This window comes from Ailuropoda melanoleuca, chromosome 1 (assembly GCF_002007445.2).
Source record: "Ailuropoda melanoleuca isolate Jingjing chromosome 1, ASM200744v2, whole genome shotgun sequence".
NCBI classification, from domain to species: Eukaryota; Metazoa; Chordata; class Mammalia; order Carnivora; family Ursidae; genus Ailuropoda; species Ailuropoda melanoleuca.
The window spans coordinates 162,254,611-162,326,699 of record NC_048218.1 but is presented as its reverse complement, the minus strand read 5'-3'; the positions used below and the strand labels follow the sequence as shown (position 1 = coordinate 162,326,699).

The 72,089-nt window shown below is 41.2% G+C and overlaps 2 long non-coding RNA genes across 2 annotated transcripts; one reads left to right on the top strand and one right to left on the bottom strand.

Moving 5' to 3' along the window:
* Positions 1–24,624: 24,624 nt before the first annotated feature.
* On the bottom strand, positions 24,625–70,771 carry LOC117804020. Its single transcript, XR_004628182.1, has 4 exons — positions 69,420–70,771; positions 51,722–51,882; positions 49,333–49,441; positions 24,625–24,848 (listed from the first exon to the last, which is right to left on the bottom strand). It is a non-coding gene; the product is annotated as an uncharacterized LOC117804020 (long non-coding RNA).
* On the top strand, positions 41,382–61,919 carry LOC117804019. Its single transcript, XR_004628181.1, has 3 exons — positions 41,382–41,845; positions 58,722–58,826; positions 60,146–61,919. It is a non-coding gene; the product is annotated as an uncharacterized LOC117804019 (long non-coding RNA).
* Positions 70,772–72,089: the final 1,318 nt, after the last annotated feature.

Below are 72,089 nucleotides of genomic sequence, written 5' to 3'. Positions count from 1 at the left end.
CAGGATCTATGGAAAGACACACTTAGTTTAGAACAGATCATTCTTAGTCATTTAAACTGCAAATATCTGTAGCTCCAACATTGTTCTGCAGAGTGCTGATCTCCACAGTGTTTTGGCCTATTCAGCATAAATATTCAGATATCAGATCAAATGAGCAATTTTTTAAATCCTTGTGAAAGTTAAAAGTTTTAAATAAACATTGCTTGTATTAAAAAGCAAAGAAAGATTATTTAATCTGTAGTGGTTGAACATGTTCTACTGCTGACAGATTCCAGGAATTTTTCTGTTAATGGGGAGTTGAAACAAAACCTGGAGAGTCACATTTTATCACCTAGAAACAATTAGGTAGGGGAATCAGGGCAGAGAGATTATAATCGGCCCAGCTATAGTTTGGGGGAACATCCACAGGTGCCTTAAAGCTCTTAATGGTTTGCAGCAATTTTGGTTTTTATAGTTCACCTGAAACAACACCTGGATCCTTTTATGCAAAATGCTGGATACTGAATTAGTGTCATTTGGGCAGACTTTGAATAATCTTCTACCAATACCCTGGAAGCTCTCCTCCTAATTCTATAAGTTTCCATGGCAAGGGATGGGGCTGGTGCCAGGAGGTAGCAAGGGCAAAAAAGGCACAAGGTTAGAAGCCTTGGGGTAATTTTTGACTCTTCTTTTTTCACAACCCACATTTAACCTATCAGGTTTACTGTTGGCTCTAACTTCCAAGTATATCCAGAACACTATATATCACTTCTTTCCTTTACCACAACCATCTGGGTCCAAGCCATCATAACCTCTCACTTGGATTGAGATTGCCTTCTAACTGTTCTCTCTACTTCCACCCTCCCTACTCATCCATTCATAATCTATTCCCAACAATCCTTTACAAATATAAGTCAGACGATATTACACTTCTCACCCAAACCTCAATTGTTCCATCTCACTCAAAGTAAAAGCTAGAGACCTTAAAATGGTGTGGTAGCCAGCCTCCCAGATGGCTGTCATTGATCTTCACATTCTGATTTTCATGCCTTTGTAATACCTTTGCATGCAGAATCAGCATGCGACTTGCAAATTTAGGGCTTAAGAGGCCTTGCAGTTTCTGCCTCAGTCTCTTGGAGTGCTTGCTCTGAGGGAAGCCAGTGAACACGCAGAACCCTGCAGCTGCTTCCTGGAGAGAGCACACATAGAGGAGCTGAGTATCCCAGGCAACAGCCAACACCAACTTGCTAGATGTGTGCTGAACTATCCTAAAGGGGGATCTTCCTGCCCCTATCAAGTCTTTGAATAACTGCAGTCTCAGCTGACATCTGACAGAACCTCACAAGGAACTCTAAGCCAGAAGGGCCCAGCTGAAACATTCCACATTCTTCATACATTAAAACTGTTAGAGGGAGATAAGTAGTTATTGTTGTTTTAAGCCAGCAAGTTTTGGGATGATTTGTTACGTAGCAAAGGATAGCTAATACAAATTTCTCCTGGTGTGGACTCGTGTACCATTCCCGCCTCCCCTGCAACTTCTTTTTCCCACATTCAGCTTTGCCACACAGGCATGCTCCACTCTAGGATGTTTCTTTGTACTTAACTTCCCTCTTCCTGGACCGTAGTATTCCCTTAGGTGTCCTCCAGGTCTCTGCTTCAGTGGCCACTGCCTTGCATAGTTTTTCTTCTCCCTTTTGCCCACTTCAATTTTTTCATTATGCTTACCACCATGTGACATACTACATGTATTTTCTATCTTCTAGAAGGTAAACTCTATGAGGACAGGAACTTTTTACATTTTATTCTATATTGAATCCCCAGTACCTATCTATTTCCTGTTACTTAGAGGCACTTAATGAATACTTGTTGGAAATACTGAATGCAGGCAAGAATAAAGGGATGAATGGGGGAAATATTATCAATTCAGAAGGGCTGTAGAAAACTCTTATGGGTAATAAGGAATTTTTTGTTCTATCCCAATCCTACCCCTATAGCTTAGGTGTACTGGGGCCACATGCCAATGTCTTTCAGTTGTATATTTAAGTCAATAACACTGATTTATTACCATAATTGTAACAGAATTATAAAAATTGTTATCCTCAAATGCTACTTGCAAGAAAAGTTCTGTGGCTAAATAACACTTGGAAACACTATGAATCATAACCTCTTCTAGCAGATTCACAGTGTGCACTGGCATATAAAAGTTACCTAGAAGTCTTGTACCAAAGAAATGTATTTACTTTGTTCCTCAGTATTTCCCAAATTTACTTGCCTAAAGACTACTTTCTTCTTTTTTTTTTTTAAAGATTTTATTTATTTATTTGACACAGAGAGAGAGACAGCCAGTGAGAGAGGGAACACAAGCAGGGAGTGGGAGAGGAAGAAGCAGGCTCCTAGTGGAGGAGCCTGATGTGGGGCTCGATCCCAGAACGCCGGGATCACACCCAGACACTTAATGACTGAGCCACCCAGGTGCCCCAAGACTACTTTCTTCTTAATATGGAATTGGAGATCTAATTTACAGCCAATGTTCATTGGATTCTTCCCACATGTCAGGTTCTATACCTTTCATATCCTTTCAATAACCCTATGAAGTAACTATGACTATGATCATCCCCATTTTACAGATGATAAACTGATGCACAGAGAGATTAAATACATTGCTCGAGGTTACACAGTTAAGGGGCAGGGACAGGATTCACAGCCAGATGTTGGTGTGACCACTACTGTGAATAAGTTTGAGCTCCTTAACCACTGACACTACTTTGAAGGTTGACCCTTTCTATTAACACTAATGGCAATCATTAACCTTGCCTTTCCTTTTCAGAAAATACATCTCAGTATGCTTTTCTCTACAATAAGGAATTTGTGCCATTCCCCTACTAAACCTATTCTCAAATACCTTGATTACTGATAAGAACTCACTATATTTCTACACTTATCTGTGGCTTAACAGGAGAATGTCTCTGGCTAAAGAGATCTCATCCAGTGGTAGAAATTCACAGGATACCAGAATATGGAAGATTATCTGGCCTTTGGGCCCAGAGTCCATGGAGATTGATAGTTCTCCGAGTGTGGTCTCCAGGGCAGCAATATTAGCGTCACTGGGGAACTCCAGAGACATGCACATCCTGAGCCCTCCCTGGGTTTATGGAATCAGGGACGGTGCGGCTGGGGCCTAGCAATAAGTGGTTTAATAAGCCTTCCAGGTGACTCTGACACACTGCCAAGTTTTAGGTGGTTCTTCTGTGCTCCTATGTGTAAGTCAGCCCTGTTAAAATGAGAGGAGGGGTCAGCATTCTCTTTTCCCATGTGTGTTTGTGCCTGAATATTTAATTGGTGAATTTAATGGGACTTTTATTGAATCTTTAAAATATATTTAGTCCTACCTCCAGTCTACTTTGCTTAAGTGATTTTCTCAGGTGACAAAATAAAAAGAAACACTTTGAAATTTCCTTGGCTTTGAAACAGAATCTATTTAAGGTAACAGATAAAGGGCCTTCTTTAGAATCCAAAAGAAATGCATTTAATTCATGGTTCAACTTTATTACAGCTAATAAGGTAGTTATGTTTCCTCTGTCTGGCAAAGTGATAATTGCCTTTTAATATCTTGTTTTCCTGTGTTGTAAAACACTCAAAAGAATATGCATCATAAAATATACAGTGGTATTCCAGAGCCGACTGGCCTGGCTAGCGGGAACTGCTTGCTTACATGTCATCCAATCTCCGCCCACAGCAGTATCACACTGGTAGCTTGAAATCACCAATAGTGGGAGTATTTACACCATGGAAACTGGCAAATATTACAAAGCAGGATTGCTTTTTTTTTTTTTTAATTCAGAGAGCCAACTGTTAAAAGATTTACCAGCATACTACTGAAAACGTGTAAAAGAATGCTCATTGAAGCCTTATTTGTGATAGAGAAAAATAGGAGGTGTAAGTGATAGAGGACTATTGAATTCAAAAGAATATGATGTAGTCATTAAAAAAATAATCAGGTATGTCATTGAAAGAGATTGTTGAGTGAGAAAAAAATTGCAGAATAATATGTATAGAATGATGCTATCTTTTGTAAAATGTAAACAAAAACACATGTGTGTGTATATATGCATATATTATATGTTACATGTGAACATGTTACTCTAAGTAAGAATTAGGGAGGCAAAACATCAGGGGTTTTTCACTATTTTATATACTTCTCTGATGTCTGGGTTTTTACAAAAAGTGTGCACTACATGTATATATGACCTTTGTGATGAATAATTTTTGTTTTGTATGACAAATTTTTAAAAACCACTATTTTTGATGTAGTGATTATTGTTTGTAAGTGCTTATCTTTGACTCTCCCACTAGATGGTGAATAGCTCAAGGACAGGACGCTGGTTTTTGCTTCTTTTTCTCTCCCACACTATCTGGGTATACAGAAAGAATCTAATAAGTTCAAGTTGCTAAATGGAAAAATAGATAAATCATTAATATTTGCAATAAATTTGTTCGGTTAGCTCTGCACAGCTCCTTTGCAGAATAAGTCATTTTTACATAGTGTGGTGCCAGCTGGGGATGTAAGACCCAGAAAGACAGATCTAACTGGAGAATGGAGGTTGATGGGACTTCATCAGAGGAGCCCCTGACAAGACCCACAAGACTTTGGCTTGCTTCAGTGGGCAAGGAGGAGCTCTGGTGTGTTCTTGAATTGGACCCAAAGCAGAAAGAGGTCATCATTAGGTAATGAAAGGGTGAGGAGTAGGGAGACCGGAGGCAGGACAATGGAAACACGGCGCTGGGAGTAGTAGAGACATGAGGTGGAGAGTACTTGGACTATGTGTGGCGTGAGATCCATCCCCTCCTTTTAAAATTATAGAGAAAAAGTGCAATTTTGAGAACTTTCGAAGGGAAGAAATAAGACCATGTGACTGAATAAATAGAGAAGAGAGAAAAAAAAATTAGAGATGATCCCAAGATTTTGACCTGAGCATCCATACGTGGTCAAGAAATGCAGCAATTGGAAGGAAAAGCAGTCCTGGAAGATGAAGCAATACATGTTGCTTAGATGCACTGAGTTGTGAGTTTGGGACATCTAGGTAGGTCTGATTAATTTAAGGCAATTGCGATACTCTCCCACTCTTTCCACTCCCTTGAAAATTACTAGTTCAGTGTTGGGCAAACCTATGCCAATTTGAACTAGTGTGAGTAAAAGAAGAACCCCCCTCACTTTTGACAGGCAGAACCATGGAAATCAAGCCTCTTCCACTGGATATAAAGAAGCAAGGGGGCATCCCTGGTTGTTAGCATTGTACTCCAATGAGTATGAGAGTGTCAGATTTGGGAACAGGCATTCTGGATAGTGGAGCAGAGAAAGAGAACCTGCTTCTTCAGTAACAACACTGACCTGCTGGATCAACTGACCCTGACGCCTCTTCTGCTGCTGGAATTTCTACTTTTAAGTCGTGCGTTTCCACACAGTTTAAGGCAGTTGGGCTTTCTGTTGCTTGCAGCTGAAGTCATCCTGATTGTTACATGCGGGCTTCAGACCAGGTTTGATCCAGGCTCTGGCCTTGTGTCCCCTATAACTGTCTTGGCCCTGCTCTCTCTGTGTGTTTGCTTTGTTCCTTGGTAATAGGTTTCCTAGTCAAGGTTCTCCACAGAAACGAAATCAATGGGAGATCTATCAACCTCTCCATCCTTATATCTACCTCTATCTTTCTGTATATAGATATCTTTATATCTAGCTATTATGTCTATCATCTATCAGAATAATTTATTTTAAGGATTTGTAGGGGTTGGCAAGTTCAAAGTTTGCAGGACAGGACAGCAAGCTGGAGCCCCAGGGAAGTGGTGATATTGCAGACTTGAATTCGAATACAGTCTGGAGACAAAATTCCTTCCTCTCTGGGATACCTCAGTCTTTTCTGTTAAGTCCTTTAGTTAACTGGGTGAGGTCCACCCACATTATGAAGGGTAATCCACTTCATTCAAAGTCTACTGATTTAAAGGTTTATTGCATCTGAAAAATACATTCACAGCAATATCCAGACAGATGTTTGACCAAGCAACTGGGCACTATAGTCTTGCCACATTGACACCTAAACTTAACCATCTAAGTAGTAATCTGGCTTGCAGCAGTGTCCAGGAACTACATACTTCCTTCATCATAAGGAATGAGACCATCTCTGTCCCAATTTTCTAAGAAAGCCTTTTGAATTTCCCTTAGATTACACTGGTGTAGGTCACATGTCAACATTTAGACCAATCACTGTGGCCCTGGTCAAATGTGATGATTGGCTTAAGACAGTCAGGGCCCACCTAGAGCTGGGCCAGAAGTACAAGGACTGCATGGTGGAATGCTAGGTAACTACATGGAAAATGAGCTTACTGATTGAAGGGGATTGGGATGTGGATGCTGGATAAACAAGCACAAACGTCCACTACGCTGATCAAACACGAAGAGGAAAGATCCATCAATCATAACGCCAGCTTAGTTGTTTACAGCAAAAATAGAAATGTAAACCAGACTAGAAAGCTTATGTCAGCTAATCAGTACATTTTATGCTCATAAGAAAGATTCACAGGAAGACAAGTTGTGATCAGAAAGTTGCTTGGTGAGCATGGAATCCAATTTAATCCAATTCATTGCAAACAAATATTTATTGAATGTCTACTAGGCAAGATGAAATCAACAGCTGATGTCATGAGTTATGATAGACTAATATCCTCATTTATACTGTTGGGCTGCACCTCCAAGTCTGGAAGCTGGTTCAAAAGACATACTGCTAAATGCTCACTTTCTGCTTCTACGGTTTTAGCCCCCAGGCTGACGTGCTCTGGTAGCAGTGCAGTCTTTCTTCAGACTGGGTGTAATCCATGTGCCAAGATTTCAACTTTTGTGTTTTGCAATCACCTTCATTGATTAGGATTTATAGGACTCCTCAGTCATCTCTCATACATTTCAAAACCTTGACATCAAGCTGTAGAGGCATTTTGTTGCCCCAAAGAAATCCTTCCCTGTGACTGTCATAGCAGTTAAACTCCCAGCCAATTCTAAGCACAGCATCCGGAGTGAATCTTTTTTTACTCCTAACAGATTATTTTAGAGCAGTTTTAGGTTTATAGCAAAACTGAGTGGAAGGTACAGAGATTTCCCACATACCCCCTGCCTCCACACATGCATGGCCTCCCCATTACCAACCTCCCTGCCCCCCAACAACCACCACCAGACTGGTACATTTGTTACAATTGATGAACCTGCAATGACACATTATTCTCATCTGAAGTCTGTTCAATTAGTGTTTACTCTTGGTGTCGTGTGTTCTGTGGATTTGGAAAGGCTTATAGTGGCATGTATCTAACATTACAGTATTGTACAGAGTAGTTTCACTCTCTTAGAAATCCACCATGCTCTGCCTATTTATCCTCTTCTTGGCCCCTAACCCCTGGCAACCACTGATCTTTCTATCGTCTCCATAGTTTTGCTTTCCCCTAGCATGTCATGCAGTTGTCATCATACAGAACGTAGCCTTTCACACTGGCTCCTGTCACTTACTCATATGCATTTAGGCTTCCTCCATGTGTTTTCATGGCTTGAGTGCTCGTGTCTTTCTTATGTAGGATAATTTTCCATGGTCTGGATGGGTGACAGTTTATTAATCCATTCACCTGCTGCGGGACAACTTCGTTGCTTTCAGGTTTTGAAAATTATGAATAAAGTGCTGTAAACATCCATGTGCAGGTTTTTGTGTGGACATAAATTTTCAGATCCTTTAGGTAAATACCAATGAGTGTGATCGCTGGATTCTATTGCAAGAGTTATGTAAGAAATTGCCAAACTGTCTTCCAGAGTGGCTGCACCATTTTGTATTCCCACCAGCAATGAATGAGAGTTCCTGTTGCTCCACATCTTTGCCAACATTTGGTGTTGTCAGTATTCCAGATATTGGCATTTTAATAGGTGTGTATGGTATCTCATTGTTGTTTTAATTTACGTTTCTCTGATGACAGATGATGTGGAGCTGGAGTAATTCTTGAAAAACAAAATCAGATCCAGTCACACTCTTGTGTAAAGGCATTCAATGGCTTCCTGTATCCCTCATATAAAATTCAACACATAGCTTCGAGGCCCTTGGTTTCCCTTTACTTGTCCCTTGCAGCGTGAGCAGCCATACTTGTGTAACTTTCTCATCTCTTGGCCTTTGTACATGCTATGGCCTCTGCCTAGAACACTTCCTCTTCATTTGTTTAACTCCTACTCATCCTTTAGGTGGTGAATTGTCACTTCCTCCGGGAAGCCTCTCTCACCACCTTGTCCCCTCTGGCTGTTCGTGCCTGCTATGCCTCCCTAACCCCTCATTCCCATCTCTCCCACTCCAGCACCAGCACTTCATCTGTGGTTCGAGTTCCCGCTAAACTATAAGCTTCTTGAAAGTAGGGGTATATTTGTGTTGCTTACATTTTACTCCCACTGTCCAGTTTGGTACCTACCATAAAACACAATATTCAATACTTATCTATGGAACAGGGAGGAAGTGAGTGAATGAAGAGATGAGTGACTCATCATTACTGAAATATTTGTTAAGTGCATATTTTGGGCAAGGCACGTGTCAGGCCACTGGAGGTATAGAAGTATTAGATTAGCTCCTCTGGATAACCTAATTAGTAAAATGGATGCCAAAACCATACAATTCACAGTAGAAGAGAGCCTATTTTAAACGTGGAGTGTATCATGTCAATCAATCACGTAGAAAAATCACATAGAGGATTTCTCAACCTCCTCATCACTACTGACATTTTAGTCTGGATAACTGTCTTCCTTTTTTTTTTTTAAGATTTTATTTACTTATTTGAGAGAGAAGCAGAGGGAGAGAGAGAAGCAGGCTCCTGGCTGAGCAGAGAGCCTGATGTGGGACTCGATCCCAGGACCCTGGGATCATGACCTGAGCTGAAGGCAGCCACTTAACCAGCTGAGCCACTCAGGTGTCCCTGGATAACTGTCTTGTTCACTGTTGGAATATTCAGCGGCATCCCTGCCTCTACCCACTAGATGCCAGTAGCAGCCCCCCACCCCCAGTTTTGACAACCAGAAATGTCTCCAGCCACTGCTAAATGTCCCCAGAGTAGCAACATCACCCCTGTTTGAGAACCACGAATGTAGACAAGGATGGATTATGGTATAGAGTAAGGATGGTGACTTCAGAGTTGGGGCAGGAGCTTGAGACCCACATAGTGCAGGGAATAGCTCTTCTGGTTGTTTCATGTGGAGCCAAGAGTGTAAAGGAAGCAAATAAATCTGAAGCCTGAAAGACGGGAGAAGGTACTAGATGGGTAATGAGGAAGGAGGAGCGCGTTGAGGACAAAGGAAATAAGCCAGCATTCAAATCCGCTCAGTGGCTGTATGACTTCAGGCAAGTTACTTAATTTCACTAAATCCCAATTTCATCATCTGTAAAAGTGGGACAGTAGTTATATCCACCTCATAGGGGTAGAATGAGGATTAGACGTGGTAATATATTAAAGTGCCTCATATGGTCCTGGGCTCAGAGCAAATGCAATGAATGCTAGCTACCACTATTAAGCTTTGAAAAAAGTGATAGGAGACATAGAGAACTAACCATGCAAACTTGAAAGATGTAATTAAAAATTGGAACTCTTTTTAAAAATTAAATTAATTCAGTCTAAATAAATCTAAATAAGTTTAGAAAAAGTAAATTATTATCACAGAGAAAACACACTGACATAAACATTATATAGCTATAAAAATCAATGTGTGAGAAGAGGGTTTCCAAAGTGAATCATGTGTTAAATGCTTGACTTTTCTAGTTTTTATCTAGAATATGGAGATTCCAGAAATTCCAGGAAATAGGCTGCTTACACTTGCTTTAGTTTTCAAGGTGGTTCAATGCCTACTACATTTCATAGGATCACTGAAATCAATTAGGAGGAAGGCTGTATAATGCTGCTGCTGGGGATGCCCGTCTTCTGAATTCTGAGGGGCTGTGCTGGTGTCTCAAGCCTCACTGTGGCTCCCATAGACCTCAGCACACATACGTCCTTGCATGAGGTAGCTCTATAAATGTTTGCGGAACTGAATTGGATTGCCCTAATGAACTTCAAACAAGACTTCAGGTGACTTTGAATTAAACCAAACTGGCTCCCCCAACCTCTTGTGGCTCATTGCCAAGGGGAGAGAACACATTTCACATCTGCTGTGAAAGGAAAAAGGCTGCTGGCTTAGACACAAGTCTTGTTTTGTGCTTCAGTAACAAGTTAAAAATCCATTTCCCAACGGTCCTGTGATTCATTTGCTTCCCGGTGTTTGTTAAATGAATTTTGTGGTTGTGATTTGCATTGTCTGTTCGTTATTTCAAGGTAGACCAAAGAAAGCTACTAAATGATTAATACAGGAGAAAACCCAGATACAGGATGGCTAAAAACAAAAAACAAACTCTCAAGTAATGGACTGTGTTTTCAGGATTTGTTTTAAAGAGCTGCTGAGATCCTCTCCTCTATGAGGAGGCCAAAAATACCAAGCTGAGATTTTTATCACAGTATTTTCTGAATCAATTCAAGCTCTGTCGATGAGTCAGTAAGTTTCTATTATGGGCTTCATAAAAATTCAATGCAGTCATGTAAACAATGAAGTTTTTTTTTTATGAAAAGCAAATAAATATACTTTGATTGACTGCTAATTACTTTGTAGAGATTGGATAATTTCCTGTTCTAGGATTTCCCAAGTGTCTTTCATCCCTAAGAATGTTATTTTCAAGCAGCATAAATCCATCATATTTTTGAAATTCAGAGCTATAGCGAGAGAGAGAGGGAGTGAGGTTTTCAGAGGTTTCTAATTATGGCACTTGGAATATAGTCATGAAAGAACGACAGTATAATTTTTTTACTCAGGGTTCACCACCTTAACTTCCCCTCCGAGGGCTGACTTTGACTTCCCTGTGGCCAAAACCAGCTTTCAAGTCAGAAGTCCAGAGCCATTTACTAATCATCTTTTTTTTTTTTTTTGTAAGCGAAAAGCCTTTGAATCATTTCTGAAGTAGTCTGCCTCTCACTAGGAACGTTGATTCCTTCCACTAACGGCAGCCATCCCTGCACATTTCTGCTCCATCTGCTTCCAAACAATGACAGACAAGACAGTGTGGCTTTCAGGCACGCTGATGACAAACCGCCAGAGACAGGTGACAATGAGCACCAGCTCAGGGTGCTTTATCACTGAGATTCTGAAATGATTCAGCTTCTGATTTACTCAGAAGGGGAATGAAATCCGTAGAGGGTGTTTTGGACCAAGAAGAAAGGTCTTTGCCTTCCCCTGCACTGTCCTGGAGAAAGTCGCTCATGTGGGAAGGAGGCTGCCAGGAAAGGGAGTTGAAAGCTAGAAGGCAAAAAAGTCCGAAGCATTTAATGAAAATGATATCAAAATAATATCATTCATTTTTATTGGGCACAAGGTATAGGGAACTCAATTTCTGATGAGAGGCCTCTAAGGGACAAACATTTTGGGACACATAGGAGGCACTCAGTAAGTATCTGTTGAATGGATGAATAGCTGAATTGAACTGTGGCAAAATTCATCCAGCTTGGCTGTTCTATAAAGTCAGGACACACGATGTGTTGTGACAAGTTATGAAACACATACCAACTAATTGGTTAACAATTATAAAATATCGGGGTTCTGGAATGATTTTTCTTTCCTTTTTTTAAAAAGATACTGGAGCTGCTTCAAGGTTATGTTTGTAATGATATGGCTCCACTCTTCCGTTGTCATATGATTTCTTTTTTTTTTTTTAATATTTGTTTTGTTTAAGATTTTATTTTATTTATTTATGTGACAGAGAGACAGTCAGTAAGAGAGGGAACACAAGCAGGGGGAGTGGGAGAGGAAGAAGCAGGCTCGCAGCAGAGGAGCCTGATGTGGGACTCGATCCCGAAACGCTGGGATCACGCCCTGAGCGGAAGGCAGACGCTTAACGACTGCGCTACCCAGGCGCCCCTGTCATATGATTTCTTTTGATAGTTACTGATGTGCTTCCAATTGTGTTCTAATTGTGCTTACAAATGACTGTGTAATGTGTGATCCGGCTACTTCCATTTATTTTTTAATTTTACTCATGAATACATTTTTAACAAGCAAGAAGTCAAGGGCAGTTGAAGGGCGTATGTAAAGCACAGCTATATCTGCATTTCATGAGAGCAAGAAGGAGGCTATGAACATATCTTTTACTAATGATGCAAGAGTTACAATCACTGAATCGATAGGAAACAAAACAGTATGGTACTGCCACAAAAATGAACACATGGATCAATGGAACACAATCAAAGGCAGAGCAATGATGCAAGTAAAATTTGCAATAACATTCTTCATATTAATAACATTAAAACTGTATGTGTTGTGTTTTATTTTTAACAATAGAAACGCAGCATCTTTCTCTTTGTTCTCTAGTGGTATTCACTGACCTTATTACTTTTAACTTGGGAGTGAAGGTCTGGAGAAAAACCGAGACTTGGAAAATATTCAATTAAATAGTTTGCTTAGGCGTATTTACTATTGGAAGACTTTAGATGACTGATTTCATTACTCATATGTAGGCACCTTAAGAGGTTTTGTTAACAATACAAGTGGGTGGCACTATTTACTTTATTTCACTGTAGAATCAGATTGGGGGGCATCAAAAAGCGGGGATACCACAAAATGCTGGTTTTTATGCTTATCTCTTATTACATCCGCCAGGGTGGGAAAAATAAGGTTAAAGCCTCCTAAGAGGCAGTCCAAGCTAGTAGTTAAGAGCACAGGCTTTGGTGCCAGACTGCATGGGCTTAAATTCTGCCACTTGCCAGCTGTGGGGCCTTGGATAAGTCACACACCTCTCTCTTCCTCAATTTCTGTATCTGTAAAGTAGGATCAAGAATATACTAATACAAGAAGAGCAAAGCTAGAGGTATCAAATTTCAAAATGTACTACAAAATATTTCAAAATATACTACGAATTTCAAAATACACTACAAAACTTTAGTAATCAAAATAGCATGGTACTGGCACAAAAATAGACACATAGATGAATAGAACAAGATAGAGAGACCAGAAATAAACCCACATTTATGTGGTCATTTCATTTATGACAAATGAGGCAACAATATACAATGGGGAAAAGACAGTCTTTTCAATAAATGGTGCTGAGAAAACTGGATAGCTACATGCAAAAGAGTAAAACCAGACCGCTTTCTTACACCATACACAACAATAAACTCAAAATGGATTAAAAACCTAAATGTAAGACCTGAAAACACAAAACTCCTAAAAGAAAGCATAGGCAGGAAATTCTGAGACATTGGCCTGAGCAATACAGTTGACCCTTAAACAACATGGGTTTGAACATGCACAGATCCCTTTTTTTAATAATAATTTTTTATTATGTTATGTTAGTCACCATACAGTATATCCTTAGTTTTTGATGTAGTGTTCCATGATTCATTGCTTGCATATAACACCCAGTGCTCCATGCAATATGTGCCCTCCTTAATACCCATCACTGGCCTATCCCAATCCCACAGCCCCCTCCCCTCTGAAGCCCTCAGTTTGTTTCCCAGAGTCCACAGTCTCTCGTGGTTCATTCCCCCTTCTTGCACAGATCCCCTTCTATGTGGAGTTTCTACAGGACAGCACTGTATATGTATTTTATTTTCCTTCCAATTTTCTTAATATTTTCTTTTTCTTAGCTTGTTTTATTGTAATAATACAGTATATAGGACATTTACAAAATATATTTTGATTGACTATGTTGTCAGTAAGGCTTTCGGTCAATAGGTTATTAGTTAAATTTTTGAGGAGTCAAAGGTTATACATGGATTTTTTTATTGTCCAAGGGGTGGGTGCCCCTAACCCCCATGTTGTCCAAAGGTCAGCTGTATTTTTCTACATGTGTCTCCCCAGGCAAAGGAAACAAAAGCAAAAACAAACAATTGGGACTACATCAACTAAAAAGCTTCTGCACAGTGAAGGAAACCAACAAAACTAAAAGGCAACCGAATGAATGGAAGAAAATATTTACCAATGATATATCCAATAAGGAGTGAATATCCAAAATAGTAAAGGACTCAGACAACTCAACACCAAAAAAAACCCAATCCATTTAACATGGCTAGGGAACCTGAACAGATGATTTTCCAAAGAAGACATCCAGATGGTCAACAAACACATGAAAGGACGCTCAACATTACTTATCGTTGGGGAAATGCAAATCAAAACCATAATGAGATAGTGCCTCGTGCCTGTCAGAATGACTGGTATCAAAAGGACAAGAAATAACACGAGTTGGCAAGGGTGTGAAGAAGGAACTCCTGTGCTCCGCTCGTGGGATTGTGACTTCATGCAGCCACCGTGTGTGCAGGAAAACAGTATGGAGATGGAGTTTCCTCAACAAATTAAAAATAGAAATACCACATGATCTAGTAATTCCACTACTGGATATTTACCCAAAGGAAACAGAAACACTAATTAGAAAAGATATATGCACCCTTATGTTTATTGCAACATTATTTACAATAGGTAAGATAAGGAAACAACCCAGTTGTCCACTGATAGATGAATGGATAAAGATGTGGTGTGTGTGTGTGTGTGTGTGTGTACGCACACACGTGGGTATAATGGAATATTACTCAGCCATAAAAGAGAATGAGATCTCATAGCATGGATAGACCTAAAGGGTATTACACTATGCGAAATAAGACAGAGAAAGACAAATACCATATGATTTTATTACATGGGGAATCTAAAAAACACAAGTGAGCAAACAAAGAGAAGCAGATTCATAAATACAGAGAACAAACTGGTGGCTGCCGGGGGAGGGAAGGGAGGGAGCATAAGTGAAACAGGTGAAGGGGATTAAGAGGCACAAACTTCCAGGTATAAAATAAATAAGTTGTGGGGGTGAAAAGTACCACGTAAGGAATTTAGTCAATAATATCATAATAACTTTGTATGGTGACAGACGGTGACTACATTTATTGTGGTGGGCATTTTGTAATGTATGTAATTGTCTAAACACCATGGTGTACACCTGAAAGTAATATAACATCGTATGTCAACTTTATTTCAATTAAAAATAAAAAAATGGATCAATTTAAAAAAGAATATACCAGTACACGCAAAGAACTTAGAACACACACACGGCACATGGCAGGTGTTCAGTAAACAGAAACAATAATTACCTAACTCAAATCTCTATCATTTGTTATTCATTCAGTCATCTGTATTACAGGCATAAAAAAATTCTGAGGTCTTTATTAATGCGTGTAGCAAGAAAGATCATTTCACAACTCAAGATAGTTCTGCGTTAGACTCTACACGCAGGACCTCCACCTACTCAGCTCCACGGAAGTATCCTCTCTTGCTAAGTCAGCACTGCAGGAATACGTTTTTGGTAACAAGCGCAACTCCTATGCCCTCTCAACCTCATGAATCTTTTTCGCTGTAGGTCTGGATTAAGTATTACAGTCCTCCAGCGAAAAGAAAATGGAACCATGTGCTTTCCCTTTCAACTTCTTTTCCCTTAAAACCTCTCTGAATGCCTCCCTGTCATCCCTGTGGGAACATCAAATTCCTGGCAAATTAAGAAAAAAGAGTTATGTTCGTGGCTCCTTATTATCTGGCCGAATTGGTTTTAATTTTCTGTTGGCAAGCGTCGCGGTCCCAAGAGATTGCACAACTTGCCGTGTGTGAGCAGAATCCAGAATTAGGGGGCACTGGTGTTCATCTTGGGGGTTTTGGCACTCGGGCTATCATTCGGAGAGAACAAACAACTCAGCATTTGTCTTGGCGAAGGCAGCCCCGCAATGTGAGGGAGATCTTCCGCTTCAGACAGACCCCAAGCCGAACGCAAGATGAGCCCGGCTCACAAACACACACGCCGAGCGCTGTCCGCAGATGTTGACCCTGTGGACGACTGCGTCCTGCTGGGCTGCGCTGCTCAGCGGGCGGACATTCCTCCAGCTTTCCTGGGGGCCAGCATTTGCAAGGAGGGGGACGCAGAACAGGGTGGAAACCCTTGCAACATCCTAAGATTCAGTTCTGCTCGAGCCTGTCTCACAGCAATTTGCAAACTAAAACATCTCACCCAGAAGGGGACTCTTGTACTGCCTGGATTTCAAGTTCCCTGAATGGCTTGGTATAACTACTGAGCAGTCAATATGCCCTGAGCTGAGATGTGGAAACATAAAGCCGTGAAGAATGCTGCCCGCACATTTCATTCTGGAGGTGATGTCGGAGTCCGGCTCTACCCAGCCACTCCTCTGCCTCCCATCTGTATTCTGTGTCCATCGTGCACAATGCCAGTTGCATCGTGCTCTGCAAACCGGTCACCCTCCCAGGCGCCTACAGACCCGCCTTCGGCGAGGTGGTGCTCTTCAAAACCAAAACTGCTTCTCATCTGGACTGCCTTGACTCAAGTTTGCTGATCTTTAGGCAGAAAGTGGACAGGTTTGGCCATAGCCAAAAAATGTGAACAGAGATGTTCATTTTTAAGTGTATCTGATCATTCTCTGATGAAGCTGTCACCAGTGGGTCCATTTTGAGCTCGTTCTTTGAAAGCCATGGCAGCCTTAGCAGCCCCTCTTTGCTCTGTTCTGCCTCCCAAGACAGCAGAAAAGCGATGCGGAGCTTATCACGCAGTTTCCCCTGGACCAAGCCTCGGCAGGCTACTGAACAGAAATTCTTCATCTAGCCAGGCTAATTTAAAACATTGTGTTATTCTCTGCCTGAGGTCTTGTTTTCATCAGAACTTCTAGAAACCTACATTGTTTGCATCCAAGGTATCATGTCCCTCTGTATTAAGAATGTCTTAATTTTCCCCTCATTAATATTAAACATTGTTCATCTATTTCCAAAGTAGGCTAAGATCTGAGACTATCCGGGTGTGGCTATTTAGTTCTTGAGCTCTGAGGCCCAAACACTTGCAGGACCTTGACCCCAGTGGTTCCTGTTCAGAGAGGGGCTCTTAGCTGGGAAATCAGGCTTCTCTGACCTAGGATGCTGTCCTGACAGAGGTGCGAAGATGCCAGCCTGGGCTTCAAAATACTGCTCTCATCAGTACACCCCAATATCTAGTTTATCAGTCACTTTGTTAACTGTCAGTTAAAGGAATAAGGTTTTTCAGACCATTCCAGTTCAAAGGCATCAAGATATTTTTACCCTAAAATTATATGCACTTTGGGGGTTCGGCATCATGGTTGATATCTGTGCTTAAAGACTTAACAACACAAAAGACGAGCACTTACAGTTTGATCTTCTGGTAAAATTCCTTGACATTTTCTAAGTCCTAGGTCTCCAGTAGGTTTCATAAAGGATTGTCGTTCAGACAATTGCAGCGCGATTTCCAACAAAGAAAAACTGGTTCAATTCTATAGGCACACTTCTATTACTTTCATATGGAGGTTATGTCTCTTTTGCCTTGCTATGAAATGAAATGACTTCTGCACAATCTTGCACCTGGAAGCTTAAGAAGCTAATAACCTGTTTCCATACTGGTGTGTTTTAGAGTAATGAGCCGGGCAAAGGATAAAATTGGACCAACTGCAGACCCGTTTCCAAATAATAAGCAATGTTTTACGAATTGTCCTCTAGAAGGAACCGAGCCCAAGGAGGATGCATTCAGAGCCTCGAAGAGAAGGTAGATCTTGAGTTTGGTGTATTTTAAGATGTGTGAATGTTTTAAAGAGCAGATGGTTTTACTGAAAGATGATGTGAATCCTGGCTGGGCTGGAGAGAGAGCTGCAGGGTTGAAGCATTTAACATCCAATCTTTTCACATAAAAACAACTTCCAAAAATTAAGCCATTTGCGAGTTTCACTCAGTGTTTGAGCCACTGAGGGAAAAAAAAATCAACCAAGGGGCTTGTTTCTTCTTTCATTTTTTTTTTTCTCTCCCTTTGTAATCTAAGGACAAGCACAAGATAGAGACACACACAAGCAGTGAGGAAGTCACGTGTGGTTTTTTTCTTGCTTCAGGTGCTTCCAAAGGGACGTTTGGGAGTTAGCCTACTGATGCCAACGTGGGCTCCAGCCAGACTTGGACGTCTTGGTCATATAAGCTGTCTGAGGGGAAGGTGGCTCGCTCGCTCCTAATAGGGGCTTTTTTTTTTTTTTTTTTATAACAACGCCATTGCTCCTCCCTTCCCCCAACCCCTTGGCTGTATCCCTTCAGGGGATTTCCAAGCAATTTGAAGACTCCTAAGAGTTGAAGGACTGCATAAAAGAATAAAGTTCTCAACAGAGGGAGAGAGGAAACGCCATCCCGTGCTCCTCCACATTCAGACTCTTAGACCCCAATTCTGGTTCTGACAATGACTTGCTGTGGAAACCAAAGAAAAGAACTCAATTTCTTTCTGTTCCCTTTCTAATCTGAGAGCAAGGGCTAAACTGGCTCAGAAGTTCCATCAAACATTGTGTGACTAATGAATGGTGCTTTGACATTTGATGTTACTTCCACAATGTTAATCATGAGCCTGGGTTTAATGGTATGCAAAGGGATGAGACTGAGGACTTGTACCCAGGGACAGTTTAGGAAAAGGCAATTTGTATGGAAAGCAAATCCCGAGTGTGCCTCCAGATAAGATAGCCATGTGTAATATAGGATACCTGGTTAAATTAGAATTTCATGTAATGACAAATATTTTCTTAGTATCAGTATGTCCCAAATATTGCATGGAACATACTTATCCTACGAATTACTAATTCTAGAAATTATTTGGTGTTCATCTGGAATTCAAATTTAACTGGGTTTTTAATCTGCTAAATCTGGCAGGCATAATCTACAACAGGAGTTGGGCCCAAAGTATAGGAGGAGGAAGATGACAGAGACCAGGGGCTCAACAATCAGAGGATTATTCTAAATTGAGAAGCCTGAAGTCAGGGTTGGAGATGAGTTTCTAGAACAATTAGGACAATTCAGGCCTTCGTGTATGTGTTGTGCTTCAAAATGTCAGATTCTGCCATTCAGTCTTCCTCCCACCTCTACCCTGCCCTTTCTTTTTTTACCCAGGGAACAGATTAAAGTGAATTTCTTCTTGGAGGAATTATCAAGTCATTCATCATTCCTCAAATATTCACTGAGTACCTATCATGTGTTAAATACCATGTTGGTTTCTCAGGAGTAGGAACAGATGAGCATGGCCTCTGCCTTCATAGAGCACCCGGTCAGGGGGGGACCGAGGTAACTTTTCCCTTGCTACTGGACTCTAAATCTGTCTCCTTGATACAAAACCCCAACCCACCCAGTCTTTTTCAATTAGATACCTGCTGGATACAAATTAGATTCCAGAGGTAGAAGAGAAATAAACAAAACCTTCTTAAGTACAAGAATCTAATGGCAAAATGGAAACCCCAGCCAACAATTATTTTAAAAGGTGGACTATGATAAGAACAGTATAAAGGTTGGAGTGGGGGAGGGGTTAGAGAAGACCTCACATCCGTTTGGGGGCATAGGAAGGTTTCTTAGAAGAATCTGAGATGGGCTTAAGGAATGCTGAGATATTCCCCCATCACTCCAAATTTAGAATCATATAACCATGGCATCTTAGAAGTATCCTCAGAAGTCTACATATCCAAAAATTTTTTCTATAGCCTCCTTCCTGGAGGGTCATTTGCCTTTTGTTTGAATTCTCATATCTTCCTAAGAAGTCCATTCCATTGCTGGAAAATTGTTAGAAATAATGATGCAAAAAAGCTGGGTTGAAATCTGCTGTCTCTAAGCTTCCTTCATTGATTCTGCCTCTGCTGTCTGCCCTACTTAACGACTTTCATCAAATACCTGGATGAAGGTGTAGAACTCCAGCTTATCAGTTTTTCCTGTGATAGAAGCACAGGAGTGGTAGCGAACGCTACAAATGACACGGAGAAAATTCTCGGCTAGTAAGGTGAGATGTAATATGAATACATGCAAAATCCTGCATTTAGATTCAAGAACATCAATTAGAGAATAGATGAAAACTGGCTTGGTAGGAACTCCTATGAAAAAGACCTAAGGGTTTAAATTAATTCTTAATATGAGCCAACAATGTGATGTGACTGCTAAAAAGCTAATCACCTTGAGCTGCACAGCTAGAACAGTGTCAAGATCACGGAAGCTAATAGCCCCAATATAATCTGCCTTGATCAGATTATATGTATGTGGTGTGTCCAATTTTGCATGCTTCATTTGAAGAGGTTAATGGACACAAACACCATTCCCATCGTGCCTGGCAAGGAGGACCACATGTCACAAACATCAGTACAGAAATACTTTTCACCCCTCTTTGGGTCCCCTAAAATTTTTTGAATGTTTAGAAGTGATTGATCAAGTTGGAATGCGGGGAAAGGGACACACATACGAAAACAGGACGCTACCCCCTGAAGATGGAGGATGCTGGACCAAGGACATGTTGGGATAGTGGGTAGGGGAGTGGGTATTGGTTAGAAGAAAATGATAGCCTCTGTCTGGAAACTGGAGAAAGAGCCAGGCTGCTCTGTTTAATGTTGGCCACTCCAAATCGCCCATGGCAGGTGTCCAGGTGACTGGGTCTCCCAGCTGACTACACTCCTGTGAAGAGGAATTTTGGGAAGAAGCCCTTAGAACTGCCTCAGATGGAAAAACGAGGCTGTGGTGTTAGTGAATTAACCTGCTGGGCCCCCTGTGGTGCAGGGGACTGGGGTGACCAGGACCCACTTCCACCTTGCCCCTGTCCCAGCAGATCTGTGCCACCATTTGGGAGAGAGCACGACTTTTTCAGCCTTTGGATTTCAAGGATGATTCCCCACCTGGCTGTGGAGCACTGGATGGGAACACGAGCTGGGCATGAGTAAAGCGTGACTTAGGACTTATAAATACATAGACAAATGGTAAGTGGTCTCCATTCATATTTGTTTACTCAGCCTATAAATGTCAGGATACAGGTGAGACATTACAAGCCTGTAGTTTAGAGGAAGAACATTCTTCCTATTATGGTTACAGTAATTTCCTCAAACAGCGGACCTACCATTTACATCTCTCACCACTGCCAACCTTCTTCTGTTTTAACAATCTATGTAAAAGAAATTCTGTGTCTATGTAAAATACCTGTTACTGAGAATGACACACAGTAAGCGCTCAATAAGTGTTCGTTTTTTTCCCCTTTGCTTTCTTTTTCCCACCTTCCAAGCACAACTGGAGACAGCATATTTTCACAAGCTTCACCTTAATCTGAGCTTTGAGATCCTATTCATGCGGGATCCTTCTACATTTGAGCTGAGTTCTGAGCTCTTTTTCCATTTCTGCATGTGTCTTTTAAAAATAAGGACTCCCCCCAAAGCTCTCTGATATTCACAATGTTTTCTACAGATGTTTTTTTCCTTTCTTTCTCTTCTAAAATGTGTGTGTGTGTGTGTGTGTGAGAGAGAGAGAGAGAGAGAGAGAGAGAAAATGAGAAAGCTCGAGCATGCGCAAATTCAGGCAGGATTTTCTTCCTTGAATCCTCCACTCTTTATGAGACCTATTATTCCCTTTTAGGGTATCTAGTCCTGAGTTTCATTATAAAACTTTCATACCCACCTTTTCTTTAGCCATTTGAAAACAAAAGATCAGTGCACATATCTGAGAATGTTTCCATTTTCCTTTGTATCTGTGTGCTTTGATTTTAGGTTGCAGAAATCGAGTCTGAAGCACGAGAAAAGGGTTTATTGAAAGGATGCTGGGGGTCCTCACAGACTTAAAGGAGAAAGGACACCTGAGATGTCGGGAAGAGCAGTAGACAGGCCAGCTCTAGGAATTTGGGAAAGGCTCGCGCAGTGAATGACTCAGCTTCAAAGGCCTGCTTGTGTGGCTTTGCTCCACATTCGTGTCCTGGCAGTGAGACTGGCCAGTGTGATCAGGGGGTGTGGAGACCTGTGATTAGCCGCCCCAATAGAACTTCATGGGCTTGGATAGTGCAGGTCCCAAAGGAAGGAAAGCCAGTGAGAAAAATCTACACATATCCACCCCATTTTCTTGGCAACGTTTGAAATTACTGTAGAGGCATCCTTCATTTCCATATTGTTGATTTGTTCATATCGAAGGCTAGAAAAATAATCTCTTTCATGACTGCCTGTTAATCTGCTCTAAACTCTGACTGTTCGAATCTTCAAGACTTACGGTGAGGAATAGGGAGTATGGGGAAGAACAGGTTTATGTGGGGTGGGAAAGATGGTGAGTTTGATTTCGGATTTGTTGTTTGAAGTGTTACTGGCGCAGACAGGTAATGCTGTCTAACGCCCCATTAGAAATATGGGTCTTGAGCTTACAATAAAAATCAGGACAAAGAATGTAGATTTGGAAATTACTACTCATTTGATATTTTAATTAGATATTCAAGGAGCAATTATTAACCCCCTACTACATACCCAATGGTTTTGAGGGCTAGAATCACAAAATTGAATAATTTAAGAGGGTGATTCTTAAGAAGAAGATTCTTATAGTTTTTAGGAGACAATGGACAAGTATGTCAATAATTGTGATATAATGTCCATTAGGGCAATGTTTGAGGTTTACCCAGGGTGCCAGGGAAATACAAAGAAAGGGCACTGTAAGTGGTTCCAGATCCTTTGCCTGGCTGTCATGTGCATTAATAGGATATCTTCCTATTCCTGACTCTGCTTTGGTCATTAGAATTTCTTCCTGCCCTAGACCAGTTCTCTGCCCCTGCTTGGTTAGACCTACCCCAGTGCAGCCCCGGGACTGGTCTGCACCGTCTGCAACCTCCTGTAGTCCTAGCACTGATGACAGAATACCATGAGGGTAGAGATTTTGATGAAACATAAACAACTGGTAATCATAAAGATACTCGATTAAAAATATATTAAAGATATGCTGATATAACCCCAAAAGACTTTTTAGTCGGTATCTGTTATTTTTTGATACTTCTGTTCATTTCTTAATATCCCCTAGTCAACCCCTTCTTTTTCAGCCCAATTAACTACTACATAGCAAAGGTATACTTTAAAAAAAGAAACCCTCTAGTCATGCAACCAAAATTACTATTTTAGTTGCACTATTTAACTTCATTAGGGCCCTGGAAGAGATGACCTAGAATAGAAATAATTCAGAATTCATTTTCAATGTTCTCAGCTACCAAATCTCTTTGAATGCATATTTGTTCATTAGTTTTAAACACTTGTTCCGAACACAGAGTACACCATGATGTTTTTGCAAGGAGTGCTGACACCCTTTTTAGTGCTAATGCTTAATCTGCATTATTTTTCCCTTTTAATTACATTGTATAAAAATTTGCTACACATCAGTCTTAAAAGATGTTAATGGGCATTGTATAATAGTCAGCTTTTTCCAATTATATAAACTACTCTTTTTTTTGGCCTCAATACTTTATTATCTTTTAAGTAGAATGTTTGAGGTTTTAAAAAAAAGGTATTTAAATATTTATGTGTAAAAACTTATTTATCAAGTTTTGGGAGAAATTTCAGCCATGAAACTCATGTGCCGTCTTCACCAAGTTAAGATGTTAAAATAAAATTAAGCCAGGAACTTGAAAGGTAATTCTTAACTCCCTATCTTTCCTAGTCTACCACTTCCAGAGAGTCTTGACACTTACAGGTAACAAGAGGGTAGGAGAAGAATCAAGGTATTTTGATGGCTCGGTAGCCACCAGTCCCTATCAACCTACAGAGGTTCCCAGGAGAGTGAGCTATGCTGACCTGCCCTCCAGGCATTGCAATGTCATGAGGGGGTGGGGCAATACGGTTCTTGGAACACATGGCTTATTTCTTCTGGTCTCCATACACCAGTACACGTGTCTATAGAATCGAGGGTGTTCTATGGCCCACAGGTTCCTTGTGCCTCCTTCTCACCCATAACTCAGCTGCTTTTCCATGGGCTTGCAATGCTTGTCCTTTTCTTAAACACCCAAACTCCATCTAAGTTTCTTTCTCTATTTTATAACCTAAAACTGTCTTACTTACATAATTTCTTCCTTTTTATCATCCCTGCTCTCCCAGAACCTTTCTGATCCAGACTCACTCTTTTTCAAAAAAAATTTTAATTTATACTTGTGGAAAAATACAAATGACATAAAATTTACCAACCTAACCATTTTTAAGTGTACAGCTCAGTAGTGTTAAGTACATTTCACACCGTTCTGCAACCCATCTCCAGAACTTTCTTATCTTAAAAAACTAAAACTCTGTACCCATTAAACAATAATTCCCCCCACCTCCTCCCCAACCCCCATTCAACTTTCTGTCTCTGTAAGTTTGACCACTTGAGGTACTTCATACACATGAAATCATACAGTAGATGTTTTCTTGTGACTGGCTTATTTCATTCAGTATAATGTCCTTGAGTTTCACCCATGTTGTCCCATGTGTCAGAGTTTCCTTCCTTTCTAAGGCTGAGTGATATTCCATGGCATGGCCATTCCCCCACATTTTGTTTATCCATTCATGCACAGGGGAACATTTGGGTTGCCTCTTACCCTTTGGCTCTTGTGAACATGAATGTACAAATATCTCTGTAAGAACAGACCATTTTTTTTGATAACATATACTTACNGGAACATTTGGGTTGCCTCTTACCCTTTGGCTCTTGTGAACATGAATGTACAAATATCTCTGTAAGAACAGATCATTTTTTTTATAACATATACTTATCTATTTCAAAGATGATTTTTTAAATTATGGAACATTACAAAGACGTGAAAAAGCAGAGAGAAGAGTATCATGACGTCCGGAATATCTGTCGATCAGCTTCTACAGTTACCGACTCGCAACTTGCCATCGTATTTCACCGCCGGCTCTACCCCCAGTACCTCCTCTGGATTATTCTCAGGCAAATCCTACACAGCGTACAGTTTCATCTGTGACTATTTTGGAATATGTCTCTAAAAAGAATAAGAACTGTTTTTAAGGGTAAAGACACGATACTGCTTTCACACCAAAAAAAACCAAACAAACAATAATTCCTCATTATCATCAATAAACCAGTCACTGTTCACCTTTTCCCAACCAATTATTTTTTGAAAATTTTAAACAATTGACTGTTTGAATTGGAATCCAGATTAAGTCCATACATTACGATTGGTGCATGCTACCTGTTGCCCCTCTCTTTCCCTTGAAATTTCTTCTAAGAAGCTGCTTTTAAATTATTATTAGTATTCTGAGGAGTTTTGTGAACTTTAGATTTATTAATTGCATCCTGTGGTTCATTGAACATTGTCTTTAGTCTCCTGAATTTCTTATAAGTTAGTAGCTGGATTTAGATGCTTGATCGGATTTAGAACCAATTTTTTTTGTTGTTGTTGTTAAAACATTTGTAGATGGTGGGTTTTTCCATTTGGCGGTACTTGATTTCTGATCGTCTATTCTCATTATTGGGCAGGCTCATCAATTCATTCACAGTTGCAAAATGGAGATATTCTAATTCTGTTTTTCTTTCTTCGCTATTAACTAATATAGTTCTATCCAAAGTAATGTCCTTTCAACCATTATTTAGTTTTCCTGAGATACAATTCTCACAGAAAAGGAAGGATAAATGCTCAATTACTTTCCTCTGCTTACAGTTTTCTAAGCAATGAGTTGGCTCCCTAGGATCTTCCAACGGTGGCCAAGAAGATTTTTCTTCTTTTGATATAATTTTGAACTCACTGATTTAAAGCATACTTGATGTGTTTGAATTCATTGCACTTATTTTTATTATTGAGGTTGGTCCCTGATACCTTTTACTATGACCCTGAAAGTCATTGATAGATTCTGAATTGTGTGTTATGACAAGATATTCCTGACTCATTTTGTACTTTTCAATTCCAGGCTTGCAGTCAACACTCCTACAAAGAACTTAGGTTCCTTTATTAGGAAATGGTATTTAGAGACCACAATCTGGTTACTGCCACTGGATTGGTTTTCAGTGGAAAGAGCTGGCAAATAGGCTTTCCATTTAAAGATAAAATATATTTTAGGTTCATATTGATACTTGCAATTCAATTTCAGATCTAGAGTGTTTTTACTTAATTTCATGAATCTTAAATCTGTATGTCCTTTTCCTTTTTTTTTTTTTTTTTGGTTAAGATATTTATTTATTTGTCAGAGAGAAAGAGAGAGCACAAGCTGGGGGAGTGGCAGGTAGAGGGAGAAGTAGGCTCCTTGCTAAGCAAGGAGCCCGATGCGGGACTTGATCCCAGGACCCCAGGATCATGACCTGAGCTGAAGGCAGATGCTTAACTGACTGAGCCACACAAGCATCCCTGTATGTCCTTTTACTTAATGCCAAAAATAATTGGTTTTCAATGATATCAGTATAATTTTCCTACCTTTTCTTTTCCTCCATAATACATATACAATAGTCTTAGAATAGAAACACCAACACTATCACCAATAATAAAAATACTAAGAACAATTTAAGACTTTTTTTTCTGCAGTTATTTTTGTCATTAAGGTATATTCCACTAGAGATGTGTACAATAGAGTTACCAGGTTTAGAACTGGTTGGAAAATTTCTTCTTCGTGTGGTTATGCCACCAATTAGATACACAGTTAAATTCTATTGTTGTATTTTACTTTTATTTTTGGATATTCTAAAAAACTTGTTTCATAATCATGTAAAATACTTATGTGGTCCAAAAATCAAGTTAAAGCAGATATATTTTTAAAAGTTTAGCTTCTATTCCCATTTGTTCCATCGGAGTGCCTTATAGGTATTTATTTTAATCCATTCTTTATTTTAAATCTAGTACTTATTTTACTGATTGAATATATTCCGTTTTTACCAAGAAGATATACTATAAAAAATCCCCAGATACAAAATATTTGCTATTTATATCTTTAGTAATCTGATTACCAAATTTTAGGAGATGATTCTGATGGTAGATGTGTAACAAAGGAGACACACTCAATAAGGTTATGAACAGATGAGAGAGTGAGAGAACAGTATGAGGTGAGGTTGGTGGAATAAAATGAGAGGAAGTTGGCTTAGATCTCACTTAGATTTTGCAGGAACACTGGGCTGGCGTGTTGAGAAAAGGCTGGAGGGGAACGGGTATGTGTAAGGAGACCAGTTATGATGTCAGTGAGCTAGTGAGAGAAGATGGTGGTTTGTACTAGGGTGGTAGTAAGGGACGGGAGGAGAAGTGGTGGGATTCTGGACATATTTTGAATATGGATCCTTTGGGGAGTGAATTCAACTCACGGTAAGAAGGATCCAGGGCCATTTGTATGTGGGAAGGAGGAAGAACAGGGAAAACAAAAGGCGATTTCATGAAAACCTCTTTAAGACACTGTAACCCAAGCAGCCCTGATTTGTGAGCCCTCCAAACATGTGACACTGAAAGGGGTCTATGGGACGCAGTCTCTGGTGCGCCTATCTGGAGATGGCAGAGCCTGGTGGGAGATGTGGTGTTAGAGAGGCAGGCCAGAACAGAGTGAGAGGAAAAACATGTGTGAGTGCTTTAGACCACACCAGAGACTCCAAAGAGTAGCTGGGATGGGGGGACATACTATGTAGTCTTTCAAGGTAGGCATGAGAGTCAGTGAAATTTGGATCATTACCATTGACGGGACCCCACTTGAGTCTACAGACTGGTGATGGTGAAAGAATGATGGGTACAGATCGAGTCTACCTGGACAGAAGGAAGGACATTGGTTCTGCTCCCACAACCATCATAAGAAACGAGGCCTATCAGTACTGAATCAGATTGCCATAGGGTGGATTCATAACTGGTTAAAAGATTGGCTCAATGGGTGGATCGGGTCAGTCTTCTGGAGCATGTCACGTCTGCATGGCAGAGGTGCCATGATGAGAGACCCAGGAAAGTGACAAGCAATGAACAGCGAGCATTGCCACTTGCAACCACGGGTGGTCTGCCAAGCCCTTCTCCACTAGTTGGCACATGGTTGCTGCTGTGTTCATATGAAGGTTGGTGTGAGGACAGTGGTACCTACTCCCTTTCCATTCTCCCACATCCTAGAATGCCAGTGCACAGAGGTTTTTCAAAGTGTTCTGACCCTTAAAGTAGAGATTAAGAGTAATGCTTAACCCAAGTGGACATCTCACAAATTCTCACCTGTGCTTGAATTATTCAATTAATTCCATGTTTTGTATTGAATGTTTACTAGATGCCAGACACTAGGCTAGGCTCTGAGAACATAGAAATAAATAAAACATGCCTCTGTCCTCTTGGAGTTAATAGTTCAGCAACGGGAGGCTGGCATAGAACATATTTGTTTCTGTACAATGTGGTACATCTATGGAAAGTCACGTATAAGCTGCTTTAGGGGGTATGGGAGGTGGGACCTCAACCCAGCACAGGGTTAAGGAAAAGCTCCTTAAAGTAGGTGATGCCCAGACTGTGCTGGAGGCTGACGAGGTTGCGAGTGGGTCAGTGGAGGGATAGTGATACAGAAACAGGTCTCCCAGGGAAGAGCAGGACAAGCACAAGAATGATGTGTGAGCTGTCCTCAGACTGCAAGACGGGAAGTGGCCGAGGCCGAGGCTGGATACATCAGCACAGGCCCTGCCTAGAAAGCCTTAAATGCCATCTTAATGAACTTGGACTTATTCTGGGGCTGCTAATAAGCCACTTAAAGGCTTTCAGGGCAGGGATACTCGTAATGAAGAGCACATAGTAGATATGAGAAATATCTATTTGGCATCATTTTGTGACCAGAAACAAAACAAAACATTTTCCTTATGTAAAATTCAAGCATTACTATAATACATAATGTGGAAAAGTGAAAGTTCACCTCCCAAATCATTGATGATTTGGCCATAACTCCTTCAATTTGTTTAATTCTAAAAATGACTGTGGTTAATGTCAGGGGGAGGTGAAAATCAGATACCACCGTGATATCTTTTTGCAACTAGCTTTTTTCATTTTCAATATATTTTGGATATGTTCACATTTTCCCATAGATCTACCGTATTATTACTATTTTTTAGATCTACCTTAAAGAAGCGGTATATAATCTACTGCATGAATGAAACATTTTTAAAGCTATTTATTGATGAATACTCGGTTCTTCCCAACTTTTCTTCCTTCTTAAAATTTTTTCCTTAAATCAAAGTATTCCATATACCTAATTTAAGAAGGGAAGTAATATTATGGGGTTCTGATGAAAAACAAGAATTTCCTGTCCCACCCATCCTCAGTCCGCTCTCCTCTCAGGCAATTCCTACCAACTCTTCTGGTTGTTTGCTTTAAGTGCTGCTTCTTGATTTTTCAATTTTAGATGCTATTTATTCATATTCTAATACGGAAGATAAGAAATAAGCTCTCTTAGACTCCCCCCACTGACACATACACAAAACACTTTCCTTTATGTCTTCTTTCCAGTGTAGTTATATTCATATTTTCAATTAAATCAATATTCAGTGTTGACAATATTATGATTATGAAATTATTTTTCAGAGTTCCTTTTATACACACACACACACACACACACACACACTCTTATTTCTGTGAAGCAGCTGATAATTCTACCCAAAACCTTTGCCAAACTGCTGTAATATCTCCCAGTGTGTTCCAACACATCCCATGTTCTAGCAGTTTCACTTCCTTCTTGGAGGCATTCTTCCAGGGGTCCTCCAGCTATTCCTGCTTCCCCTTGGATGGGTTCTTCCCTGGGCTGCTGAGCAGCCATTGTCTAGAACTTCTCATCTCCATCACCCTGGGAATTCCCTTTGCTCCCTCCTGCCTTGGGGCCACTATGTCCTAATCATCGCATCTTCCTTTATTTGATTTACTCTCTAGTTTTGGTGCAGTGGATCCTCCAGTAGATTCCTGAGAAATATTTTAAGGCATTTCATGAAATACTTAGGAGGCAGAATTCACAAACTTGTTGGTTGGCTGGCTGTAGAGCGATAAGAGAGAGGAAGGAATAAGAAATGATCCCCAAGCTCTTGTATGAAATGCTTGTATAAATGGCTGAGTGAAGAAGAAGCGAGCTGGGTTTGAGGGTGGGGTGAAGACCCTGAATGTGCTGAGTTACCTGATATGTCCGACTCCGCAGCTAGCAAATATCTATGTGAATTTCACGAAAGAGGTCAGAGATAGAGATCCTGAATTTGTACTTGTCCATCTGGTTGTGGTTGTTAAACAATAAGAATGAATGAGATTGGTTGGGGAAAGGATGGAGAGCAAGGGTAAGATTGAGAAAAGTGTAAAGGCCAGTTGCGCATGAACGTTTAAAGGGTAAGCCAGGCAAAGAGCCCGTGATGAAGGCTGAGGAGAAACCATTCGAGCAGGAGGAAGACCAGGGGGAGCTAGAGCCAATGGGCAGTAGAGACAGATTATAGGAACGTACAATGTATGACAGAGAACTTGAAGGAGGAGGGGGTCTGTTAAGACAAAAAAATGTGTACTGCAACATTATTTATAACAGCCACAACCGGAAACAAGCTGTATCATTCATCCTCTACAGAACACGTTATATAAATAATATATAAATAAATAAAACATAGTCACTGGAAGATTATGCCCCTATCAAAAATTACACAGATTTATGCTTACTGACATTTATACTTATTGTTCAGGAAAAGCAATGCAAGTCACTGAAAAACGAGTATTATATGTTCCAATTTATGTAAATCTCTATACACATAGCCATCTGCTTGCACATGTAGGCATAGACTAGAGAGATGTTTGGGAGAATGTTCACCAAAATGTTAATGGTGATTATCTCTGGAAGAGGAGAATGGGGTAGGTTTTATTTTCTTCTTTGCATTTAAAGTATTGCTTAAATTTGTTACAATAATTATGTAATAAAAAAAATAAAACTGTATGTAGGAACAGAGAGAATATAGGGAATCTTTGTACTTTCTGCTCAATTTTGCTGGTAACCTAAAACTGCTTTAAAAAATAAAGTCTAATGAAAATTTTTAAGCAGTAAAACTGTTATCAGAAGATAAAACGCTAATGATGTTAAATACTGCAGAGAGACTGAGTAGTTCGATACTGTGAAGCAGGAACAGAAAGTGCGTTAGAACGAGCTGAGGAGTGAATGGGGCTTGAAGATAATGAGATGCCGAAGATCTTTCTAGAAGCTTGAATGAGATGCGAGGGTGAGAGATAGCGTGATAGGTAGACTTAGACAATAACTCCTTTCTTCCTCCAACTTCCCCGCACTCCTCCTTTAATTCATTCTGAACACTGTTGCCAGGTAAATTCCCCAGAAATCACATTATCTTGTCACTCTTATCCCAGACTTCAGAGGCTCCCACCCAGTGCAGCTGAAATGGCCTGGTTGCCTTTCAGAGGCATCCATAACCTGAATTCAATCACCATCCCCATATTAACCAGCTTTTTCACTCAAACCAACAACAACAAAAAAAACTTAAATGTATACTTATTGAACATGTATCATAGGCCAGACACTCTAAAAATCACTCTTTAAAACTGTGTATCATTTACCAGGACAAAGTCATTATGGTCCCTGCCATCATTGTAGTTATAAACCAATGAGGATGTCAGACTTCTATAAGGCCAATGGTAGCCCAGAATAATATGGCTGTAACTGATTCGTGTGCAGCTGTGTAGCCCACATAGCTAGGGGCCACTGATGCCCGTAGTGGCATCTGCTGTTGCTTCTGTGGTCCACCTCATCCCTTCTTAATCCTTTTTAAATGCCTAGATCCTCCTAACCTTTTATAGATCAGGTCTAATTGTGACATCTTCCTTCCTGTGATGTGCATGACACTTTAGTATGATTCCTTTATCTTTTTGATCAAACACTATCTCCTATTCTTAGTTAACTGTGTGTGTGGATGAACAACTTCTTGACAATGACTGTGAGCTTTGAAAGCTGTCACAGTATCCAGCACAGGGTTACACATGGAGCAAATGTGCAGTATGAAAATTATCAGGAAGCTTCTCACCCAAGATACTTAATATTTAGAAACAAAATAAAATTAACTTTGAAGGTGGTTTATCTGAAAGCATCCTAATGTAATCTATAGCTAACAACAGTTCCGAGCGGTACAAGGGGAGGGGGTAAGAGGATGGGGGGGGATTGCTAGGGCTTCAGAAGGACAGACTTTAAAGTAATGAAAAGAAATAGAGAAAAAAAATTGGCTGTAGTCAGAACCCAATCAAGATGGCATACACAATAAATAAACCCAAACTCAATCATTATGCATGACAGAGAATAAAAGCTCAATTATTATTCAAGACTATAAAAGCACAAGTATGGTCTAAGTACGAGGTGGCATTATGAATCTGTGGTTAAAGAGACAATTGCAATAATGAATATGTAAACAGCAATATGACCTTGCCAAGGCTAGGAAGCATCTTTATACTGCCCTTACAAGGATATCACATCTAAATTTTATCTTAATAGTTAAAAAGGAATGTGTAAGCTTCATGGAGCCCTGTTTCCCAAATTTTATTCCACTGCGCATTAGGTCAGCAGGACGTTAATGATGGGTGTTCCATTTTTAACATGGTCTAATGAAACTGGAAATTGATGTTATAGAAGACCCTGAAATCTTTTGATTAAAATGATGTGAAGGACCTATGAATAAAGTTTAAAAGAGAAGAGAGTTGTTGTTGTTTTTCCAGGAGTAAAATAAAACTGAGGAGAAAACAAGTGGCTCTAAGTAGAAGGAGGGTTATTAAAAGCTGGGTACGTCACAGCTGCCTCATCTCCATAAAGTCAGAAATTGACATGGTGCAGCTAGAGAGCATTGGGCCAGCGATGGACTGCCTAGTGAGGGTGTAAGAGGAAAATATTACATTATTATTGCGAGAGAGCCTATCATCTTCAACTTTGGACACATGATAGGAAAGGCCAAAAACCATGTAAGGATGATTTATATATCTTGCTGTCTGAAGTTGCCAGGGAGGTGACCCTCTGAATTTCTTCCTCACTCTAGAATTCCATGAATCGAGCACTGTGAACCCTAGAATGAGGGGTATTACTGTAAGATCTGGTTTTAGCTCCTCTCCTGCCACCAACCTTCTGAGCCATCTATAAGATGATGATTATAATTTCTCATACTATCCTACAGGAATTTCCTGAAGATAATTACACAGTGCTTGTAAGGAGCTTTCAGCTCCAGGGAGAAACACAATGAAAATATTTACGGTAATAAGTTGTACCATAAGAAATTGCTGGTATTTGACCATTGATGGTCTATAAAAATGGCAATTTCATGTGGTTTAACTCAATAAAATTTATCATTCATCAAGCCTCCTATGTGGCAGGCATGGGCTGGTTCTGGGGATATAAAGATGTTGAGACATTGTCCCTGCCCTGAGGGAACTCTCAGACCAGTGAGGGAAATGGACACTTGAATAAAGCATTGCAATGCAGGGGGACAAGTGCTACAGTGGAGATATTACGAGATGCTGGGGACAAAAGAGAGAGAGCCAGTGATTCTCCTGGGCCAGGAGGGGAAGCCCAGAAAGAGGCAAGGAAAAGGTGTCTTTGTTGAGGACGTGACATTAATTTAGACTGCATCTTGAAGGCTGAGGAATTCACCAAGTGGGAAGGGCAATTCTAGGCCGAGGAAACTGCTGTCTAAAAGCAAAGAAGTAATAGTTGGGGAACTGTGGAGAGGCGAGGATCCTAGCAAGCTGCAACTTTTAAGGGACAAGAGCAGTTTGGGAGGCAGAAGGACTGATAAGGTGAGTTACCAAAGTCCAGGGAGAAAAAGGCTTCAAAAAAGTGAAATAATTTCAATGAGATAAAAACCGAACACTATCCCTCAGATCTAGAAAGTGGTCATTGGTTATCTTAGCAAAAGCAGTGCCAATGGAGTGGACAGAAGTCACATGTCTGTGGATCAAACCTCAAATTGGAGGTAAGGATTCTTTGGAAGCAAATCTACATTTAAAGAAGATTCAGTGGAAAGGAAAGAAAAGCATTATGGTAACTAGAAGGGGCTGCAGAATTGCTTTTGTTGTTTTGGAAAGAGCAGAGAGTCCTGAGCAGGTGTGAAGTTTAGGACAAGAAACCAGGGGGAAAGAAGGGACAAGCTTGAGATCACAGAGAGGGAAGGAGGCAATGGTTTCAAACATCCAGGTAGGTTCCTTTCCTCAGTCTAGAGGGGAGTTGGCGAGCATGGATGCAGGAATGGCTAAATGGGATGGTGAGACGGGGCTGGGGGGGCAGGAAGGAACATCTCTGACTTCTTGTTCTCTTTCCAGTGGAAGAAAAGTTATCAGTGGAGAATAGATGGGTTGGATTGAACTGGAATAGGGGAGCTTGATTGCAGCACTGGGGATGTGAGGTGGCTGTGGAGAAGTGAAAGGGCAAGACAAACTTGCCCAGACCACTGAGTGCCCAGCAGAGATCGAAAACCATAAACTGTGGTGATTGTGATTCACATTTGTGTTATTTTTTTCCAAGTAGGGTTTGGCAGCACAGATGCAGGAGATTAGGAGAAGCAGGGCTCCTGAGAGGGGGTGGAAGGGTGGGGAGGAGGGAAGGTCACTGAGAAGGAGTGGTTGACTAGATGAACCATCATGATGACTCAGGGTACACAGGACAGGAAGGAGAACTTGTGGATAACTGCTGGGCTTGGGACAATGGATTCAGGAGACCCACTGGAAGTCTTAGGAGGTCTCAGCAGGCAGGAACAGTGAGAACAANACAGGAAGGAGAACTTGTGGATAACTGCTGGGCTTGGGACAATGGATTCAGGAGACCCACTGGAAGTCTTAGAAGGTCTCAGCAGGCAGGGACAGTGAGAACAAAAAGAGAGAGAGAGGGAGTTAACTGCATAAAGGGATTTGGCTGAGGTGTGGCTGGTCAGAGTTCAAGGTGTCCGTGGTGGAATACTACAGAGTCATAACAAGAACCCCAGATGGCTACAAGAGTGGGGTGTTCAAATAGGGCACAGATGAAGTGATAGAGCTGAGTAGATTAAGAGACGTTCAGGCAAGAGTGGAGATGAGTTTCCCCAAGACATTTCCTTGCTCAGGATAGTGGGAGAGAGAATAGAGAGTATAGATCAGGTTCCAAACTGATATTTAGGAAAACACACTCATTAAAGTTTAGTCCCTCTTTGAGAATACTCTGTAGCCAGTTGGTTTTGTGTGCCACCACCTCCTCCTGTAATATTTACTTCCTTTTCTTTTCTCGTAACAGGATTAGAAATGATGTCTCTTCAGTGGTAAGTGGGGCTGTGGCTTGCTTGCTTCTCTTTCCCAGCCTCCCCATCGCATGCTGCCCTCTGAGGCGGGTGGGTGGTCATCAACGATTACCTCTGCTCTTGCCAATCACCATTCACCTGTCTGAGGAGACGACGTCAACATTTTTAGGGGCCATAGAAGTGTACTTCTATATAGGAGTGGCCATTTCAGAGCCCAGGTCTGGTTTCTCCTTTCCCAGCATCCTTCTCCTTCCTGGGGCTCAGAGGTTTCTAAATGGTTCTACCCACACACGAAGGAGTTGTCTGTCTGCCAACCCATCCCGTTCCTGCCAAAGCTGCTTGACAGTTCACTGTGCACAGTTTGAAATAGATTTTTCATCAATAAAACATATTAAACTTTTAACCCACAAAGGAACAGTGCAGTTTAACATACTTTTTTTGTTTTTTCCCTTAGGCGAGGGTAGTGTCCCAAACATCAAGCTTTGGGATTTTCCAGCGGACAAATGTTGAGTGGCTTCACTTGAACTCCTCTGTCTGTCACAGGCCTTCCTGCTGCAGGAAACACAAAGCCTGTCAAGTTAAAAGTTCTGGGGCTTCGAGTCCAGGATCAGGACAACCCAGTTTAGCTTGCTTTCCTGTGATAACGCAGGGCCTCTTTCGGAGTCCCGCTCAGCCCCCCCTGAAGTGAGTCAGCATTTCTGTGCTTGTTCAGCTTCTAAGGTTACTGAAGCATCAGGGGGGCCCAGTTCGTCCAGAGTCACGCTGCAGGATCGTGGCAGGCTAAAATCAGACCGAGAACTTGTTTCCACTAGGCAGTACTCCTTGAACCTTTGCGCTTCTACGGGACGCGGTCATGTTGATACCGGTCCTGTGCTTCTGTCTTTAAATAGTCCAGTGACAATCATGTTTGTAAGTCCCTTTCTGGGCTCAGTGCAGGCCTGTGTGAAGCTCAGACTGCAGCTTGAGAGGATTCTGGCAGTTTCTGCCAAATATAATAATACTTAGATCAAGAAGTGAGAAAAATGCTGCAAGATGGCAGGGGTATCAAGCGCAGACTGAAAACAGGAGAGCTCTTCCTCAGCTTTTCAATTGGCAGTCACAACCGACACTCTTTTTTGCCTCTGGAAAATTCTTTTCACTCCCAAATCATTTTTCCCTTGAAATAATTAGATTGAATGTTCATGATGCAAATATATCCATGTGCACGGCTGTTACGAGCCTCCAAAAACAATTCACGTGCCACTGTGCCAGGATCTAGAGCCAGAGAAGAGGGGTGGTTTCGGATTAATGACGTTCTAAATTTATCATGCATTTTCTTCGCTTCTTTTCCTTGAATGTAATTTTGAAAAGACAGGAATCCAATTGAGTGGATGTGGTCTTTTGTTGCTTACAGCTTGTTACTTTCTTCCACATTAAAAACCGTAGCCCTCTTTCACTAATAGTTGATCACAATATTATCGGCAGCCATCATAAACAAGAAACGCACAGTGAAGGGCCTTAGTCAGCAAATTTAGGATTTTAGAACAGAAAGGGGCATTGGAGGTCATCTGGTCCAACCACCTACCCACAGTGGGCCTCTGTTCTCCAGCGTCCCTGTCAAAGAGTTAGCTCAGTGGTTCTCAAAGTTTGTCCCACATTAGAATCATTGCGGGAATTTAAAAAACCCCAATGCTGGGGCTCTACCCCAAATTGATTTAATTAGAATTTCTGGGAACGAGGCCAAGACATCAACATTTCAAAAAACTTTCCTGAGGATTATAACGTGCAACCAACTTTTGACCAAAGATCTAGCTTCTGCTTAGCTGTGCCCCGTGATGAAGAATCTCTGCTTTGTGGGGTGACCGTTCACTGCTGAACAGTCCTTTCCTATTAGAGTTAATAGTACTCAGTGCATCTCCGGAAGCCATCCAGAACCAGTCAGCTCCCTCCTTCACCACCTAGCCCTCCGCACACGTGAAGACAGTAAACAATTTGCAACTCACTAAACTATATTAGCTATAACTTTTTCCTTCCTACGTTCCAAAGTCCCAATTTAAATTACACTCTTAGATTATATTATTTCATAATGTGGCTTTTGATCCACTGTTTGGCTATTATCCTGCCCTAGCTTCATTATTATGACTTCTGGATGAAACAGTTCGACAACCACAGAGAAAAAGGTTAGATTTCTCTCAAAGTTTCAGCGAACAGATTTTTGAAGAGCCAGTATGGGATGTGAGGTGTGTTCCCCTCCTTCCCATCAGCTGTCACGTTCCCAGCAGCCAGCTCCTTCCTCTCCTGGGCCCTGCACCGACCGCCTGTCTCTCTCCTGTCTGCTTACTCTCTCTGGGGCCCTGCTTGCTTTTGCTCTCCCTTTGTCAGCATGTGAGCCTGGGTGACGGCCAGGCCTGTAGAAGTGTGGCAGAAGGGAGAAGAAGGGAGAGAAGAGGAGGATGTCACTGTCACACCCCAATTTAGGAACTCAGCTGCTTGTGTCAGAGAGGCCTGATCTAGCACCAGATGCTACGAGGCTCAGTTCTGGAGTCGTATCTTCTACTGGAGTCCTGGTTCCCCGCTTACTCTAGGAGCAACCTTTGAGGGGAAGGGAACTCAACCTATAGAAGCTTCAATTTCTTCATCTGTAAACCAAGAGCGACAACTGTAACCTCTACAAAGCAAACAGGTAATCCTTGTAATGTATTTGGTATAAGGTCTGGGGTGTAGCTGGTGCCTAATGAGAATTAGCTCTTGTTGTCTGATCTCCCCATGCCCTCAATCTTGTCCGCAGGCCAGTCACCGACCCTTCTCTAATCCAGCCCAGGCTGCCCAGCAACACTGCTGACCCTAACGTTTGCCAGCCTCATCTCCGAGGACCTATCTTGTGCTTAGCTTAGATTTTCAAGTCCAGCTCTTTGCCATTCACCGCCTCACCTGGGCTCATAATGCCTTCCATAGGCACTGAGGGAAAAAACCAAAAAAACAACCCTTAATATTAGCTCTCATTCCACTGGCTTACATGGGTTGGAAGGGAGAACTGGTGGCAAAAATCTTGCTCCTGATCAGTTTTTCTCTTTTTTGCTTTCACTTTTCTTTCTCAAGGGGCCATATGAAATTGCACTTGGAACTGTGGTTTGTCCTTTTTCTAAAGCCTGCCAGGAAAATCATTAAGTTTTTAGTGGGCGTTGGAGGATATCTTATTTCCCTTTCCATTTAACAAACATAGAATTTTTGACCAGTGTTTCCTGAACTCCACATGCTTGCAAGATGGCTTTTATTTTACCGGCTTCTTCATTTCATTTTGTCGGTACTGCCAGCAAAACTCTGGGAATGTGATCTGTTAGGCCATGACTCCACCAGCCAAGATTTGAAGGGTGCAACAGATTGAAAATTTTCAAGCTGCAAAACAGTGCTTCAAATATGTGTTCAGTGAGCAACGAAAGGCTTCCTTGCAGGAGTCCTTGCTCCCTCTGTTGGGTAAATGGATGACTTTCCAGGGATGCCGCATAAAAGAGTGATTAAAAAAAAATGGCTGTAGGCAGCCACAAGATGGATTCTTCAGCCCAGTGTACATCTCTCGCTGTTTAAAACAAGTTTAAGTTAGGTTCTATAACCATTCAACCACATCCCCTGACGTCTGTACATAAGTCATTCCCTAGTGAAGGGAAAGGAGGTTGGTATGCTAAGTGTTGCCGAACATTTCTCAGGAACCTGGCACCCCAAATGTCAGGCTAGTTTTACATGGGTCATATTTAAATGATTACCATTGGTTTTTCCAGAATGTTTCTAAGTAAGCCACAAAAAGAGAGAAGAAAGGGGAAAAAAAAAGAAGCCCAAAATGCCACCAAGAGATGAGGAAAAAAAAGTTTTTTTAAGATTTATTTTATTTATTTATTTTTAGGGAGAGAGAGCATGAGAGCAGGGGGAGGGGCAGAGGGAGAGGATCTCAAGCAGACTCTGTGCTGAGCCGGATGTGGGGCTCAATCTCATGACCCTGAGATCATGACCTGAGGTGATATCAAGCATTGGAGGTTTAACAGGAGGCTTAACTGACTGAGCCAGTCAGGCACCCCAAGAAAAAAATATTGGACTGTAAGAACTCAGAACCACTATAAATAAAAAAACCAAAAAACAAAAAACCCAATACTGTTCTTACTTCAAGTTACAGTTCCTTGATTTTTTTCACTCCGATTTCTATTTACTTGACTCTCTGAGAAGGTAAATCTTTCCTGGTATCAAGTGGGCTTCACTCCTTTGTCCAAGGACATGAGTTTACCTTGCTTGTCCAGGCAGGTAGACACACCCACAAATACACTTACAGGTATAACTACATGAAGAGGCCCCAGCAGCTAATCTTGGCCTTAATATATAAAGAGAATGAACATTCTATATCCACTCTCCAGAGGGTAGAGTTCATCTTTTTTAGGTTGAGTTTTTGTTTCTGTAGGGTTGATGGGTTCACCAGTGATCCGCTGCTGGGTAGGTAGTAGTTCAGTGTGTGGTATTAGAGAAAAAGAACAATATTGACTTTATAACACCATTATGGAACCAACTATGTCAACCACCTTAAGATAATTAACACACACATACACTCAAAACATGTTAATGCTGCCCTGGAATAGACATTACATCATTTCCTTTTATGTGATCTGTTCATTCATTTGTTCGCCAAGCAAGTGTTCATTCATTCATTGCTAATACAGACTGGAAAATACACAGCAGCACATTTACGGTTTCTAAAATTCATGTACTGAGTCTCCCTTGCCCTTGAGTTACATAGAAACCAGGATAAAACAAAATCAATATTTGTTCTATTCATCCTGCATAAATATTTTCCCAGACAAGTGGCTATTTACCATACTGAGTCAACATACACTGTTGGAATATAAGAAGGTTCTCTCGAATATTCTCTTTCCCATAGGTCTGGTAACATGGCCTAGGAAACTACCCAAAGGGGAGGGGTACAGACCTTGATTGTGTGCCTGTCACGGTGAGTCAATATGCCAGCGATTTACAGATGTTTTAGTGTTTCATCCTCATGAACACCCTAGGAGACAGTTACTGAGATTCACTTCTTTTTATAGATGAGGAGACTGGGGCTCTGAAAAGGTTAAGTAATTTTCTTAAAATGTTCTACTCTCATGTTTCAATGACATATTTTCCCCAATTTTTCCTTTTCTTCTCCTTCTCAGTCTTTTTACTATTTCTTTTTCCTTCCCCCTTCATCCATGGCTCAATTTTGGACATTCTCCATCTACATTCCCTGGTGATCTCATCCAGTCAATGGCTTTAAATACTACTCAGGTACTCATAGCTTTCCAGTATGTAACTCCAGCCCCAAATTCTCCCATTGCTGTTAGACTTGCATATCCAACTGCTTACTTGGCATCTCCACTTACAGGATGGGCAAGCATCTCCAAATTTGTATGTGCAAACTGGAGACCTTGATTTTTTTCCCTCCAGATCTCTTTCTCCCTGTTTTGAACCACATTCATAAATGGTTCTACCATTCACACAATTGCTCATTAAAAACAAATAAACATCCCTCTTTTCTTTACTACCTCCCCATTCATGACAAAAATATATTGTAAGTCTGTTTGCATTTTTCCACCTCTGCCTTTGTCTAAACTTTGCCCTGATTGCCAATAACACCTCATCTACCTTTTTTCCTTCTCCTGGCCTAGAATGTAGGGTTTTGTGTTTTGTTGTTGTTGTGGTTGTTGATGTTGTTGTTTTTTAATGGCCAAAGATGCTGGATCCATTTGAGCAAAGAGAAATGGCACCAGCATCACAGAGACATTGGCTCTGATATACTAGATACAAAAACAATACCTTCGGATAACATGTTCTGAGTAGAAAAATAACTCTTATTTCTTTAATCCCAAATAGTCATATTATTTTCTTATTATAAGGTGAAAATATTCCTGATAAACGATCTCTCCCCATCAATCCATATCCACATAGCACCCAGAGAAGTGTTTTGTTTTGTTTTTTTTTTTAAACATCAGCAAGTTTGTTCAGTGACCGAATATTTACTGAACACATATTATGTGCTATGAATGATTCTAGATGTGCATAGATACAAGATACACCAGTGAACAAAGCAAACAGAGTTGGGACACAGTAGTGAACAGAACAAAGACCGTTTTTTTTTTTTTTTTTTGGAAGGCAGAAATAAAATAATCATGTAAATAAGTGAATTACTTGTATGTTTGAGGATGTTGTATGCTATATGGGGAGAACAGGAAAAATGATAAAGCAGGATAAGATTGATCAGAAGTGAGGGTTGCAATTTTAAAGTGTGATCAGGATGGGTTTCAATGAGAAGGTGACACCTGAGAAGGTGACACCTGATGAAGGGCCCGGATGATAGTGGCGATGGGCTGGAGTTGCCATCAGCTAAGATGAGGAAGGCTGAGGACAAATCAGACTTATGGAATGAGATGGACATCTCGGTTTTAGATATGCTGAATCTTAAATACATACCAAAACATTTGAGAAGAGATGACGTTGAGGAAGCAGTGGAATGAGTGAGTCAAGAATTCGGTTGACAGGTCTGCACAGTGGAGAAAAATTTGTGAGTCATGACCTAGGGATGGTATTTAAGGCCATGAGGTTGCATGAGATCACTAAAACGGTGAGTGCTGTTGGAGTAAAACAGACTAAGTCCTAGAGCTGATGTGTTGCCAGCAGAGGGGACTGAGAAGATGCAGCCGAGGTAGTAGGAAGACGACCAAGAGGCTCAGGTGGCCTGGAAGCCAAACGAAGAAAGTGTATTAAGCACGGGAGAGTCATCTCTATTACTGATTGTCAAACAAGGTAGGAACTTAAAACTGTTCATCAGCTTTAGCAACAGTGAGGTCATTGGTGATTTGACAAGAACAGTTTTCATGAACTGTTGCGGAAGAAAGCCTGATTAGAGTGGGTTTGAGAACAGGAGGAGACTAATGGCAGTTTCTTTGAGATGTTTTGGGCAAAGGTGAGAAAAACATTAGAGTGTACCTGGGAGATTTTTTTTTAAGGTGGGAAAAGAACATATTTGTATAATGATGAGGTGATGAAGCAGAGATTTAAAATTCGATGATGTCGGGAAAAGAGGGCTTGCCACACAGGGGCACAGAAGGAACACTAGCTTTTGGTCAGGAAACAGAAGCAGGAGCGAGGGGAGAGCCTAGGCCGGAAGACCTCACTGGGATTTCCTGGCAGAGGCAAGGCAGGGCAGGATCAACAGTTTGGGATTGGCTAGTTTGAATAATTTCAGTAGACTTTGGGCTATGGGGATAGTCTCTAGTTGTCTGGCACCTGGCCCTGAGATGATTAAGGCAGAGAAATATTGCCTCCTGTGGTGCACAGGCCAGATGGGGAGATACAGCTCTGGATTTGTTAGTTTACATTTCAAAGGCTTGTTCATGGTTGTGTCTTTTGCTATCTCTAAGAACTGACTAGCCATGGAGGGACTAGGAAGGTTTTGTTTTCTTTTCTTTTCTTCCTTTCCTTTCCCTTCCCTTTCCTTTCCCTTCCCTTCCCTTTCTCTCTCTCTTTCTTTCTCTCTCTCTTTCTTTCTCTCTCTCTTTCTCTCTTTCTTTTCTTTTCTTTCTTTTTCTTTCTTTCTTTCTTTCTTTCTTTCTTTCTTTCTTTCTCTTTCTTTCTTTCTTTCTTTCTTTCTTTCTTTCTTTCTTTCTTTCTTTCTTTCTTTCTTTCTTTCTTTCTTTCTTTCAGATTTTACTTATTTATTTGACAGAGAGAGAGACAGCCAGCGAGAGAGGGAACACAAGCAGGGGGAGTGGGAGAGGAAGAATCAGCTTCCAGCGGAGCAGGGAGCCTGATGTGGGGCTCGATCCCAGGACCCTGGGATCAGGCCCTGGGCTGAAGGCAGACACTTAACCACTGAGCCACCCAGACACCCCTAGGAAGGTTTTCTAAGATGTCAAAACATCCAGGGATACCTGGGGGGTTCAGTTGGTTAAGTGTCTGCCTTCGGTTCAGGTCATGATCCCAGAGTCCTGTGATCGAGTCCTGCATCGGGCTCCCTGCTCCAGGAGGTGAGGGGGGGGGCGGGAAGCCTGCTTCTCCCTCTGCCTACTGCTTCCCCTGCTCATGCTCTCTCTCTCTCTCTCTGACAAATAAATAAATAAAATCTTTTAAAAAAAGATGTCAAAACATCTTAATGTACAGAAAATTAAAAACGTGATTAATACACAAACACAACTAAAATGCCTGGACATCATATACAAAACTAACATGAAAAGACTCTGGGTGAATTTCCTGGGTTTTCCTTTTGCCCTATTTATTGTAGACTCGGAACTGGCATCTGGAAATGCCAACATCAGGAGCAGACAAAAAGAAGTCCCAACAAAACCCTGCTCTTTCTAGTAAAAGGATCAGGAAAAGGACAGTCTAAGAAGACAAAACTTTTAGACAATCACTACTTCATTCCAGCCAAACACCACAGAAATGACACTGTGACTCTACCCTACCCACACCAGCAAAAGCCAAGCAGGAGCCTAGACTTGCAGCCTCACAAGGCTGTACCAAGGCAGCTTACTTCTCCCGCTGGGGTGGTGCCAGAGGAGGTCATGTAGGGAGTCAGGACTTTTACCCCCCACTGACCAGTACTGAAGCCCACACTTTTTACAATGTCGGTGGAGACCCCTCAGGGAGCCAGAACTCCCATTCCTGCAGCAGTAACAAGAAGTACCCCCTTCTCCCAGGGTGGACAACTTAAGTCCTAAGACATCAAGAATCACATTAAATGCAAGCAGTCTAAAAAAAAAAAAAAAAGAAAGAAATAAAAGACACAAACACAAACAGTCTAAATATGCAAATTAAAAGACAGAGATAGAGTATGTTAAAAACCATAACCCAACATTTGCTATCTATAAGAAACTCATTTCAAATATAAAAATAAAGGCAAGTATGGAAAAAGATATGCCATGAAAACATTAATCCAAAGAAAGCAGGAGTGGCTGTATTAATATCAGATAAAGTAGATTTCAAAGTAAAGAAAATTACCAGGACAGAGAGATATCATATAATGATAAAAGGGTCAACCCATCAAGAAGACATAGCAATCCTAAGTATGTATGCACCAAACAACAGATCTGTAAAATACATGAAACAACAACTGGTGTGACTGAAAGGAGAAAGAGACAAAGTCACTGTTCAGTCTCACAAATTCACTTTCAGCACTGATAGGATAACCAGACAGAGAATCAGTATGGATATAGAAAAATCCTAACAACATCATCAAGCAACAGGATTGAAGCAATATTTACAAGACACTTCAGCCAACAACAGCAGTATCCAAGGGACATATGCAAAGATAGATCATATCTTGGATCATAAAACAAATCTTAGAAAATTTAAAATAGTTGAAATCATACAGAGTGTGTTTTTTGATCACATTGGAATAAAAATAGAAACCAATAAGAAAGATAGCAGGAAAATACTCTAAATACTTGGGGGACACCTAAGTGGCTCAGTCGGTTAAGTGTCTGCCTTCGGCTCAGGTCTCATGACCTGAGCGTCCTGGGTTTGAGTCCTGAGTGGGGCCGCTTGCTCAGTAGGGAGTCTGCCTCTCCCTCAGCCTGCTGCTCCCCCTGCTTGTGCTCTCTGACAAATAAATAAATAAAATCTTTTAAAAAAATACTTGGAAGCTAAATAAACATTTTTAAGTAATCCACGGGTCAAAGATGAAGTCTCCAGATAAATTTTTAAAAATACATTGAACTGAATGAAGATGAAAATACAACATGTAAACAACATGTGGGACATAGCTAAAGCAGTATGGAGAGGGAAGTTTACAATACTAAATGCATGCATTAAAAGAAAAAAAAAAGGAAAATTCTCAAATACATTATCTAAGTTCCCACCTCAAGAATAAAAACGAAAAGCAAAAGAAACCCAAGGAAAGCAGAAAAATTAAAATAATAAATATCAGAGTAGAAATTGAGGACACTGAAAATTAACAAATAGTGAAAAACCATTGAAACAAAAAAATCAATGAATCAATGAAAGAACTGGTTCTTTGAAGAGATCAATAAAATTGACAAACTTTTTTTTGCAAAAATTGACCAAAAAAGAGAAAGAACCAATTACCAATATCAGGAAGGAAACAGGGGATAGGACTATAGGTCTTGCACACGTCTACAAGATAATAATGGAATACCATGAACAACTGTACACACATAAATTTGACAACGTAGAAAAAATTAACCAATTCCTCCAAAGCCACAAACTACTGCAACTTACCCAACATGAGGTCAATAATTTGAATAGTTCTATACTTATTAAGGAAATGAATTGTAATTTTAAAACTCCCTAAGACAAAATCTCTAGGCCCAGATAGTTTCACTGGAGAGCTTTACCATAGCTGTAAAGAATAACAATCAATTCTATACAATCTCTTTCAGTAAATAGAAGGAAAAACTTCCCAATTAATTTTTTAAAGCTAGCATGATTTAAATATCAAAACCAAAGATAAAATAAAAAAAGGAAAATTATCCCAATATCCAATATCCCTCATAAATATAGACACAAAAATCTTTAACAAAACATTAGCAAATAGAATTTAGCAACATATAAAAGAATTATATACCATGACCAAAGTGAGATTTATCGTAGGGCACAAGGCTGATTCAATATTTGAAACTAAGTCAATATAATCCACTATATTGACAGGCTAATGAAGAAAAATCACATGATCACATCCTTCAATGTAGAAATGCATTCCATACCATTCATGATTTAAAAACAAACCACCTCTCAGAAAAATTGGAATAGAAGAGAACTACATCAACATGATAAAGAGTACTTACCAAAAAAATCTACAGCTAACATTAAACTTAATGGTGGAGTACTGAATGCTCTCTCTGTATGTTCAGGACCTAAATAAAGATATCCGCACTCACCCCTCTTTTTTTTTTTTTTTTTAAAGATTTTATTTATTTATTCGACAGAGAGATAGAAACAACCAGCAAGAGAGGAAACACAAGCAGGGAGAGTGGGAGAGGGAGAAGCAGGCTCATAGCGGAAGAGCCTGATGTGGGGCTCGATCCCATAACGCCAGGACCACACCCTGAGCCGAAGGCAGACGCCTACCCGCTGTGCCACCCAGGCACCCCCGCACTCACTACTCTTATTCAGCACAGTGCTGGAAGTTCTAGCTAGTGCAGTAAGGCAAGAGAAGGATATAGAACTCGTACAAATTGAAAAGAAAAAACTGGTACCATTTGCAGATGACATGATAGTCTATTTAGAACATCCCAAGGAATCTACAAAAACTTCCTAGAACTAATAAGTGAGTTCAGCATTGTTGCAAGATACAAGATAAGCATTCAGGACTCAACTGTATTTCAATATACTACCAATGGATCTGTGGACACTGAAACTTAAATTCCAATACCATTTATAATTGCTCAAAAATAAAAGTAAAATACTTAGCTATAAATCTAAGAAAACATGTTTAGGACTTGTATGGTAAAGACTAAAAATGCTGATGAAAGAATTTTAAAAAATGGACATTTGTATGGTGTTTATAGATAGGAAGATTCAGCATATTAAAAATATCAATTCTTCCCAAATTAACATACAGGTTTTACCTAATTTCTACAAAACTGCAGCAAGATTTTTTTGTATATATAAACAAGATTGTTCAAAAATGTATATGAAAAATTAAAAAAAATAGAAGAGTTAAAATAGGGGTGCCTGATGGCTCAGTCATTAAGCTTCCGCCTTCTGCTCAGGTCTTGATCCTGGGATTGAGCCTGCGTTGGGCTCCCTGCTCATCGGGGAGCCTGCTTCTCCCTCTCCCACACCACTTGCTTGTGTTCCCTCTCACTGTATCTCTCTCTGTCAGATAAACAAATAAAATATTAAAAAAAAAGAAGGGTTAAAATGATTTTGAAAAAGAAGAATAAAGTGGGAGGAACCAATCTACCTGATTTCAAGACTGGTTAGATAGCTTCTAGAATCAAGACCATGTGGTACTGGTAAAGGGATGAACCCAGGAATACACTCACACAAACATATTCAGATGACTTTTGACAGATGGACAAAAGCAATTCAATGGAAGAAAGATGGATGTTTCAACAAATGGAGCAACTGGACATCTATAAGCAAAAAAAATGAGCCTCACCATAAACCTCGGTCCTTACGCAAAAATTAATTCAAAATGGACAACAGACTTAAAAGCAAAACATAAAGTTATGGTTAAAAAAATAGAAGAAAATTTTTAAGCTCTTGGGCCAAAGAGTCATAGACTTGACCCCAAAAGTATAATCTCTGAAAGGAAAATTGATAAATTGGATTTATCAAAATTAAAAAGTTCTGCTTCACAAAAGACTCTATTAAGAGATGAAAAACAAGCAACAGAGTGGGGAACATATTTGTGAACCACGTATCTGGCAAAGGAATAGAATCTAGAATATATAAGCACTCCCAATACGCAAGAGATAAAAAAATCAACAAATCAATCAGAACGGGCAAAAGACATGAAGAGACGTTTCTCTCAAGAAGATATACAGGTGGCCAGTAGACATAGGAAAAGATGTTCACCATCCTTAGCTATTAAAATGTCATCAAAACCATAAAGAAGGGGCACCTGGGTGGCTCTGCCTGCCTCTCCCCTACTTGCGCTCTCTGACAAGTGAGTAAATAAAAATCTTAAAAAAAAGAAAAAGAAAAACCACAATGAAATGTCTGTATGTACCTATCAGAATGGCTAAAATTAAAAAGTAATGACACCACCAAATTCTGGCTAGGATGCAGAGAGGTTCGCTAGTGGGAATGTACCATGGTACAGCCATCCTGGGAAGCAGTGACACAGCTTCTTAAAAAACTAAATATGTAACTACCTTGTGATCTATTAATTGTACTGCTCTGCATTTATGTCAGCAAAATGAAGACATATAAAAACTTGTACATGAGTGTTTGTAGAAGCTTTATTTGCCCTAAATTGGAAATACCAGATGTCCTTCAACGGGTGACAGATGTCCTTCAACGGGTGACAGTTTAAACTGCAGTGTGTCCTATTACTGAGTATTACTGAGCAATAAAAAGAAATAAACTACTGATTGCACACAGCAAAGTGAATGACTCTTCAGAGAATTACGTTGAGTGACAAAAGGCAATCCCCAAAAGTTACACACTGTATGATTCCATTTATGTAACATTCTTGAAATGACAAAACTATAAAAGTCAATTATAGAATAGTGGTTGCCAGGAGCTGGAGATGGAGGGGGGCAGGCGAAGGTGAGTGGGAAGCGAGTGTAGCTATCAAGAGCAACATGAGGAATCTTTGGGCACTGAAGTGTTTACCTTGACTTTCTCTAAGACTATCCTGGTTGTGATAACGTTCAATAGATTTACAAGATGTCACCATTCGGGGGAAACTGGGTAAAGCATATGCAGGACCTCTGTATTATTTCTTAAAACCACATGTGAATTGACATTTATTTCTCAGAATCAAAGGCTTTACTCTGAAAATTATTTCATTGCTTCCTGTTGCTTGTAGAATAAGATGCAAATTTCTAATTGCGGCCTGCTGGGGTTCTTTTGATCCTGTCCTCTGCCTAATCCTCCAACCCTTTGTCACATTGCTTTTGTTTTTTTCTAACTTTAGCCACGTGACTGCTTTACTCCCCTTTAGCCGCTTCAAGCTCTTCTCTACCTCTGGCCCTTCGCCCTTGCTATTTCCTCTGCCCAGGAATGCTCTCCTCCCAGCTCTTTGCATGGCTCCACATTCTGATTCTACAGGTCTCAGCTCAAACTCCACCTGCTCAGAAAAGCTGTCCCTCACCTGCAAAGCGCATGCACCCAGACCCACAGTGAGGAGAGCAGTTAGGCCCTGCAGCTAGGCTGAATCATAGCACCTCCACCTATGAGCTCTAGGACCTGGGCACCATGCTTAACATCTGTTTCCCCATCTCTAAAATGGGCACACCCAATTAGTTCTCCCTTCAGAAAGTTGTTATAAGGATTAAGTGTGTTAACATAGGCAGATCATTTAAATTAGTACCTGGGATGCAGCAAAGCCCACAAAGGTGTTATTTGTTACTATCTAAAAAAACCTCCTAAAATCTCACTGGTTTTCAAAGTGCAATCCCTGGACCAGCAGCATCCCCATTAGCTTGTGAGAAATGCACATTTTCAGGCCCATCCCACATCACTGAAACTCTGGGGGTGGGGCCCCAAAATCTGTGCTTTAACAAGCCCTCCGGGTGATTCAAGCATGCCACTGGCTTGTCTCATATCCCTATTTACTTCCTTAATATCACTATCAGAGATAGTCAGTATCGTTGAGGTACCTGATTAACGCCCATCTCTCCCAGCAGAACAGCATTCCAAGAGGGCGAACTCATCAAATTCTTCACTACTGAATCCCCAGCTGCTAGCGGGTCTGGCACAATGTGGACACTGAGAAAATATTAACAAATAAATGAATGAAAGAACTTGGGCAAGGTCATGTATTTAAATAACTCAACTGACTGACGTTGACTCCAAGCAGGGCTTGCCCCCTCTAACATGCTGGGAATCTGTGACAGGCTAATTCCTTGGTTTTAGAAGCCTCAAGTTCCTCCTCCTGCGCTGTGTAAGATGGAAGTCCTGGCATGTGAAACCTGACTTTCAAACTGTATTTTATTATTTTTAAATATTTTATTTATTTATTTGAGAGGGAGAGAGAGAGAGAGAGCGCACGCACACGGGAGCAGTGAGGAGGCGCGCAGGGAGAGGGAGAAGCAGGCTTCCCGCTGAGCTGGGAGCCCGACGCGGGGCTCAATTCCAGGACCCTGAGATCATGATCTGAGCTGAGAGCAGACCCTCAACCGACTGAGCCACTCCAGCGCCCCCCAAACTGCATTTTAAATGGAAATAGACAACGGCAAAGTCAAGGATTCTTTGTGCAAGGAAGTGGACACATCCCTTTTCCATTGTACTGTGTTGGCCACCTCTTATTCATTCATTCATTTATTATTATTATTATTATATTATTATTATTATTTTAGGTGATTGCCAGTGAACTGCTTTATGGAATGGCAACATGGCACCCTCTGTCCACGGCATTTGGTAGCTATGGCTCATGAAGCATGGTCACCTTTTGTCTAGAAGGCTACCTTACATCTCAGTTTGGAGGGAGAGGAGTTTGAACGAAGAGGAGATTCAGTGCCTTCATGCCCGCACCCTTTCCTATGGTGCAGGCCTCTCAGCTTTGCCCGCATGTCTCCGACCGGTCCATCTCTCTGTCCTCTGCGGGCTTCTCATCCTCATCCTCTCCCTGCCTCCCTTAGTGCTTCTCAGGGACCTGACAGTCACATTCCTTGGATAATCCTCTTCACTCCACAGCAGGCCTTCCAGTTCAGACTTTGTTGGCACTTCTACCCAGGTATCCCAAGGCACCTCTGCACAGGACGTCCAAGACTCCGTGAGTTAGCTTCCCTTTCCCTTTCCCTTGGCATTCTCTCGCAAGCCTGACTCTGCTTAGTGTGCTACCATCTACCCTGTCACCCAAGGTAGAAATCGGGGAGTCGTTTTCATTCCTGTCTTTATCTCACTTCCCACATTCTATCAGTGTCCTCGTCCTTGAAATTGTTCCCCTATGACGCCCCACATCACGTCCTTACCTGTCCTCCAGGTCTGCTCGGGGCTGCTATGTTGCACATGTGACAGCCCTGCCGCAAAGCTTCAAGCATCTCACCTGGACTGTTTTAATCATCTAACAAATATCTTTGTTACTGACATTATATCTATATATCCTCTACACAATCAAGGTACAATTAAATAATTTTTTGAAATGCAAAATTTGGTCCCTTTTCCTCCATTGCTTAAAGTTATTTCAAAGGTCCTATGTTACAGAATATGGTGCAAATCCCTTAGCCCGCTATACTAGGCCCTTCATTACCAATCCGGATATCCTGATCGCTGTACCTTGCTCCAAAACCTGTACCAATCTCCATACCAAACCTACTATCATCCTGAGCTTTTCAAAGTCTTTTTTTTTTGGTCACACTCTTCTCAGATACCCAGGTAGAAATAGGTATACTCTCCTTTAAGCCTACCAGCATCAATCAGGTTTTGCTGCGGTAACAACTCCAAATTAGAACAACGAACATTCATCTCTTGCTTATTTACATGAGTGCAGAGGGATGAGCTGTAGGTCTGCACCAGGTAGGAGGTTAACTGTGGGTTTGCAACAGATGACTCTCCTTAGGGACCTAGACTGGACCTAAACTGAAGGAGCAGCTGTTGCGTAGGGCGTGCTTTTCTTGTAGCAGAGATCAGAAGTGCAAGTTGGAGGCCAGCTGAAACATGTGGTTGCGTTTAAAGCTTTCGCTCACTTGTGACATACATCATGCTGGCTCACATTTTAGGACATCTCTGTAGTAAGTGGAATTACATTCCATCATGTTCCTGGCACCCCCATGACCATGGAATCTGCTGATAGATTCAGCTTTTGGGACAAAAATGCCAGAACAAAGCTAAAAACTTCCGAAACAGTTAAATCAATCTATATCAGCTTGCTACTTCAGTCGTTATGAGAAAACATTTGCACATGCTTCTAGCTATGCCTGGTCAAAAGGACATGAATTCTGTAATCCCCAAAAGAAAAAATGCATTTTCCTGTGTATGCAGGAATAAGATGTAATGGCTGGAGACTTCTAGGTTGTCTGGAGTTGTTTTCTCTCTACTCAGCCTTACCTCTGTACAAATTTGGGTCCCAGCTTTTTCTGGGTTGTCAGCCATGGACGTAGATCAGCTCCTGGAGAAGACAGTGTCATTGTTCATCAGTCAAGAGCCCAGCAGGCCCCAGTGACTGGCCACCTCCATTCCACTGCCTTTTGCAGATTTCTTTTGTAACTCTATGGGTATTGAAATTACAGAATTTAGACTCATGTGGGAGACCACGAGGCATTTTGCAGTGCTTCATTCAGTAATGTATTTAGTAGAGAACATTGGGAAACATTCTGTGAACCCTGTACTATAATATGTAATAAAATATATAGAAGATTTAAAAAAAAAAAAACAAAAAACTCGGCTAACGCAAGCTGCGTGGCCAAGCCCAACATCAGTGATGTAGGGAATTTACTCCTTTTAGAGAAGGGCAGACAGATTGAACACCAGGGAATAATCAGGCAATTCAACCCACTACCCAACACTTGGTATATATTTTCATTATAGCCCCCAGAATGCTTTCTTTGTGTAGCTATCTTTCTCCTATAGACTTTAAGCTTCTGCGGGTAGGGTCTGATTTGTTCTTTTATACCTTGCCAGGACCTAGTACAATTGCTGAACGGGTAAATAAATTAGTGATTGACCCAACAATTCAAGATGGGAAATGCAGGACGAAGATTAGGTTTGTTGAAGATAATGAGTTCAGTACCAACCTCATAGGCTAAATATGTTCTGAGCACTGTCCTAGTAATGGAACTGTCATTTTTAATACAGTTACTAAGAGCTAATGTGTTCTGAGTTCTATACTATCAACTCAGAATCACTCTTTTGGAAAAGGGCTAATGAGCTTTAAACAGCCTGTAATTTTTAAAAAATAGGCTTTACTTTTTACAGAAGTTTTAGGTTCATAGCAAAATTGAGTGGAAGGTACAGAGATGTCCCATATTCTCCCTTCATCTATTCATACTTGGCCTCCTCCAATCGCAACATCCCCCACCAGAGTGCAGATTGGTTATAATTGATGAACCCACACTGACATATCATTATAACCCGAAGTCCAAGGTTTTCCACAGTGTACTTGGCATTGTACGTTCTACCGGCTTGGATAAATGCAGAGTGATATGCAATCGCCATTACTTTATGTGTCACATAGAGTAGTCGCCCTGCCCTAAAAATCCTCTGTGCTCTGCCTAGTCACACCTCTCTCCTTCCTAACCCCTGGAAACCTTTAATCTTTTTACTGTTTCTGTAGTTTTGCATCTTCCAGAAGACATGCAGTTGGAACCACACAGTATATAGCCTTTTCGGGTTGGCTTCTTTCACTGAGTAATATGCATTTAAGTTTCCTCCCCATCTTTTTGTGGTTTGATAGTTCATGTCCTTTTAGCACTGAATGGTATTCCATTGTCTCCATGTATCATAGGTTATTTATCCATTCACCCACCAGAAGACATCTTGGTTGCTTCCAGGTTTTGGCAATCATGAATAAGCTGCTATAAACAGCCTTGTGCACCTTCTTCTGTGGACATAAATTTACAACTCCTTTGGGTAAATACCAATGAATGTGATTGCTGGATCATAGAGTATTGCAAGAGTTTTGTAAGCAACTACCAAACTATCTTCCAAGGTAGCTGTACCATTTTGTGTTCCCACCAGCCATCAAAGAGCATTCCTGTTGCTCCGCATCCTTGTCAGCATTTGGTATGGTCGGTATTCTGGATTTTGGCCATCCCAATAAGGGGAGAGCGGTATCTTGTTGTTTTATTTTGCATTTTCTGATGGCACGATGTGGAGCATCTTTTCATATGCTTATTTGCCATCTTCAGATCTTTGTTGGTGAGGTGTCTATTTAAGGTCTTTGGCTCATTTTTCAATCATGTTGTTTATTTTCCTATTATTGAGTTGCTTGTAATTTTTTAATTGACTGATTACCTTGATCTTAAATTTTCTCAAATCTTAAATATAAACACTGACAGTTTTAGAGTTGGTTTTCTTACTTCCAGAAGTTGGCATTAAAGAAGACTGATTAAATAGGTGTAAAATCTGGATAGCCACACAACTTCAAAATGACCGTAAGAGAGAATGGGGGAGATAGAGGAGGCCAGAGTTTTTAGACTCCAGGAAGTCCTTGAACCTCTGAAATTGCAAAATTTTGAGTGTGTACACATGTACACTTGTCTGGAGAAGTAGACCATGGCTTTGCATCAGAGCCTTAGAGGGATTTTCAAATCACAAAAGGTTAAATAAACTCATTGGTGCCAAGAGAAGGTAGAAGAAATGTCATTTTTATTTATTCCCTGATGATGGTATTAACTATAATTTATTGAACATTTACTTTGTGAGTTGGCACAGTTCTAAGAACTTTTATAGATGTTGTCATTTAATTTTGAAAACAACTCTGTTATTATTATGTTTAATTTTCCAATGAGGAGACTCAGGTTTAGAGAACTATTGTTAGTTGTTCCAGGTCATGTGCTTAGTCAGTGGCAGAGAGAGAGGCCCAAAAAGTTGCCCTCTCAGCCATTATACTGTATTTCTTCAGTCTTCAACCTAATTTTACTTTACCCCTCTTGGTCTCTCTTAATAATTTTGGTTAAAAAATAGCTTTTAAATTTAGCTCCCTGGCAGTCACAAACTGACCAGCTCTCAGATTTCTGGCAGGACAACCCAGTTTGCATGTCATAAATATAACTGGAGACATAACTAGACACTTAAATACATTTTCATCATTGTGCAATCTTACTAATGGATTGGCCTCCAATTCCAAGTGGAAGAGTTCTGGTGCCTCACCTAATTGGCAGGCACTTTCTAAGTCCTGTTTGACTATTGAATTCTGCTCATTAGGTTAATGAAAAGCAAATTTGCAGTACCCCTGGCGATGTAAAGCTTTCTAGCAGCGACACATTCATATGGAATTTATTTATCGGTTCTTGCAAACCTCCAGAACCAGTCCTGCATATTATGGGGATTCATTTGCTGAAGCTAACACTGAAAATCTGTCCCATTTCCAGAGATCCTCTTTCAGAGGGATATTTAAATGAGGACATTAAATTGATTGTACTAAATGTGATGAGTGATAGGCCATATTGTGTGTGCACTGGAATGGGTGTTGGGTTTATGGTCTTCCTGAACTTAGCAATAAATCAGTGGTAGTCACTTTAGCCAGAGAGTTCAGCTTCTCCACTCACCTTTCATCTCTGAATGGTTACTCTGCATATTTTGCATTTACATTTGCAAAGTGCTTTTGTCCTCCAAATGTCACTGTAGATGCAGGCACGTTTTATGATTGCTAGTTCAAAGGGGGAGAGACTGGCATGGCTGTGAGGGGGGAGTGGCTGACCAGGGTGCCGGGAACCTCTGAAGTAGCCACTGTGGTCATTCCTCTAACATTACTGCCTTCATGTATCTCTTTTATGGGTTCCCTTTCCTTTTTCCGTTTTTTTTTTCCCTTTATGCTTCCCAGTCATATTCCACAAATATGACTTAAATTACAGGAAGTAGCACATGACATAGTGCTTAAGAGAAAAGGCTCAGGAGTCAAATAGACCCAGCCCAGCTGAAGTGACCTTGGGCAATGACCTCAACTATAAAATGGGGTTAATAGACGTCCTTATAGAACTGGTATGAGGATTTTATTTAGTTAGAGCATATTTGTATAATGCCTGTTTCAAATTGTGATCCAGCATCAGAAACAAAACAATACGAGGCAGAACAATTAAAGGTTTACCTCTATGGTACAGACCACAGGCTGTGGGATTTTTATTAAAGGAGAAATGATTTCACCTGGGAGCAACCCGGGATGTCTTCAGGGGAATATTTAATCTGGTTGCAAAATCCTGTCCTCACAGGATCTGGATAAGCAAATAGGAAGGGAAGGGAACTGTGTCACTGTGGTGATTTTGGACACTTCTTCCATAAAAGTAGCTTCTAACCCCCCTCCCCTCACATGTGGGCTGATCTTGGTGCCTCACTTCTAATGAGTAGAATGTGGTGGAAGGGAGAGTGGGTGACATCTGCTACTAAATTAGAAAATGTGAAACAGTGTGTCATTCCCTCTATTATCTGTCAGTCTGTCTATCCCCTTTAGGGCCCTGAGCTACCTTGTAAGAAGTCAGGCTACCTTGAAACCACCACGGGACCATGTGGAGAGATCATACAGAGTTAGAGATACATGCCCACGGAGCTCCAGCTGTTGGAGTCTTCCCAGCCCTAGCATCAGATATGTGAGTGAGACTTTGGATAATTCCAGACTCAGCCACCAGCCAACAGTAACCGTGAGAGGTCCTGACCAAGATCTGCCTAGCTGAGCCTAGTCAACTGCTAGAGCCCTGAGAGAGAATAAAATGTTGTTAATTTAAGCCACTAAATTCAACGTGTTACTCACCCATAGTAACTGGAATAATAAACGCATTAGAGCACTTCTAAATCAAAGCAAATTTACAAATTAAATATCAAGACTCCTAAACCAGTAATATTTGGTTTCAAAAGGTTAATTTTTTTTGGTCAGATGATGGTTCCCAGTAGCCAAACTGATGCTTGCATCCCTGAAAGGTGGATGCCACGGTGCAAGCTTTGGGAGACTGGTACATGCATGCCACATGGTGACTCAGCTCTCCTGCTACACCGCTCCGTCCCCACAACCAGGAAACCTTTGCTTCTCTTGTGCACAGAGACGCCTGGCCTTTACACAGTGCTAGCATGTTGTCATGATTTTCTGGTCCTGTCTCTGTTCCTTACACATCAGCCCATTACAGAGGAAGATGTTCTCGATGCCAATGTGATTCTAAGTACACAGAAGAATCCAGGCCCTGATGGTGAACGGCAGCACTTAATGATCAGGGGTCACCCAAAGAAACCAGACTTTTAAAAATGTACATTTTTAAAGATTTTAACATGAAAATGAAAATACAAAATTTAAGAACTCTTGCAGGGAATTATCAACCACACAGAAAGTATTAGGATGTGGCTGGACTGGAAGGGAGAGAGATACACGGCAGGTAGTTCTCAGCAAAAAGGTTGGCTGAAGCAGAGTGGTTACGGACGGCCCTGAATGCCAGCACCTAGCGTCTGAGCTATTCACCTGTAGTCACTATGGTTCTGGAGTAGCGGCGCGACAGCGTGAGAGCTCTATTTCAAGATTCCTCTCGCAGCTGTATGTGTATGATGGATTAGACACAGTTGAGGCTGGAGTCAGGAAGACTGGCTATCAGTGCCTTCTACTATACAAATCCCAGAGCTTAAAAATGATCAGTGTTCACCAACTGTGGTAGTCTACTGGGCTCTTTGAAAACTCGAGTATAGATTGTGAGATGGATTTCATTTCAACACTCAGGGATTTACGGTGTTCTTCCTCCTGCTCCTGCTTGACACTGACAAATGATACAACCTTGGTCAAACCATTCATGTTCCAGCACCTCTGAGCCTTCATCTATCAAACAAGAGATAATGATATATACATTCTACCCATGTTATAAATATTAAAAATTATATATATGTATATATGTGTGTGTGCATGTATATATATAAAATCTTTAAGAAGGTTCAAGTGGTCACAGAATAGAATGAGTTTATACTCTAGAGTATAACCTTACTGTTAGATTATAAGAGAGCATTTGCAACTGTTCAAAGTTGCAAAAAAGAGATGTTTCTTTTTGAATGCACAACTGTATTGGAACAACATCAATAGAAATCTTGAAAAGAAATAAAAGCTGTCAGGATTCCATAGCTACCAAATATCAACTTTTTATTTTCCATATTTCTTGCTAGTTTACAATGCATAGTGTAGATTTCTTGTTGTATTTTGCTTTTTTTTCACATGAACATCACCATTTTTACATTGTTCTATACATTTGTAATTATAATTTTGTAACAGTCCCTCAAATTGATATACAATTTACTTAACTAATACCTGTATTGTCTGAAGCACATCTATATATGTAACATCTTCCTTCCTTCCTTCTTCCCTTCCTTCCTCTCTTCTCTCTCTCCTTCCCTCCTTCTAGCATGAAAAAGGAAAATAAGGCAGATTATAAAGGACTAGGAATGGAATTATCAAGGCATAGAGAATGAATATTTTTATTTCTTTTAAAATAATTTATTGAGCTCTCCCTTGCAAAACTGGGAGATACAGGTTTTAGAAAAAGCAAACTTTGGAGAGTCTGATTGAAAACACTGCACAGGCAGAATCCGATCAGTAGATTCCTTCATTAAAATTCTTCATTTCTGACACTTAGTTTTTTCATGGCAGGGAAGAAAGCAGGGGGTGCTTTCCAAGTCCACTCTGAGGAGTGTTTTGAGGAGTATTATTTGGAAATCAGGGCTTGTTGACTAAGTTAAGCAAACAGGTCATTGAACCAGCCCTGTCATAGGTACAATTTAGAGTTAAGTACAGCCTTAGCCCCTCAGTGATGTTAGATGGACATTAGTTTGAGAAAATCCTCATCAATCCCACTCAAAGGAGGTTAGGCCAGTGTATTAATTTGCAGGTAGTTCTTCAATTTAGAAATGAGCCAAGGTTTGTCTGCCCGCTTGCATTAATCATTTGGGGACAGCTGCTGGAATCACAGTGCTGGAACTGGGGATGCCAATCTTTTTGGAGAGCAAGTAAACAAGGTTACTAGCGCCAGGAACAAGCTTCAGCAGGAGCAATATTATTCCACTCCCNTAAATTTTTTTTTTTTTTTTTTTTTTTTGAGACAGTCACACTCTTGAAGATTAGGAGCTATGATCTGGGACATGCAAAGTCTGGAGCTTCGCTAGTCCAAAGTCCCTGAACTCTGTCGTACAGACCACTGCACTGCCATCAGAGGATTCAAATGGCCTCATGATGCAGCAAATTCTCTTCTGTGTGCCATGGTTCCAGTGCTTATTGACCTGTTTTGTAAACAGTATAAATATTAACTTTGTCTGTTATGTGCCAAGCCAGGGTTAGGTAATACGGACATAGTAACGACAGTCACTGAAAGCTACATTTAGTCAGGTAAATGACAAAAGGATCTCAGTTTTGTTATTTGTTTTTGATGGGCAGATGGAAATGTCCGCCTCAAGAAAGAAGCAGAGAGGCACATCAGGGCTCTAAATACATTGATTCTCAAACTTGGCCGACTTCAAAATTCCCCACATACAAAGTCTGGTAAGCCCCCCCCACAGCAACTGAAGTGGAAGTTTCTGTGAGTACGTGGGGTGGGGGAGCTTCTGGAATTTTGAACCCTGAATCAGAATTCAGGATCACTATTCTCATGCTACAGCAAAAAGTGTCTGAGATGTGGATTTAAACGTAATTAATGCCGATCGCTACCCGTATAGCAGCGTTCTTATTATTCACGGAGATCCTGCCCCTTGCATTTTAGCCCTAGCTCCTCATATGCAGCTCCCGATGTTTATTTCCCCGAATTTCTCACAAACCGCGGTGCAATTTTGGATAGACACAGCCTATAATCTCATCTACAACACTAGACACAGTATCATTTAGTTACTTTGAGAATTCTGACTCCTCCTTGGATAAGGGAAAAGCACAATCTTTGCCAAAGTTGGGGGCCAAATGTGGAGCTCCCATTGCTCAGAGAGGCTGGAGGGGGCTACGGAAAAAGCAGATAGGAAGACTTCAAAAATCATGGCTATTAGAATGGAAGGGACCACGCTGTCTCTTCGTTTTAAGTAAGTGATGGAATTGAGAACAGAAAGGCTGGAACTTGTTCAAGGTCACATACAGCCAGGGAGTGGGAGTAGTTGGGCCTGGAACTCAGGTCTCCCGGTTTCCCGTAGCCCCATTGGAGAGGTTTCACATAAGGGGCTTTTAAAAGAGTTGAAAAATCATGGCATTACTAGAGCCTACTGGCGCTTCTGCTTTCAGTCATCGTATTTTTCACAGGTTCTGCTAATCCGATAAAGCTTGTTTACAAAGTGTTTAGCAGACAAGTTTCCAGTTCTTTAAAACAGAACCCCCTCTCCCACCAAACAAACACTCCTTTAGGGACTCCACCAAACCATATCTCTAGAAATCAATTGCTCCCTTTCACTCAATCCTTTTAACTTGCAAAAGGGCCAAAGATCACTGGATCTTGGACACTCTGAAACGTAAGAAGTTAACCTTTTTATGCCTCTGCGCAAGGGTGCTTTTCTAAGTTTGCAACAAACACCCTCGGTTGTTGACTGTGTGACCTCCACAAAATTCTCTTTTCGGATGATGCATAGATATGCAAATTTCTAGTCATAACTTGTCTGAGAACAAAAACAGAACAGTTTTCTGTGCTTAGGCAGTCTGCAAGGATTACAGCATTTAATTCTCACAACAACCCAGTTATATTAGCTCCATTTTTCAGAGGAAGTCACTGAGAGGTTGGGTTCTTTGTCTAGGCTGAATATCTAATTAGAAGGAGATTTGAACTCAGATCATTAAAAATTCATTTTTATCTGGATGAGGCATATAAAAATCACTATATCTCTTTTTAGGTCATCTTCAAAAGAAGATATTTTGCCCCACCTCTTATTTATCTGAAGAAACAAGTACAGTGAATTATTCCAAGAACAGCTAGAGTTGCCATGAGCCTGTAACAGATGGAAGTCACACCCAGAGCAGAGCGAAGTGGTAAGGACCTGGAGATATGGATGGCAGCACCATCAGCATCTGCTCTATTATTTATTCGACATTATACGCGCTGTGCTAAAAACTGCAGTTACGAAGTTAAGTAAGAATGGACTTTCTTTCTTGGAGGAACTCATAGTCTAGTGGGGAAGCCAGACTTATAAATGGACGATTTCAGTATAATAAGTACTCCATTAGCACAATGCACATTTTGAGCAGAGATGAATGAATGAATCTAGCCTGTGAAGAGGGGGTGGCCAAAGAAGCCTACCTCAAGGCATGACCCATATGCTAAGCCTGTAAGGAAGAGGGAGAGCTAGCCAGACAGAGAAGATGGTTGAAGAGCAGGCGGGGAAAGGTATTACAGGCAGAAGAAATAGCACAAAGGGTAGAGCAAAGCCTGGAATAACACAGGAGGTGCAAGGGAACCGTGTTCAGATCCATATATTAACCTGCAGAGTGGGAGGTGGGAGGGAGGCTGGTGAGCTCACAGGTGGCCTTATGTACTATGCTGAGTTTGGAATTCTTTGTAGACATTGGGAAGTCATTTAAGAGTCTTACGTTCATGATCAGATTTGCACTTTAGGTCAATCACCCTGACTGGCTATCATCTGTTTCCTGCTATCACCAGTGACTCTCATACATATGACATTTTCCCATGAGTTTATCCAGTGGTTATGAGAAATTACTGGTCAGGGTTTTTTTCCCTACTCAAGAAAACATGCTAGAAAATGCAAGTGAGAAGACATTTTTATAGGGATATGGTACACTGAAAAACTGACCACAGTTCTCTACCCCTCCGTGTAATCCACGTTCTTTGTAAAGTGACTTTGCTGTTTCTTCCACACGGGGAGTCTGTTTCCTCTACACTTTGAATCTCAACTGGCTTTGTGCCTTGCTTTGGCCATCAGAGTGAGGTGGAAGTGACTGTGTGCCGAGGCCACGTGTACTTCTGCTCTCTCCTTGTCTCAACTCCCCTATAGGAACAGTCCTCACTAGCTTGCTGCAGGATGAAAGACCATGCATGCCAGCCCTGAGTCAGCCCTGTCGTCCAGATATGGGAGAGCCCAGCCAAGGGGTGGGCTTTAGCTGACTTAACAGCAGAACAGACACATGAAAGCAGCAGTCAAGTACAGAAGTGCCTGGCGGAACCCAGCCCAAATTTCTGACCTGCCGTGAGGGAAATAAATGGTTGTTTCAAGCTGCTGAGTTCTGGGGTGGTTGGTTATCCTGCAAAAACTAACTGGAAGGTTGGATAATCCTGCATCTGCTCTAATCTATCAAAGAGTCAATCATTTGCAAGCCTTGACACCTTATCAGTTACAAGTAACAAAGTGCTTCAAACATGTTGGCAGGTCACAACACAATGCAAAGGCTGATAAAGAGCATTTCTCAAAGTGGACCTTTCTGAAAGGCTTCCGCTTCCGGAAAGATGGAGCAGACAGGGCTTTTTTATTCCTCTGATAAATACAACCAAAAATGCTAGACATTACATATAAAACAAATAAAACTCTGAGAGGTAGACAGAAAGGGCAGACCAGCTAGGGAGCCATGGGACCTGAGGAAGGACACAATGGTGCGTGTCCTGGGGTTTCTTTTTGCTTTGTCTATCCCAGATTTGGAGCTGAAGATGCCGGCCATTTGGAAATGCCAACAGACGCGCACCAAAAAAAAAAAAAAAAAAAAAAAAAAAAAAAAATCCCCACAAAAACTTGTTCTTGCTAGTCAAAGCACCAGGAAAGAGGCAGCCTAGCATGACAAAAAAACTTCTGGACAATCACCACTTTCCTCCAGCCAATAGCACAGGAAAAACCGTGGCCCCACTCCCACCAGTAGAAGCTGTGTGGGAAGTGTAGAGTTCAGCTTTTGAGAGGCTGTAATGAGGCATCTTCATACCCTTCGAGGGCGATATCAGAGAAGGTCAAGCAATGAGCTGCCCTGCACCAACCCCCCACCCCCGAGTCAGTGGAGACCATGCAAAAGAGCCCAGACTACCACTCCACCAGGCAGTTAGGAGGCCCCCTCTTCCTCCCCGAGGGGGTGACGTCAGAGGAGTCCAAGTGGAGAGCCAGTCTCTCACTGTTGCCAGCAGTAGTGAGGCCACCCCCACTAGAGTTGTCAGTGGAACCGCACGGCCGGGAGGGGCTGGAATTGCCGTCTCTGCCCAGCAGTAATGGGGAGCCCCCTCCCTGGGTGTCAACGGAGCTGAGTGGGAATGTGGACTTCTACCTTCCCCTGGCAGTTGAGGCAGCCCCCCTGACCTTCCGTACCGGAGGTTAAATAAGTTTAAAACACAAGGTTAAAGAAGATCCAGACTCCCGTAACATGTGAAAATATCTGAGATGTGATAGAAAAATCACTCATGATAGCAAGAATCAGGAAGAGCATAGTAGAACGAAAGAGGCAACACTGGGATGACAGAAATGGTAGAATTACCTGACAGAGATTTGCCATGTTAAAAATACCTCAGAGAACAATGACAAGCATGGTGGAAACAAATAAAAAAAAAAATTGAAAGCCCCTGCAAGCCCCCACCCCCCCAAAACAAAACCAAAAAAGAAGATATAAAGAAGAACCAAATGGAAATTTTATTGCGGAACAATAACTAAAATAGAAAAACTCAGTGGAAGGGCTCCACAGCAGACTGCAGGGAACAAAGAAAAGAATCAGTGAAGTGAAAACTAGAACAGTAGAAATTATTCAGTCTCAACGGTAAAGAGAAAACAGACTGAAAAATAATGAACAGACTCTCAGGGACCTGTAAGACTCTAACAAAAGAAAAACATTTGTATCACCAGCATTTCTGAAGGAGAAAAGAAAGAGGGTGGTACACTTCTGACATTGATTCCGAAGTGTGGGCTTTTTCCCCACACCACCAAGACATTCTCCTATACCAGCTAGAGGTCCAGCAATTCAACTATCTCCAGGTAGACAGTGTCGAATACCTCAGGTTGAAGGCTCAGTCTCACAAGACCGTCCCCCAACTCCACTTCAGATGCCAATCGTAAGTCCAGGTTGTCACTGTGCTCCTGGCAGACCTATGGCTATAGATTGTCGATTCCCATGACCTCCTCCTTGGGTTCAATTAATTTTTTAGAACAGCTCACAGAACTCTCTCCCCCCATCTTCATGTGTCCATCCAGAAAGCTCTCTGAACCCAGTCTCTTTGTGTTTTTCTGGAGGTTTCAGTACATAGACATGATAGATTAAATTATTGGCCACTGAATTCAATCTCTAGCTCCTCTCCCCTCTCAGGAGGTGGGGATTTGGGGGTACTGAAAGTTCCAACTCTCTAATCACATGGTTGACTCCACTGGCAACCAGGCCCCATCCTCAGGTGACCTGGGCCTTTCCAAAAGTCACTTCATTAACATAACAAAGACACATTTATTGCTATCATCACTTAGGAAATTCCAAGGGTTTTAGGAGCTCAGTGCCAGGAAAGACAATGTGGAAGGGAAATATATATTTATTATAAATACTAAATATCACAGTGGGGCTGATAAAGTACTCAAGAAATAATGGCTGCAAACTTCCAAATCTGGCAAGGGACATAAGTCTATAGATTCAAAAAATGAGCAAGCCCCCCAAAGGATAAACCCAAAGGAAATCCACGCTGAGACACACCCTAGTTACGTGGGCAACTACAAAGAAAATAATCTTTTTTTTTTTTTAAAGATTTTATTTATTTATTTGACAGAGAGAGACAGCCAGCGAGAGAGGGAACACAGGCAGGTGGAGTGGGAGAGAAAGAAGCAGGCTCCCATCAGAGGAGCCTGATGTGGGGCTCCATCCCAGAACGCTGGGATCACGCCCTGAGCCTAAGGCAGACGCTTAACGACTGAGCCACCCAGGCGCCCCACAAAGAAAATAATCTTGAAATTAGAGAAAAATAGTATCTTCTGTAACGGGAAAGTGCAGTTAAAGTAACAGATTTCTTCTCAGAAATAACAGAGGCCCGGGGCGCCTGGGTGGCACAGCGGTTAAGCGTCTGCCTTCGGCTCAGGGCGTGATCCTGGCGTTATGGGATCGAGCCCCACATCAGGCTCTTCTGCTATGAGCCTGCTTCTTCCTCTCCCACTTCCCCTGCTTGTGTTCCCTCTCTCACTGGCTGTCTCTATCTCTGTTGAATAAATAAATAAAATCTTAAAAAAAAAAAAAAAGAAATAACAGAGGCCAAAAGAAAGCGACATTCTATCTCTTAAGAAAAGAACTACCACCTAGAATCCCAGATCTAGAAAAAGTGCTGTTGGTAAGTTGGACTTTGTCAAAAATTAAATACTCCTGTGCTATGAACGGCCCTGTTGACAGCATGTTGCAGAGGGGGAGCAAGCCTCTCTTTTGTCGGATATGTAAGCCACATATCCGACAAAAAAAGTACTATCGAGTACAAATGAACTTGATGTTTCAGTTTGAAAAATCCAATTGGGATGTGGGCAAAAGACATGAAGAGACATGCCACTGAAGAAGATATTCAGATAGCAAAAAAGCACATGAAAAGATGTTCAACATCATTTGCCATGAGGAAATGTCAACGGAAACCACAATGAAACATGGGTACGTACCCACTGGGATGTCTACAAGAAACAAGTAGTGACACCACCAAATGCTGGTAATGCTAGAAGAGACTGGATCACTCATTGCTGCTAGTGGGAATGCAAATGGTACAGCCACTCTGGAAAACAGTTTGGCCTGACAAAGGGGTGGATGAAAGAGAAGCCTGGTAGCTGTGGAAGGTCACAGATGGATCCTGGCCGGCCGTGAGGGAAATGTTCTGTGTCTCGGCCGCATCAGTGTCTTTGTCCTGCTTGTGACCTTGTCCTGTGGTTTTGCAAGATGTTGCTGTTGGGGAAACTGGGTAAAGGGCACATGGGCTCTTTCTGTTATTTCTTACAGCTGCCTGGGTATCTGCAATTATCTCAAAATAAGATATAATTTATTTCTCTATCAGAGAGAGAGAGAGCTAGAGAGCACAACAGGGGGAATGGCAGGCAGTTAGAGAGGCAGGCTCCCCGCTGAGCAAGGAGCCCAATGCTGGACTTGATCCCAGGACCCTGGGATCATGACCTGAGCCGAAGGCAGACACTTAACTGACTGAGCCACCCAGTTTCCCTAAGATGAAATTTTAAAAAATGTTTCTTGGGCGCCTGGGTGTCTCAGTCAGTTAAGTGTCCGCCTTTGGCTCAGGTCATGATCCCAGGGTCCTGGAATGGAACCTTGAGTTGGGCTCCCTGCTCAGCAGGGAGTCTGCTTTTCCCTCTCCCTCTGCACCCCCTCTCTGCTCCTGCTCTCTCGCTTTCTCTCTCTCTCAAATAAATACAATCTTTTAAAAAATAAATAAATAAATAAATAAAAAGAAGTTTGTCTTTGAAATGTCAGTATTGTGAAATGTTAGTGGTACTACCTGAAAAAGAATTTCTGTGATTAAGTAAGTTTGGCAGGCGCTTGGATAAACCGAGTGTACCAGGTTTTTTTTATTACAGGACTCCTTGGAGGCTGTGTTTGCATTTTCTAACACGAGTAATATGCCTGGATAACAGAGACTTCCTAAGGCGGCTGCTGTGAGATTTAAACCAGGGGATCCACGTTAAGAGTACGTAGTATCTGACACAAATGTTATGATTAACACCATTATTATGTTCACTCTGTACCACAAATTTATCACATTAGAATTATTATAGTAATTTAAAATGTAGGGAGATTGAGCCTTAGAGAAGTTAAACAATTTGAAAGGACACAGCTAGTAAGAGGCAGAGCCAGGATTTGATCTCAGATCTGATGCCCAAATATCTATTAACTTTGATATAATATTTCCACAAAAAGTAGGATTTAAAAAACAAAATTGAAAATTAAAAGGTAAGGGACAAACTAGGAAAATCTTTCCAATGACATCACTTTCCAAGTATCTCATTTATTTCTATATAAAGGGCCTTCATAAATCGATAATAAACTTTCCTAAAATAATAATGGGCAAATTATCAACAGGGCAATTCATGATAGTGGCCAAAGGACATCTAAAAGATGTTCAGGGGCACCTGGGTGGCTCAGGTGGTGGAGCATCCAGCTCTGGATTTTGGCTCAGGTCATGATCTCAGGGTCCTGAGATTGAGCCCTGCATCGGGCTCCATGCTCAGCAGGGAGTCTGCCTGAGATTCTCTCTCTCCCTCTGCCCTTCCCCTGGCTCCCACTCTAGGTAGATAGATAGATAGATAGATAGATAGATAGATAGATAGATAGATAGATAAATGGTGTTCAGACTCAATGGATTTACTTATTTGGACAGTAATTAAAAAAAAACAGAACAACTTTAAACAGACTCATGGCTACAGAGAACGATCTGGTGGTTGCCAGAGGGGAGGGATAGAGGAGGAAAGAAAGAGCTGGAGGGGATAAATAGGTGCAGTCTTGAGGTTATAAAATAAATAAGACATGGGGATGTAAAGTACAGCATAGAGAACATATTAACACTGTAACAACTCTGGATGGTGACAGATGGTGACTAGACTTATTGTGGCGACCATTTTGCAATGTATATAAATACTGAATCACTACGTTGTACATCTAAAACTAATAAAATATTGTATGTCAACTATCCTTCAATAAAAAATAATTTCAGAAACAGACATCAATTGCACACCTGCAGACCCAATACAGAATCAGAAAAGAAGATAGCCACAAAAACTTTAAATTAAATAAACAAAATGCCATTTTTCTTTATTTTTTTCCAAATCGACAAAATCTGATGTCTACTCACATAATGGCTGTGGGGACACAGACACTTTCAAACAGCTTTTGTCATCATTACTAGCACAACTGTGGTGGCAGGGAATTTGCCTTAAAATTCTTATCTTCTGGGGCACCTGGGTGTCTCAGTCAGTTAAGCATCTGCCTTCGGCTCAGGTCATGATCTCGGGGTCCTGGGATGAGCTCGCATGGGGCTCCTTGCTCAGGGGGGAGCCTGCTTCTCCCTCTCCCTCTGCCTCTCCCACCTGCTCATGCTCTTGCTCTCTCGCTCAAATGAATAAATACAAGCTTTAAAAAAAATTCTTACCTTTTGACCTAGTTATTTAATTTCTAGGAATCAAGAAAACTAAAATTTTTAAATGAATCAACTATGTAGACAGACAAAGATTTATGTTTAAGGATGTTTATCACAGCATTATTTCTGTGAGCAAAAATGTGAGAGGGAATCTTAATTCTGTCAACAGAGGAGGGTTAAAAAGTATGGACATTCATACGATCGCAGTCATTAACAATCATGTTTTAGAAAAGTGATGATATGGAAAAATGCATGTGATATGTTTTAAGTGAAAAAAGCAGAAACTTCCAATTTTCTGAAAGACAAATATGTATATATATGTATACCCCCCACACACAGATTTATTTGAAGAAAGCACATCAAAAGTTCAAGGGTGTCTCTCTTTGGGCCCAAGAATATCATGAATGATGCTTATTTTCTTTCCTACAACTTCCAAATTTTCTATCATAATAATTCAGAAAAACATAGCAATAATTTACTTCCCACAGTTGTTTAAATTCAAAACTTCTTTGATGTGAACACTATTTTAGTCAATACCTTATAGTTGGAGGCTGGGCTACCCTGAGGAAGAGTGGGAAGGGCTCATGTGTCAGGGTGCCGTATTCCCAGGGTCATGTCAGGGGTGAGAGGTGGAGAAGGAAAGCAGGACATCAGCAGAAATTCCCTCCCATGCACGGTCCTCAGCAGCCAGGATGCAATGTGAGAGGACTGGCATTTGGCTCCCCCCACAGATGCCTCCCAGCTCCTTCTGTTCACTCTACCACTGACAGACTCTGCAGTTACATGGGCACTAGGTTACATGTGTGCCTTGAATACAGAATGGCTGTCAGTTGTTTTTCTGTTTTGTTTTTTTACCAATTTGTAGAAAATAGTAAGAATAGTATTGACAACATAAAAATTTATGTTCACAGATGTCTATCACATTATTTATATGAGCAAAAATGTGAGAAGAACCTTAATAGGCCAGAGTATACTGTTTTCCATCCTGAATAGGATTTAGATCTTATAAGGGACGAGGATGCTATGCTTTTTAAAATTTGCTGCGTAAATTGCCTGTACACTGAATGTGGAAGAGATTATTTAGTGATTGGTGCCTAATAGGCATCTTAAATGTCACCTGTCTACAGATCTCTTGCTTTTTTTTCTGCCAAATGTGTTCTAGTTTTCATCACCTCGATTAAAGGTGCTACTATTAACCATTTATTTACCTTCCAATCTGCAGGTTGTTCTTGCTTCTTCAATTTCCTTGATGCCTCCTGGTATCAACTCTATCCCAAAAGATACTTTTAATTTTACTGAATTGCAACCCATTAGTCCAGGCCAAGAAATATGGATCTGGATGGATACGTTTTCCTTCTCAACAGGTCTTCCCATTTGCACTCCTGCCCTTCATAATCTATTCTCTTCCTGGCAATCCAAGGGATGTTTTACAAAAGTAAATCACATCACTTCCAGCCTTTACCTAAGGCCTGTCAATAGCTTTCCAGACTCGTAGAATACTACCTGTACCCCTTATGTAGGCATCATGGTTCTCCCTGATCTTACCCTGCCGACCCCTCTGACTTCACCACGTACCCCTCCCCCCACCACGCCCACTTCTACAGCCTTCTTACAGGGTCGCCCATGATGTGGGCCTATTCCCACCACAGGCCTTCACCCTAGCTCACCCTTCCGTCTGGAACGCTTTTCCCCCAGACCTCTCCATCATTCACACCTTAGCTCACATACTACTTCTTCATTAATTACCTTCATAACTCCCCAATTTAAAGTCCCTCACTTGACCCTGTCACATCTGTTTCCTAGTACTCAACATTTTTCAATAGTTTTTTATTTGCTTAATGTGTGTCTCATCTAACTAGAATGTAGGTCCCACGGAACAGGAACCTGGACTGTCTTGTATCCCACACCCCTAGAATCTTGCCTGGCACATAAAATATTTATTGAATGAGTGCACATGTATTTATTCATAAAATATAGATGTCCTCTTATTGATCTGTTGGGAGTAAGCACTGTAAATTACATACACATTCTAAAAGGCATGTCAAACACCGCTATTTTGGGGATGAAATATATTAATATCTAAAAGCCAGTGACCGATTTACCTTTAGTGAGTGCTCCTGCTTGGTCACGAGAGGACTCCACTAAGTGCCATGGGGTGACGGAGAGAGGAACTGACAGCATGGGACAGAGCTGAGAGCAAGCTAGCACAGTGGCCAGGCCAGGGAGGAAACCAATCCAGCCTGGCAGCTAATGGCCACTGACAGAAGGGTGTGGTCAGTGTGCAAAGCACAGCAGAGGGTGATGTAGGAAGGGGCGATGGCTTCAGGAGACACTGTGAATTGCAGGCTCAAGGCAATTTGATAAGTTGCAAGTAGAACTCTGGTTCAGGGAGACATGTCAAGACAGGTGAAGCCCCAAACTAGTAGGAATTAGAGTATAAGGCAAGTTATTAAAACAAACTCAGACTCCAGGAACCCAGAGGGTGTCTGCAGTTAGAAATGGTGTAGCAGACGGAGTGTGGGTCTGCAGACAAAAACAGAGGTGTGGCAGCTTTCTGCCCGGGCCCCTGCTGAACTAGAGGACAGCCAGCCATGTGACTTTGTGTGTGTGTGTTTCAGTAATTCTAATACATTTAAGAATATTTAGTGGAACACAACAAAAAATATCATCAGTCCGCAGAAGCCTGTGGTCAAGAGAAACAGACATATAACTGGCCCTTTTGCAGTAAAGCTTGAGTTTGAAGGATGAAGAGGCAAAATCATTTCCTGAAGGCTTTGCATCAAGTGCCACTGGACGAAAAGCACCCAAGAATATCACTTTAGATCTCTTTGACTGCATAATCATCCCATAAAGCCAACAGTAGCATGAAGATCCTACTCGGAAAAAACCCACTTCTCTCACCTGAGGATCCGCACACAAACTCAGGCAGCTGGCCAGGCACCGTCCACAGTCTGCTGTCAGGAAGGCAGGGATGGGTCCTCAGACAGGCTTGGACTGAGCCAAGCCCTCCCCATGGAGATCCTCTGTCCTGTCGCTGACCCAGGGGCAAGCTGCTGGGCAGGGCTTCCTTTCAGCCCTTCCTCCCAAGGTCTGCGTAGATCCTAGAACCGTGTTCTCAACTGTGGCTGCAGAGTGGAATCACCGGAAGGCTGTAAAAAATACCAAAGCCTGAGTCCCACCTGGAGACTCTGACGTCATTGGCCTGTGGTACATGCAGAGCTTCACAGTATTTAAGAGCTCCCAAGCGGATCTAATGTGCCGTCACAGCTGAGAAGCATGGCCCTGGAGGCAGGGGCTGAGTGACCACAGATGGAGGAGCAATTGTGTTCCCTCTGGTGGGAGGGGTGCTGAGAAGTACCCAGCAACCAGGTAGAGTCAGGTCAGTCCTATCAACCCCCAGCACAAATAGCTTTTGTATTCCTTGATATCGTTAGTAAATAATTTCTAAAATGTCACCCGGATTTTATTTCATTATTTACAAGATAAATTTTTACTCCTCATTGTTTCATTTGGTGGAATCAGAGACACTTAAGCTTAGGGTTATGGCTTAGGGCCAACGTGGAGCACTGATTATTTTGTTTGATGCAATATTGCTTAGTGATGAATAAAGCAGGCTCTAAAATCAGACAGACCGAGCTTAATATCCCAGCTCTAAAATCCCCACTTCTGAAATCTGCAAATGAGAAGTGAGATTAAGAATAAAACTGATGGGGGCGCCTGGGTGGCTCAGTCGGTTGAGCACCCGACTCTTGGGTTTTGGTTAAGATTGTGTTCTCAGGGTTGTGGGATCAAATCCCATGCCGGGCTTCACATTCAATGCAGAGTGTGCTTGAGACTCTCTTTCCTTCTCCCTTTGCCCCTCCCCACTTTGTGTATGTGCCCTCTCTCTGTCTCAAATAAATAAATCTTTTTTTAAAAAAAGATTAACATGGATTGAATATGGTCTTTGTAAAAATTAAATAAACTTCTATATGTATAATGCATAGCCCGGTAATTAGCATATAGTAAGATACTCCATTATTACCTCCACATCTTAGTACTAATTTTTTTAAATTGAAAACTTTCTTTAAAAATTGTAGCTTTTGGGGTGCCTGGGTGGCTCAGTCATTAAGTGTCTGCCTTCGGCTCAGGTCATGATCCCAGGGTCCTGGGATCAAGCCTCACATCGGGCTCCCTGCTCAGTGGGAAGCCTGCTTCTCTCTCTCCCATTCCCCCTGCTCGCGTTCCCTCTTTCGCTGTCTCTCTGTCAAATAAACAAATAAAATCTTTTAAAAAAATTGTAGCTTTTGTTTTTTTAGACTCACTCTATCATATAGGACTTAATAGTGCTTTCAACAATAGTTACATTCTACACTTTTGTATTAGTTATGGTTCCTTCGGTTACAAAAAGCAGAAACCAACCCTGGCTTCCTAAAGGGAAAAAAAAAAAGCAAATTGTTGGGGAGGATACTGGGTACACAATAACAGCCAAGTCACAATGAAGCCAGGAATCATTCAGAGTAGCTCCAAATGGGACTCGTGTCTCTCTTCCAAATTCCACATCTCCGAGGGAGGTCCCTGTAATGTGATTCATTTGTAGACCAATTTACAGGGAATGAAGTTACTGAGATGGTATATCAGTTTTCTACTGCCATGCAAAAAGTAACCACAAACACAGCAGCTTGAAAGAATGCTCACTGGGTCAAAGATCTAGGTATGGCTTTACTGGGTCTTCTACTCAGGGTCTCACCAGGCTGAAATCAAGGTGTTGGCCAGTCTGAATTCTTGTCTGC